Here is a 64037-nt window from a genome sequence, read left to right on the forward strand (position 1 = left end):
TTCTATTCATAACTCTTTTCGTGTGTTTGTTCTAGCTTAACACGAATTACATATGAGTTATGGCATCTTTCGTCTAGAACGAAAGTAGCGATACAAGAAAAACGTAAGAGTTAGGGGTCTACTTTCTATATTACATTGGTATCATCAAAATCCTAATACAAGGTTCCTAACATTATGATTTCTTCTCCAAGAACACCGATTAATATATCCAGCAATGGTATTCAATTTTAACGTTCACATTATTTGTAATAACTTTTACATTTTAATAAATACAGTTGTTTTTTTTTCTTACAAATTATTGATTACTTACAATTAACATGTCCATATTAATTACCATGCATTTATTTGTTATTATTATTTTCAAAATTATTACAATTCAGAGACTCATTCATATTTCTGTCTAAGTAGAATCTATTCTATGAGAATTATTTAAACACTTATATTTTTACGAATCTTTTTTTGCAATAGTTAATGTTCATCAAAGTTTGTTCGAAGATAATCATGTGGCTACCAGAGGAACACCATTGAGTGCAATCACAAATGATATATGTTATATTTAAAATATCATTTTATCTTTCAATACTAAAGAATTTTTTAATATCATTTTATTTAATTAACCATTTGACAGGATAATAGGGCTGGCACCCGACCCGGATCACAAATGAGCATCTGACTCAGCATCACATGGGAACCCAACGGGCAGAACTCCAACGGTTAGAATCCAACAGGTGTCACATTTATTGTCATTGAAGCCACCTTTGATGCCACCATTGATGAGAGAGAGTTAAAGCCTCAACGCCTCATTCATGACTCTTCATATTCTTGCCGTTAGCTCGGCTCCCCAAAGATGTCTCTTCATGTTGTTACCGTTAGGACCTAGCATAAATAGAACTTCCCTCAGCTGAGCAGGGGACACACTGTACTTTCTATACTGAGACAAAGGCAATACAACTATTGTTACTCTCTTATTCGTTACTCTTATATTATATTTCCGGTAACATTATTACCGTCATTGGTGCTTTCATTGAGAGCCTGAGTCCAATACTCAAGCAGGTTACAACACAACTTTTTTTTTCTCTTTCAACAGCAAGCTTGAAAGAATGGCATCCCGCAGCTCCCACGGTTCTCGCAACGTGAACAATGGCAACGCCTCAGGTGACCACCGTGACCTACTCACAAACAATCGCGGAGGGGACCTCCGAGAACATCTCAACAACGGGAGGCCCGGGGACCTTCGAGATCAACTCAACAATGGAGGAGACCTTCGAGACCAACTCAACAATGGAGGAGACCTCCGAGACCAACCCCACAATGGAGGGGCGAACCAAGTCATGAACATCCAGGCGACTGCCGATGTCATTCAGCAAGCAGTGACGGCGGCGCTAAATCAGGTGGCGGTGGGACTGCAAGGTCAAGTGCCCCCGTCGCGGCCCCAGGAAATAAGGGTGGAGACCCAAAGAAGTGCACCGGCCAGACGACAACCAGGCCCTTCCCAATCTGCACCAGAACGACTGGGACAAAGGGCGCCCGTGCGGCAAAGATTAGGATCACGGGCCGAGGGATCCTCTACCAGAGGTCCTCGCCAACATGAAAACAGAGAAGCCGAGAGATCACCCACAGAGGAGGTGGGCGAGTCTCAGGAGCCGACCCCACGCCAACACGTTGATGAGTCGGCCTTACGTCGACACTTGGAGGAGCGACGCGTCGAAGAGCCGGCTCCGCGACGGCACTCGGCGGGAAAGCGACGCGTTGATGAACTAGCTCCACGACGACACATGGAGGAGCGACAGCCGGCCCCGCGCCGGCACCCTGACGAGTCAGCCCTGGTCGAGAGGCTGCAGAGAAGAATCGAGGAGTTAGCAAGAAGGGTGGAGGCACGGGAGCAGTCGCTGGAACCCGAGGTACAGATGACAGCACCATTCTCCCCAAGCATCATGGACGTACCTTTGCCGAGGGACTTTAGGTTGCCCGCTATCAAGGAGTACACGGGGGCCACTGACCCACATGTCCACATGACGAGGTACAAGGCTGCTATGGTAATGATCGGGGCAGGGGACGCCATCATGTGCCGAGCGTTCTTGTCCACCCTGGATGGAGCGGCCCAAGACTGGTTCAACACCATCCCAGATGGGTCGATCCAAAACTTTGGAGAGTTGTCCAAGAGCTTCCTAACATACTTCTCCGGTAGCATACAGCGTAAGAAACCCATCTCTCACCTCTGTGTAGTGAAGCAAGATAGAGGCGAGAGCCTAAAAAATTTCCTAGTCAAATGGAAAAAGGAAGTCAGTAATGTCTACGACTTCGACTCCAAGGCGGCGATCCCAATATTTATCCATGCCTTAAGATCAGGGTATTTCCACAAGCAGCTGAACGCCCACCACCCCCGTTCTTACGAAGATTTGATGAGGACGGCTAGCCGCTATGCCGAGGCAGAGGACGTCGACAGGAAAAAGAAAGATGAGGAGGACAACAGGAAAAATGGGAAACCTGGGAAAGCTGGTCCGCCCAGCCAGGCACCACTCTCGAACCACCCGACCGCAGGGAAGGGCCGAGACTACGAACGACCTCGCCTAGTCCCCTTGCGTAATTTAACTCCTCTTACCCATCCCGTCAGTGTCATTCTAAAGCAAGCTGAGGAGATGGGAATGGTAGAATTCCCCGAGGAGTGCATGAAGGTCTCCCCAAAGGCAGACCAAACAAAGTACTGCAGGTTTCATAGGCATGCCGGACATGATACGGATGAGTGTCACGTTTTGAAGAGACAAATAGAAGACCTCATCCAGCAGGGCTACTTCCGACATTTCGTCAAGCGATCCAAGCAGCAGCAACAGCCGCAACACAATCCACCAAAAAATGTCTGGATGAATGAGGATGGCACCGAGCCATCCACCTCAAACGCCAAAAAAAGAGACCACGACCAAATATCTGAGCAGAGTGATAGCGAGAAAGAAACCGAGGTGGCGCCCAGACGACAAAAGAAGCACACCATACACTTTATTTATGGTGAACCGGCAGGGGGCGACACGCCCGCAGAAAGAAAGAAGTGGAGCCGACAGATATACGTGGGAGAAGTGGCAAGTCTTCCTAGAGAAAAGAAACAGAGACAGGAGGCCATCACCTTCTCTAATGGTGACCTCCCAGAGGGCCCGCTACCCCATGGTGACGCCTTGGTGATTGAGATGGACGTCAACGATGTCATTATCCGCCGCATCTTAGTCGACACGGGAAGCTCAGTCAATGTGATGTATTACGATGCCTTCACCAAGTTGGGGATACCTAGGAACCAGCTCAAAGAAGTACGTACCCCACTCTCTGGATTTACGGGTGATTCAGTGGAGACGGAGGGGTCGGTGGCCTTACCAGTGGAGATAGGCACGATCCCTAACATTCGCAAACTTGACATGGAATTCATCGTGGTAAGACTCACTTGTGCGCACAACATCATTTTGGGGAGGCCGGCACTAGAGGACCTCAAGGCCATAGTGTCGGTGGAACACTTGTGTATGAAGTTCCCTACTCCGAATGGGATAGGGGTCGTCAGAGGAAACCAGCGAGCAGCCCGCAGTTGTTACGTTAAAGCATGCAAAAAGATTGGCAGAAATGATCCATAAGTCCACACCATCTGTAAAGATAATCGATCGGGTATGGAGCTAGGAACATTTGATTAAGTATTTTCCTTAATATTCTAGTAGTCGTTTGGGACTAGTGTTTGGTAATCGCGGTCCACCCGCTTTGCATTCTGAAATCTTTTGGAATAGTATCTCGTGCTTGTGGTGCGCCCATGTTGTTTCCAAAAAAAAAAAAAAAAAAAAAAAAAAAGAACGAGTCGCACGCCCCGGCCACAGGTTGGCCGAGACGTGACTTGACTCGGATGGCCGAGGCAAGCCTCGGCCAAAGTTCGACCGAGGAGCCCGCCTCGGCCACAGTCTGACCGAGGTCCGCCTCGGCCACAGTCTGACCAAGGTGCGCCTCGGCCAACGCCGAAGTCCGTCTCGGCCAAAAAAAAAAAAAAAAAGGCCGGAGCCTGCCCCAGCCACGATCGTTCGAGGCTACGCCTCGGCCGCGATCAGCCGAAGCGCACGCCTCCGCCACGAGTGGTCGAGGCGACGCCTCGGCCACGATCGGACGAGGCGACGCCTCGGCCACGATCGGTCGAGGCGACGCCTCCGCCACGATCGGTCGAGGCGTCGGCGACGCCTCGGCCACGGTCGGTCGAGGCGACGCCTCGGCCACGATCGGTCGAGGCCACGCCTCGGCCACGATCGGTCGAGGCCACGCCTCGGCCACGATCGGCCGAGGCGCACGCCTCGGCCACGGTCGGTCGAGGCGCACGCCTCGGCCACGATCGGTCGAGGCGACGCCTCGGCCACAATCGGTCGAGGCGACGCCTCGGCCACGATCAGTCAAAGCGCACGCCTCGGCCACGATCGGTCGAGGCAACGCCTCGGCCACGATCAGTCGAGGCGACGCCTCGGCCAAGATCGGTCGAGGCGCACGCCTCGGCCACGATCGGTCGAGGAGACGCCTCGGCCACGATCAGTCGAAGCGCACGCCTCGGCCACGATCAGTCGAGGCGATGCCTCGGCCACGATCAGTCGAGGCGACGCCTCGGCCAAGATCGGTCGAGGCGCACGCCTCGGCCACGATCGGTCGAGGCGACGCCTCGGCCAGAGGCACGCACCTCTGCCAACCTAGGCCAAAGCCTACCTCGGCTAGCATAAGAAATAAAATAAAATTATATGTGATTAAAAAATATATATATATAAAATCACATACACAGGATCAAATAAAATCACATATCCTAAATCAAGCAGGATTCTACACAGGATCAAGATAGATTCAGCCTTACTCCCAAGTCAACTCAAACACATCCGTTGACTCGGGTGTAGGGGGGACTGGTGACAGGATAATAGGGCTGGCACCCGACCCGGATCACAAATGAGCATCTGACTCAGCATCACATGGGAATCCAACGGGCAGAACTCCAACGGTTAGAATCCAACATGTGTCACATTTATTGTCATTGAAGCCACCTTTGATGCCACCATTGATGAGAGAGAGTTAAAGCCTCAACGCCTCATTCATGACTCTTCATATTCTTGTCGTTAGCTCAGCTCCCCAAAGATGTCTCTTCATGTTGTTACCGTTAGGACCTAGCATAAATAGAACTTCCCTCAGCTGAGCAGGGGACACACTGTACTTTCTATACTGAGACAAAGGCAATACAACTATTGTTACTCTCTTATTCGTTACTCTTATATTATATTTCCGGTAACATTATTACCGTCACCATTGTTTGATTTGTACGCGTTAACTCTATTTGCAGTTGCTAGCAGCCCAAATTTATACGCATTGAACAGTGATATTCGATCGTCCACCATTAGCTGATGTATCAAACGGTAATTTAGATTACACGGTTCACGATTTTTACAATCTTGGTTATTCCTATTTTGTTAAAGTGCAATAATTAACAGTTAATTATGTTTTTTAAAGTGCAAAAAGCACCACATCATCATTCTAATCGTGGTTTGTGGTCAATTGTGAGAACTTCCAGTACAACATCGTCAAGAACAAAATACGGATTTCAAACAATTCGTATCTGAAAATAACGGATATGGTCATTTTTTATGAACTCACAACTCTTAGATATGTTCAATTTCATCAAACAACCAATAATATGTGTTAATAATAAACTATTTATGTAATTGGATTCCTATTTGGACCTTGGGGATGCTGCTCATTTCTGTAATTATTGTGGTGCCTTATTCTGGCGATACGAGCGCTCATTTCTGTAAACTTTTTAAATCTCATGTAATATTTAATAACATAATGCCTTATAATATATGGTAATAGTATGTTGTGATGATTATTATTTGATTTTATAATTTTTTAAACATTTTGTAGAATAAAGTTATTTAAATTTTATTCCATGCATGGAAATGAATATATTAATATTTCTTTGAAAATATAATCGGCAATTATGTTTTCATAAGTATATTACTTTTAAATTATATGAAAATGAATATTAATTCGTTTTATGAATGAAAAAAAAAATGAATATTACACACAATAATCTATTATTAGTATTCTGTTAATAATTGGTATGGGAATCAGGCCAAATGAAAAAGGAAATTAATATTAAAAATTCATTGCAAATATAATACAAGTTTTCCCTTCAAAAAAAGTAGTAACTACCAAATGAAATATTATGAAAGAAAAAAGAATGAAGAAAATATGAAATGAATATATTCATATTTCACTGGAAATATAATCAGCAAATTATATTATTATAATTATATTAATTATTTATGAAGGAAAAAGGAAAAGAATATATTAATATTTCACTGGAAGCATAATCAGTAATTATATTTTTATAATTATATTATTTTTTAGTTATATGAAAATAAATATTAATACTTTTTATGAACGAAAAAAATAAATAAATAAATATTACACATGGGAATATGTTATTAGTAACCACCAAATGAAATATTAAGAAAAAATTATGAAGGAAAAAGGAACGAAAATCAATTTTAATTCTTTTTAGGAAGGAAAAAGGAAATGAATATATTCAAAAGGAAATAAAATACTAGGAAAAACAAAATGAATATATTAAAATTTTACTGAAAATATAACACAGTTTTTCCTACCAAAAAATTAGTAACCAACAAATAAAATATTAAAAACAATTATGAAGGAAAAAAATATGGCAATCAATATTTATTCTTTGTATGAAGGAAAAAAGAAATGAACATATTCAAAAGGAAATGAAATATTAGAAAACGAAATGAATATATATTAATATTTCACTGGAAATATATAATCGGCAATTATATTATGATAATTATATGAATTAAATAATAATTAATTAATTATATTAATAAATAGTAATAATTAATATTTAATAATTATAGTATAGACAAATTGATATTGATATGTATTTCCTGAATATAAAATGATCACAAACTCATTTCTTCTCTACCATTATATACTTTTAATTCTTCTCTTATATTTCTCAACTTTCTCTTTATTGTTTTGTAATGAAGTCAAATTTTGTCACTGCCTCTGATCTATCTTCCAAGACAAGGAAAAGCTTTATAGACCTTCAGTTGACGCGTTGTTATTTGTCCAGAGAATATCAACGCACAGCCGTCAAGGCGTCAACCACCAAACTCTAGAGTGCTTATTTCATGACTCTAAGGTACATATTGCATTTATATATTATTTAAACATCACTTTATTTTTGTGATATTACATTGAATATCAATTAATATTAATATTTATGTTGTATGTTGTATATTCTATACAAATAATTTATATAACTGAGTTGCAAGCTAGACAACGAGCTAATTAGACCAATTAATACAAATCATAAACACTGCTATATAAAATCTCTAAAGTTTCAGCACCGGATGCGTACATCTACACGTTGGCTGTTAATTGAATAATTATTTGTTCGAATCCAAGCATTAATAACATCAGAAAACATAATCGATCCAACTCAATTATTCAATTGCACTATATAATATTTGGTGTTTTAATTTAAATAATTATATATCAATCCAAATACTTTTAATATATTACAACAAATCCATTCCGTGCATCGCACGTGGGCAAATACTAGTTATTTAAAAAAAAAAATAAATTGAAGAGCCGTTAATGGCGTTATTCGTTTGTTACAGGAGGATATGTTCATAATTTCATAACTATACATTTTAGAAATTATGAATCTACAGTACAGATATTATGAATTTGTAGTACAGAAATTATGAATCTATTGTATAGAAATTATGAATTTATTGTATTTAAATTATGAATCTACAATTTAAAAATTATGAATCTACAGTATTAGGTTTGTGAACATGTGATAGAGCTATATGTTCATAATTTTATAAATATATGTTCATAATTATAGAGTTATATGTTCATAATTTTTGATGTTCATATTTCCAATTGTTGAATTCTGTATTCACAAATCACAGAACTATATGTTCATAATTTGATAACTATACAGTTTATAATTATGAATTTATAGTACAGATATTATGAATTTGTAGTTAGAAATTATGAATCTACTGTATAGAAATTATGAATCTACAGTATAAAAATTATGAATCTACAATATAAAAATTATGAATCTATAATATAAAAATTATGGAGTATAACGATGCCACTAACGGTACTATTACTCAACCACATGAAAATGACGGCGTTTGGACCGTGCCCACCTGGCCACGATTCCAGAGCATAACGCTCCCTAGGTTGATTGCATGTCACCTTGCTTATGTAATATTTTTTCTATCACTTTATTTTAAAAAAAAAAAAAAAAATTCATTGTCTATATCATCGTTTTTTCTCTTCATTATCAACAAAATTGGTTTCAAAGCAATATTCTCAAACTACCATAAAAATGATCAACAATTTTTTTTCCTTTTTTACAAATTGAAATTAAAAGGAATAGGTGTCAAATATGCCATCGAACTGCACACAATAATACAATTAGGTCACTGAACCTAAAAAAACTATAATTAAATATCTAAACTAACTATTTTTATTCAATTAGTCTAATTTGTAAGTTTTTTTCTAAGTTGTTAGCAGGTTGCCTTTAATTTAAAATAATTATTTAAAATTTAAAAAGAAAAAAAAAACAGATCGTCTCCGGCCGTAGATTCGTCTTCATGGCCGGAGACGAAGAGCTCTTCGTCTTCGGCCATCGAGACGAATCCAACCCGGGTACCATTAGACCACAAGGTCTTGACAAATGAATACCAGTATACTTTTAAAGACTTTTGAAAAGTCATAATCGAATACTGATAGAAGTCTAGATTGAATACACCCCCTCAGTCAAGAGATGATGTAAAATAATAACTTTTGTGTGTATTTATTAAATGTGATTTTTTTATTGAATATTTGTAAACTTTTAAAAAAAAATGTAAAACAATAAGTCAATAATCACATACATAAAATACCTCTTAATCTAATCTTTTTATTTACAAACTAAATTAAAATTTCATGAAATAATAATAATAATAATAATAATAATAATAATAATAATAATAATAATAATAATAATAATAATATATTATTATTATTATTATTATTATTATTATTATTATTATTATTATTATTATTTTCAGAACTCTGCATTTTCTTTGTAGGTTATTCTTTCTTTAAAACTTTTACATACTCCTCCCTGTCTTCCACTAAATAAAATAAAATAAAATGTTAAAATTGATCACTAAAATATACAATAAAATTTAATTAGGTCATTGATTTTTTTTGAGTTAATACCCAAAATCGTCCTCGACTATAATGGTTTTTCTCAATTTCGTCCTAAACGACTTTGGTGACCTAATATCATCCCAGACTTTTGTGTTTCGCTCAATTTAGTCCCAGACTTTTGTGTTTTTCTCAATTTAGTCCCTTATTTGTTATTCTATCCATTTGGTGTTAAATAAATAGACAATTCAGTAATTTTAATATTGGCATCTCTTTACTCATAGACATGTGAACTGCGAAATCCTTTTTTTTTTTTTACGAATTACTCCCAGAATTACTCCTAAAACTGCGAATATAAAATTTGATTTGCAGGTCCGGGAGTAATTCTGGGTGTAATTCGTACAAGAAAGATGAATTTCGCACTTCACAAGTTGAAAGTAAAGAGAGATCAATATTGACATTACTGAATTGTCCCTTTATTTAACACCAATTTGACGGAATAACAAATGGAGGACTAAATTGAGCGAAACACAAAAGTCTGGGACGATATTAGCTCACCAAAGTCGTTTAGGACGAAATTGAGAAAAACTATTATAGTCGAGGACGATTTTGGATATTAACTCATTTTTTTTTTTTTTTTAAAGTGCAATTGACCCCTTCAACAAGTCAAATGCGTACAATTAAACCAAATAAAAGATTTTTCAGGTCACCAACTGGTTATGCATCTTGTTATTATAACTGATTATGTGTCATTTTTATCATTTAAATTAATACTTATTAAAATTATTATACATCTAAACATTTCTTGATTACAAAAATCTCCGTTAAAGTATGAAAAGAAATCCTAGAGAGATATGTAGACTCTACATTAGCTTTCAACATTCATTTTCAGCCCAAAGAATTAAAATTCCTACCATCAGATTTGAATCTATGATCACCCATTTGAAATGGTAATCGAAATTTCATTACAATACATGGTAGCTTAGTTAATAATATTGAATTATTTAATATATAATAATATAGAAAATATATATTTTATGAATCCAAGGGTATCACATCTCTATTGGTTAATTATCTATTATTATTTATCTAAAATATTGCATATAAGTTTATATATCACATCCATATTAATCAAACATATACTACATTGTTATTAAATATTAATTTATTTGCCAACTACTATGTACTGTGATCGCACCCCTGTTACCATTCTAAATGGGTGATGGGGACATTAATTCGTTGGGCTGAAAAAGATTGAGAAAGTATAGAACTGATACCACCCAGTAAAGAATGATGAGTATTTAAAAAAAAATTAATTTATTAAATATAAAGTTTTTAATTTCTATATCTATCTATCTAACAATTCTACAATTATTGTTTTAAAAAAATTAAATTAATCTACGTGTTAAAATCTTGAAATAATCAAAATTTAAAAAGAATGATTTAATAAATAAACCAATATACTCATATCATTATAGCTCACATTACATATTACCAATTAACATTAGAAAACTGATTTATCAAATATTCACTAATTGCTAAATACCCCCAAAATAATTGATGGAGTTAATTTCATTTTTGGTCCTAGACTTCTATGTGTCATTTCATTTTTAACAAATTTTTTTTTTCATAACATCCTATGTTGATCCTAATATTATTGTGGCATGATCATTTTTCGTCATCCTTCAATATACATGTTCAAATGATATGATGTTAAATATAATACGAGGACATTTCAGTCTTTTTAATACAAAGTGGGTTGACCCACTATATTTATATTAGAAGGCATTTCATCATCTTAGATTTCTCCAGGTTGGTTCTATTATCTACCATTGTTCTGCGGAGACGCGAATTGCACTTGAATTAGAGGTGGCTAAATCCCCGGACCTGGGCCTTGGTTAGCACAGATTAGGACCGGTCCAGGATAACCTAGACCTGTCCCATGCCAGGCTTACCCCAGGCCCCTTGTGGGTCGGTCTCGGGCTAGGCACAAAAATTTTTAAATTTATTTTTATATAAAATATTTATAATTGTTTTTTTTTTTTGTTTGAAATGAGATTTAATCCACGTCATGATTACCAACGAATATTCTTACCACCTAAACTACTTCAACCTGTTGATATAATAATGCATATATATATATATATATATATATATATATATATATATATATATATATATATATATATATATATATATATACACGCGCGCGCGCACACACTCACTCGCATTTTTTCAAAGTTAATATTTTTGTTTAAAATAATATTTTAACCATTAATCTCAAAATAAAAAATTAATATGTTTTCTACAAAATTTAAAATTTATAAGACTTTAATAACATTTGAATTTGTACATTGTACTATTAAATTTTTTTATAAGACTTGTAATATTATTTGATAACTTATAAATATTATAAAGTGTATTATAATTTATATAGTCCATGCTAGATTTCCCCCAGTCCTGGACCGTGCCTAAGCCGGTTAGGGACCTGGACCATGCCTGTGCATGGGCCAGTTTCGAGCTGGGCTCCAGGCTTTAATTATAGGACTTGAATCGGCCCTCTATAAGCCAGTTCAGATTTGGGCTAAGCTCGGCCCAGGCTCGATGAAGTCCAGATCCATTTTTTTCCGGACCGATTCAGGACTGGTTCGACCTTGAACAGGCTCGTGGCCACCTCTAACTTGAATAGGATAAAGCACTCTGACCAGTGAATTAGAAATTTTTTTTCATAAAAATAAATATATAAATATAGCGGGTCAACTTGCTTTGTAAAAATAAAAATAAAAAATTTAAAAATTTAAAAAAATTTAAAAAATTAAAAAAAAAAAAACCAAAGCCCCCTCGTATTTAACGTCAATTAAACATGTTTGTTGATGAAGAACAAAAAATGGTCATGCAACAATAATACTAAGACCAACATGGAATATTCTGAAAAAAAAAATGACTAAAAGTGAATTGAGATTTATAAATCTATGACAAAAAATAGAATTATCTACATATTCTCACTATTAATTAATTTAAAATTTTATTTTATATTTGAGATAAATTATGCACACCTTATCTTTGAATTTGACATGAAATCAAACAAATTAAGGAAGATAGGTTGGAAATTCCGTACTTGGTTGTGCGGTGCATGGAGGCCCAAATTGAATATGAACCTTGAAATTTGGAAAAAAAAAAATCTGTTTCAAGTAGCAGGTTAACAGTTGAAGATTGTATGCCACATGGGCGAGATGGAAGATTGTCTGAATAGATTTTACGCGTGACGTCCATTATCAGATGTTATTGTTATACCTGCTTAGTTTTTTTTGAAAACATACCTGCTTAGTTGTAAAGTCAATGTTTGTTGTGATTATGGATTTTGAGCCATCAGATTGGACAGCTTAATTAGCTCCCTTATCTTTCACATGTTCATGGAAAAGCTTTGTTCGACTACCACTCACATACCGTGCGTGTTACTGTTTTAATTACTCTTATCTTTATATATATATATAATAAAAAACAGCAACAAAGACTAAAAAACTCTTAATCTGAACCGTTAAAATAATAAAAAGGATGCTCAAGATCGAATCTCACGATCTCACCTACTTAAGGTGATCTCACTGGAGTAATTGTTGAAACTTAAAAGGTGTCTGAGTTCTGTGCTTAAGGTGCGTGAGGTTTGTGCTTAACATGCGCGAGTCTTGTGCTTAACGTGCGTGGGGTTGTGTTCTTAAGGTGTTTTGTATATGTGCTTTATGTGCATGTGTTTTGTACTTTAAGTGCGTCAGATTAATGTTTAACATGCGTCCACCCGCACAACCGCACGGGAAGCCCTACCCGCACCTGATCCTTTCCCCATATATATATAATACCTATATATATATATATATATATATATATATATATATATATATATATATATATATAGGTATTGAATCATATAAGAACAAGTCTTTAGGAGAAAATTAAGAACCAATCCCAACCTTACATCTAGACAAAAATTTGAACGCACCAGATCAGATTTTTTAGAGGTTTGCACATTTAGTATTAACATTTTGCATATTTAATATTAAAAGTGATAGGAATTATTCACTGACCACAACGTATCATATGCATGATCGGTACCAAGGTTGCCCACCGGCCAAGCCGTATCCGAGCTCGACCGACCTATTTGCACGATGACCTGACCTACATCATAGGTCGAGCATTGTCTTGCTTGGCCAGCAAAACCTGGTACTCATTATTTCACCCCCGATCACACAAGACCAGGCCCGGCCATCCGACATGGAATACTTAGAGACCCAAGCCTAGTTCATTCAGCCAAATTTCACAGTACTGGGCCCGAAAGAGTCAAGAATCTCAAGGCACGTGGAGGGACCAGCTAGGCCTCCGACCTACCCCTGTGCATGCGTTCCACGTGTTACCCATGCCGAGAGACCGGGATGTGACCCCTCGTGCCTCCTGTAAATACCGCATTGAATGTGAGGAGGGGGGACTTTTGGGAATTCCTATTTAGCCTTTTGAAGCTCGGGAACATCTGACCTTATGTCATCAATAGAGCTTAACTCTTAAACTAATAAGTAGACTAGATGACCTAAACCCGGTCTGATCTTCTTTATTCGTACATATATGTGGGAATCGCCGTATTTACCACATCATTTTGGTGTCGTCCGTGGGGACGGTACAAACAAGCCAATCGTCGCGTTCCTACTGATCTCCAATATGTATCCGTACCTTGAGTTTTTCAATGAGGCGGAAGCCCAATGATAGTAGCTCTAACCTGAGCCCTGAGGTTCCATATGAATTCCCGAATGGACCTCAACTAAACTCCGTCGAGAGAAGCGCCTCCGCCCAAGCCTGTGAACGTGATACATCAAGGGCCTGCATTCTCGACGACACTTGCTCAGATGCCTTATCCGTTCTCGATGAACCCAACGAGGATGCACGACCCGACTTTTCAGTAGTGGCAAAACTCACCCCGCTTCTATGCTCCGACTTACTTAATAATTTAGTAATGTTTATCATAATGGTGTTTTGAAAAATAAAATCTTTTATAAACACCAAATCAAAATGATGCACTAAGTAGCATTGATTTTGGATTGAAAATGCAAATGAAAATTTGTATTTAACAAAAAAATCATTTTGCAATTTGACTTAATAAAACTGCTAAAGTGGCTAATATTTGATAATTATTAATTAAGCCACTAATGGAATTTTAAATGAAACAATTCCTCTAAATGGTCTACAATGAATGTTATGCATAAGAGAGATTTTCAAAATCTAAAAAATTAAAATGAATACAATTCTATTTATAATTTCACATTTATTATTGATATACTCTTATTTAAATATATTTTATAATATCCCCATTATAATCTATATTATTATTGAACGCTAATTATCTTTGAAAAACAAATTTAATACTATATAATACTATATAAAATATTTTTAAAATACCCAAAGCCCTGCCTGGCCTGGATATACCTCTAGTTGTTAAATAAATTAAACAAAAAAGAATGATCAATAAATAATGTCATGTAAAATGAAATAGGGAAAGCAAATGAAACTCTGATCTATTAAATATTATAAAAGTTATTCCCTCTATCCCTTAAAAATTGTCTTCCTTTCTAATTTGAAACATCCAAAAAAAAAAAAAAAAAAAAAAAAAAAAGTATCACTGCCTAAAATTATAAGTGTGAGTAAAAGTTGGGAGGACATGTAGTATTTTTCACCTAAAATATGACAACATTTACTACTCTATTATGCAAAACATACCCTTTATACATCTTCTACATTTATTTATTATAAGAAAAAGAATTGTGATACATTTATTATGGACTAAATTTTATTTTTTTTAAAATCAAATTTAATTTATTCTAAATTGAATTGCAGGATGCAAGTTCAAATTCTATCCAAGAAAAAAAAAATATGAATTTGTTTTTGTTATATATTGGCACTAGTGTATAATCATTTGAGAAACTATTAGTCAATTGAAGCACATTACACGATTTATCTTCTCCATCATTCTTCGAGGTAGTAAAAGATTTTCAAGTTTAGAATTCAAACTTAAAAATTAAATGTACCATTAACAAGACCATATTTTAGAACAAAAAAAAGTATTGCAAACAATTTGATACACATAACATTAGTCATAAAAGTTGGACCAATCCCCTTACAACCCAATCAATGGTGTTACTGAATTTTGGGAAGAATAAGAGACAGGAATTTATTGAGAGGTTTACTGGCCAGCTGTGCCTGTTATCATGTAAAGTGAATCGACCATAACCTGTTTCTCTTTTTGTCTGGACTATTAATATCCTAATGGCCATATTTCAGTCAGAAATGTCTGTGGGCAAAAGGAAAATAAATATTAAAAAACAACTTTAAGAGATAATTCCCTTATAAATAAGAGATGATGATAGTTTTTTTTTTTTTTTTTTTTTTTTTTTTTTTTTTTTTTTTTATCAAAACAATAATACCCTATACCTTCAAAATAATTTTATCTAGAAAACATAAACTTTATAGAAGAGTAATACTAAACTTTATAGAAGAGTAATACTACATTTCCCTCCTAATTTCATCTCATTATATGACAATATTTGATTGACTTTTAAAAATAAAAAATTGAATACTAAGTAAATTATTTTCTTAATGTTTGGTGGACCAACTCATGATAATTAATGAATAAAAAGAATTTTATTGTCACATAAAAAAGTGAACATTATTATATTAGTAAGCAATCAAAATGAGTTGAGCTCGTTGGGATAATCCACCTTGCTCTGCAATAAAGGCGGGCAGGCTTTTATATTTAGGCGTACTAAAGTGGTGGGTTTTAGTGGTCTCCATCCCACTGGTCTATTTTGATAGTACTAATTAGGATATAAACTTAAGAAGAAAAAAATAACATTTTACTCTTTATAGAAACATAGAGAAGTTAAAATACTTTATGAATCATTGTATAAACAAGCTAGGAGAAGTTAAAATACCTTTGGGATAATGGTCAAATAGGCACTTCAACTATAGGTCAAAGTGCTATTAACCTCCTAAACTTAGAAAAGCTCCCATTAGACACTTTAACATTACATTTTTATGCAATTAAGTTAATTAAAAAGTTATCTCTAAGTAACCGATAATTTTTTTAATTTAAAAAATTAATTAAAATAAAAAAAATAGTAAATAAATAAATAAAAAGCCTCCAGTTGCGGCGACTTTCCTGTCCAACCCGACGGAGAAGCCTGTCTGGCTCCTCCGTCCAGTTGGACAGAGAAGCTATGGTCGGCTTCTCCGCCCAATTGGACGAAGAAGCCAGCAGTCTGGTTTTTTTTTTTTTTTTTTTTTAGTTTTAAAATTTATTTTAAAAAAAAAATCAATGTTACCTGCTATTACCTTGAATTTACCTGCAAAATAAGTTCATTACACAAATTTAAGTTAAATTGCATAAAAGTGAAGAGATGAAGTGTGTAATTAGAATTTTTCTTAGTTTAGTGTGCTAATTGCACTTTAACCTATAGTTGCAGGTAGGGGTGTCAATGCGGGCCGGTCCGCCTCATTAGGCCCGCCCCACCGCGGGCTTTTTATTTGGCAGGCTTTTGCGGGCTGGCCCACGGGCTTGCAACTATGCGGGCTTGTGCGTCTCGCGGACTGGCCCGCGGGCCATCACTTAAATTAAAAAAAAAAAAATTAAATAGTATATAAACATGTTAAAACCGCTTGAAATATGGCACTATTTATTGGTCGTTCTTTCGCATCCTCACGGTGTATGATACACCTCAATGCACCGGAAACTTCCATAAAATCCATAAACCACACCCAAATCTCTCGGATCGATACCGCGCGTTGAGAAAAACTGTAGAAGGGTGATCAAAGCTAGGGTTCAACAGCACACTCTATTTCTCTCTCGGCTTCAGATTTTCCCTCTACAGTTCCCATCTGTGTATAATACATATATAAATATGTATGTTTGCTGGACTTGGAGGCGATTTAGTAATTTATAAATATGTATGAATTGATGATTTAGTTTTAGTAATTGTTTGATAGAGTTGGAGGCGGATGGAGAAGGGAGAACCGAAGAACTACGTACTCTAGGAATTATTGAATTAAGAATTGGCGAATGATTATTGATTATTGGATTTCTCCCCTTCCGCGTACTCTTAGATAGTCAGATCTACACATTGCCTAAGAATTAAGATATTATATATATCGTTTTTTTTAAAGATATTATATATATAATTTATTTATTTATTTTTTAAATATGACCTGGCCCACGGACCGGCCCGCAACCCGCGCGGGCTTTAGCCCTCCGCGGGTCATGCCAATGCGAGCCTAATTTCTTGCGGCCCTAACCCGCCCATCGCGGGGCAGGTGCGGGCTAACCCGCGGGCTTTAACCCACTTTGACACCCCTAGTTGCACGGCCTATTTGACCCTTATCTAATACTTTATGAATCATTGTAATATACTATGAGAATCGTTTTTCATCAAGAGTAAAAGTTAAACCAAATGCACTCTCGCTTTGACAATAATTAATTATTCATCGAATAGTCAAAGACCTTGTGGTCAAGCGGCATGAAGTGACTCTTTCAAATGAGAAGTCATGAATTTGAGTCTCAGTGGAGGAGGTATTGACTCATTAGGCTTGATACTACATGTAATAGGATCAATAGTACTCAAAATTAAAAATTATTCACCGAACATTTTTTATCAACCTATAAAAATAGGTAAGAGCAATGTTGAAAAAAATCACTAGGCGCCTGGGGACCGCCTAGACGGGTGCCTAGGAGGTCGACCGCCTAGCGCCTAGGTAAGAGTTTACACATATCAGGGATAGTTTCAACAAAAATAAAAAAAATAAAAAAATAAAAAATAAATCACATTTAAAAAATTAGAAATTGATACCTTCTATATTTTAAAAATATGCTACATATCTATCCTATGGTATTACATCACGAGGTTTCGGCATATATAATGAACAATTGATGTTTACCTAGCCACAGACATGAACCGTGTTTGTCTTGTGAACTTCACGTGATCCCTAATCTTTTTGTACCATTTGTTTTATATCTCTATCACACTACATGAATGGAAAATGAAATCAAATATAATAGACTTATCATTAAGTTCAATCATAATTTGAGGACCGACATCCATTTTTTACCATACAATATATAATATAATATAATCAATTGATGCTTACAAAACATATTTATTGTCTTTAATTTATAACAATGATAATATTTTTTACAAAATCTCCAAACAAATATCCACTAAATAATTATAGTTACAAATTTTCGCATAAAATGGTTTCAAACATAGTTTAAACCGCTAATAATTAATTAATTAATTAATTAATTAATTTATAGAAATGTTCTAACTAAAAATCAATGTTGTAAAAATTGGTCTATGGGGCCACCTAGGCGATAGGCGCCCCTAGGACGAGGCGATTTCAGTCCTAGGCAGTTTTTAGTTGACCAGCCGACTAACTGGACGTCGATCTAGGCGCCCTAGGTGCTGAGTTGGGCGCCTAACTCGGCCAAGTTGGTGCCCAACTCGATCGAGTCAGCGCTCAACTTGACCGAGTGACTTTTTTTTTCTTGGTCGACTACCCCTCTTCTATATGCTTAGCTTTCAGTCATGTATTCAACTAACCATCTAACATATGCACTTGGCTAGTTTGGGAGAGTATAAAAATCTAACAACTCTCAGCCCAGAGTCGAAAAAGTGGAAATGATATACTCATATTACTCGACCGCTTAGGCACCGCCCTAAGCGCTCTAGGCGCTAGGCGCTAGGCGCCCCTGCTGACTAGTGCCTAACGCCTTCTGCAACATTGCTAAAAATCAATAACACCACATATATTTACTAAATAAATTTTGATATAAAATTTATTGGGCGGAGAGTTGGAGGATTAAGTTCAATATCTTAACATCGAAATATAACAAATATAAAGAAATAAAGTTACACATTTTAGCATAACAATAAGTCTCGATTTTACAATGGTATCAGAGTAGATTAGACACTTAATCCTGATAATATATACTTAATAATAATACATGTAGGATTTGAATTGAGAGTCCTCAGCCTAACATAAAAGCTTGGATATGAGACTTGAATGTCATTTCAACTATATATATTCAATTGTATATTCACGAGTTATGTCAAGGTTTGTTAGCATTCTAATATCTATAACTAATTGATTATTGAACTTTGCCTATGAGGCTCTATCTAATTGACAAGATCGAATATTAATTTTAGTCGAAGTACTTTAGTGCATTATTGGTATAAATGATTTTTAAAAAAATATTTAATATGAGTTAATACCCAAAATCGTCTTCGACTATAGTGGTTTTTCTCAATTTCGTCCTAGACGATTTTGGTGACCTAATATCGTCCCAGACTTTTGTGTTTCGCTCAATTTAGTCCTCCATTTGTTATTCCATCAAATTGGTGTTAAATAAAGGGACAATTCAGTAATGCCAATATTGATCTCTCTTTACTTTCAACTTGTGAAATGCGAAATTCCTCTTTCTTGTATGAATTACACCCAGAATTACTCCCGGACCTGCAAATCAAATTTTATATTCGCAGTTTTAGGAGTAATTCGTAAAAAAAAAAAAAAAAAAAAGGATTTCGCAGTTCACATGTCTATGAGTAAAGAGATGTCAATATTAAAATTACTGAATTGTCTATTTATTTAACACCAAATGGACAGAATAACAAATGAGGGACTAAATTGAGCAAAAATACAAAAGTCTGGGACTAAATTGAGCGAAACACAAAAGTCTGGGACGATATTAGGTCACCAAAGTCGTTTAGGACGAAATTGAAAAAAACCACTATAGTCAATGACGATTTTGGGTATTAACTCTATTTAATATATTAGAAACACAACGAGGAATACAAAGATGGGACACAAAGTGAACCTCAAAAAAGTAAACCGAGTGGATGGAGCAAAATTCTAGTATTTGAATGATCACGAGTTTAATTTTTGTCAACATTACTCGGTCAAACTCATCACACAATGTTTTTTTTTTTTACTGTTTTAGTGCAATTTATCTTATCTTTATTGTGTGGTCTATATCTTTCCCTTGTCACAATCAAAGTCCTAATTTAATTTAATCCCACTTAAGGCTAAGCACAAACTTCTCTCAAAAGGTTGAATCTCCGACCCTAAGGGTTCCCACATCTTGATCCGACATAATATTTAGGAGGATGTAAATCACAGTGACTCAATGACTCAGCAGACAGGACCAAATGTCTGATGTGATGTATGTGGGGAATGCATAGAAAATGGACCAAAAGTGCAGTGCATGGTGGCATAATATTGGTGGGGCTGGGGACAATGTGTTATTATTATTTCTCAATTCCAATATAATGCCCTTATGGCCTTATACATATACTATAGTCTATATTGACTCTATTCACAGAACCAGGTGGAAGAGTGGACCATGCATGCACATATATACATATCTTCCTCTTCCTATATATATATATACTCACTCATACCCACCAGATTCAACCATTACTCAACTCTCTCCCCAGAGAAGAAATTCATCAAGAAAGCACTCAGTGTTCATTAAGTCAATATATAGAATGCATATGAAGATGCAAAGTGATAAGAAGAAATTGTCCTCTAAAAGATTTGGAGTTTGTTTGAAAGAGCAAAGAGGTAGGCTGTTTATAATCAGGAGATGCATTGTCATGCTTCTCTGCTGGCAAGATTAGAGAGACTCAAGCAAGGAGAATTGGCCAATGTCACTCTCTTCTTCAATTCACACATTTTCTGTTTTTTATTTGTTTTAAATCTTTTTGTTTTTTTCAATGTAAATATTTATATATCATGTAGAGCTCATATGGGAAATTTTTGTTTTTTTTTTTTTTCTTTTCTTAAAATGGGTTGGATTTTTGGACACAAAGTCATGTTCAAAGATCTTTGGTTTCCAGTAATTTAGATCTCATCATAATTGTTCTGGTACGTTTTGGAGTTTGAGAAATTTCTTTAATCTAATTAAGGAAGAGTTAGGCTAGGTGTGTTAGAATGGTAACTTCACATCATGACAATTCTTATTACGAATAACTCGAGATGGATATGCTGTTTAAAAATCCAAATCCAAATTATATATAATATCAAAGTTAAAAGTTTATTATCTCGATTAAGATAGTTCAAAGGTAAATGAGTTTTTGGTGCAAAAAGTGGTTGGGAAAAGTTAATTTGGAGATTGATGTGTTGGGTACTTTCATAAGAGGGGTGGCTGTTGTTGAATACTATAGGAGGGGGAGGGGGGATTGAGTGGCTAGTGGAAGAGTAGGTGTGATGTAAGAATGTTTTTACTATCCTTTCTACTATTTGTCGGATGGGGTTGTGAGTCTTTGGCGAGAAAATTTTGTCTTTTATGGGAAAGAATGTTTACTCAGTGCACATTTTTAGACTGTGAGTTTCTTGATTTGGAGAAAAAAAATTAAATTTGAATAAAATTGTTTTATACGCAAAATAAGTTTGTTTTGACTCAAGAATTGACGCAAATTATGCTGTGCAACCGAATGCACCATGCGCATGGTGCATACGATGCAAAACGACGTCATTTTGGTTAAAAAAACGTGCGACCCACTTAAAAAAGAAATCAGGTTCGATTTCCGACAATAGCATTTTTATATATCCATAAATTCATAATTATATATCCATAAATTCATAACTATACATCCACAAATTCATAACTATATATCCACAGTGAATGAATGAACTAAATATCCACAATGAATGAACTAAATATCCACAATGATTGAACTAAATATCCACAATGAATGAACTAAATATCCATAAATTCATAACTATACATCCAGAAATTCATAACTATATATCCACAGTGAATGAATGAACTAAATATCCACAATGAATGAACTAAATATCCATAAATTCATAACTATATATCCAGAAATTCATAACTATATATCCACAATAATGCTATTGCCGAGAATCGAACCTAAATTTTTTTTTTTTTTAAGTGGGACACGTATTTTTAATTTAGTCAAAACGACGTCGTTTTGCATCGTATGCACCATGCGCATGGTGCATTCGGTTGCACAGCATAACTATCGCATACCGCAAATTATGCTGTGCAACCGAATGCACCTTGCAAGGTGCATACGGTTGCAAAACGGCGCCGTTTTGGTTAAAAAAACGCGCGTCCCACTTAAAGAAGAAATCAGGTTCAATTCCCGGCAATAGCATTTTTATATATCCAGAAATTCATAACTATATAACCACAATTTCATAACTATATATCCACAATTTCATAACTATGTATCCACAGTGAATGAATGAAGTAAAAATCCACAATGAATGAATGAATGAAGTAAAAATCCACAATGAATGAATGAATGAAGTAAAAATCCACAATGAATGAACTAAATATCCACAATATATGATTGAACTAAATATCCACAATGAATGAACTAAATATCCAGAAATTCATAACTATATAACCACAATTTCATAACTATATATCCACAATTTCATAACTATATATCCACAGTGAATGAATGAAGTAAAAATCCACAATGAATGAATGAAGTAAATATCCACAATGAATGAATGAATGAAGTAAAAATCCACAATGAATGAACTAAATATCCACAATATATGATTGAACTAAATATCCACAATGAATGAACTAAATATCCATAAATTCATAACTATATAACCACAATTTCATAACTATATATCCACAATTTCATAATTATATATCCACAATAATGCTATTGCTGAGAGTCGAACCTAATTTTTTTTTAAAGTGGGATGCGCGTTTTTAATCAAAACGATGTCGTTTTGAACCGTATGCACCATGCGCATGGTACATTCGGTTGCACAGAGTAACTATTGTCATCATACGTGATGGCTAATCCCAAATCAGCTTTGTGACAATGACTATTTTTTTAATACATTATTATTATATAATTGAATTTAAATTTGTGTTAGCTACCAAACGAATTAGATTAAATTTGCTTTTTTTTTAATCTTACTAGTTCTATTATAATGTAGTATCTGTTCATATACTTTCTCAACCTACTGAAACACAAAGAACCAATAACGCCTCCACTAAGGCTCGAATTCACAACCTTCCAAATGAAAGTCCAACCCGGATACCATTAAACCACATAGGGAATGACTTCTGGATCCAAATTTGATTGGGTTTAGAGAGTTGAGAACCAGATGATGATTAGAACCTATGAGCAAGGTTTAGGGGTTTATGTGAGAAGGGAAGAGAGTTAGGAATGCAAATTTTGGGCTAGGGGTCAAAATTAAGGGGTGAAGGCGCAAAGTTTAAAGGAATGGGATATAAAGTGAAGAAGGGAGAAAGTTTGGAGGCCCAAATGCATGAAGGCATAAAGTATAGGATTTAAAGGCGCAAAATCGCAAATAATGGAAAGAGGGGACTAACGGGCTGGTTCGGTGAGGCAATCGGTTGGTGCCCGCGTGCCCAATTGCAAGTCCGCAGGGGATAGCAAATTAGCGAGGGGCGGTTGGGTGGTACTAGTGGTTGCCGGCCAACTTTTATGTCGGGGTGTGCAAAGGGGGTAAGGTGCCAAATGGCGGTCGAAAGGGATAGTGAGATGTGTGTGTGGTATGGGATTTCTAGGGTTTGTTCACTCATTTCTAGTTATTTCCAGCCTCAACAATACTATAAATAGGGGATCTAAGCTCCCTTCAGACATTATCATCTTTTGATGAGCGTTTGACCTCCCTAGTCTATTATCTATTTGTCTTCTTTTCCATTTGGACAACTTGTCTAATCTAATTTGTTTAGAAATTGTAATAACCTATATTGGGCTTAGACTTGAGTCACATTTTCAATATTATTCATTATGGACTAAAAGAAAACTTGTGGCCCAATGTCTAATTTATTTAATATTTGCATTCAATTCATTACCAATTTACCATTAACATCCTAGTTTCATGATGCGTCTAGCATGTTAAAACCATCACAAGCTCTGTTTGTGGGGACTTTTTACGAAATGTGCATGTTCCTAAAATTTTCCAACTCAAACAGTCGTTGTCTAAACCCAATCGCTTTCATTGCGGCATGAACATGATGGGATTAAGTAGTCAAACGCTCTCAAGATTTAAGAGAACTACTCAATCAACAAGAGAGGGACATTGCTACTCTTAGGACCAGGGTCGGAACCCCGACAAGAAAATCAGACGGAACAAACCAACACCCTTGCAGTCGAAGATGATGTCCAAACGGTGATAACTAACACGAGCCCCTAAGAGGTCAGGCTTAGCGTCTTGCCATTGGCCGGATAATTGGCCAACATCGTAGGCATTCAGATAGCGCATTAAAAGTGGGGGGGCACCGCCTGGTTAAGCCCAGAAAATAGCCACGAGCCCACCTCTTACGAGGTTAAGTGCCACCCAAGACGAAAAGAGGCCACGAAGGAAAGGTTGTGACAACGGAGCATAGGATACTAATGAGTGAGGGAGGGTAAGTGAAAGGGTCTTGTTAGGAGGGAACCAGAGCCTATTCCAAAGAAAGCAATGGATGAAAGTATCGACCAGTCCCTAATCATCAGGGGTCGACGGGTCCGAAAACAAAGAACGAAGGCTCAAGTCATACTCCTGGAGGGATGAGCGAATAAGGCAAGACTGGAAGAGTTTGTGCGCTAGGAAGAAGCGGGTGAGTTGTATGTAATATTGAAAATCAAAATTATACTTCCTTTCACAAGGAGAATCATAGAAGAGCCCCTACTAGACAACTTCAAAATGCCTAGTGTAAAGAGGTTTGACGCAGCAGGAAACCTACATGAACATATCTTAGCTTATCAAGTTACAATGATACTATTAAGAGCCAACGATACAGTAATTAATAAGTAGAGTGTTTTTCTCAACCCTTAGAGGGTTAGCCCATTGCTAGTTCACAGGGTTACTGAGAGGATTGATTAATTTCTTCTATGACTTAGGGGTGAATTCACAACCTACTTCATGAAGGGAAGGAAGGAGAAGAAATTCTTTTCATACTTGGTCAATAAAACAAAAACATGAAGAATCCTAACCAATTTCCTAGTTCCATGGCAGGCAGAGGTGACTGATCGAGGTTGAAGACAGAAGAAAAGCTAGTCATCACGATGTTCATAGAGATTCTAAGAGTTAGAGACTTGTACAAAAGCCTGGAGAGAAAAACTCCAACAAGTTATGGTGATAATAGCCAAAGGCGATTGACATGCTAAGGCGGAGAAGGCAAAATAAGCCAAATGGTGAGAGGATGAAGGATTTACTAAAAGACCTTAAATAGAATAATCTTCAAAAGTAAACATGAGATACCTAGACCCACCTCAAAGTTGACATGGAGGGCATGTTGGGTCAAACCCATTATTCCCAAGTGGCCCCTCGAGGTTAATCCTACAAATACTATTAATAGCTTTGATAACATGAATACATGATCGAGTGAAGTATTGGCCTACACTGAAGAATGCAATAAGGTGAGGCTACCACCGCCACCAGTTGGAGAATCCTTAGGTATTGATAAGTCAAAATATTGCCTATTCCACCAGTAATATGGAGAACAATACTAAAGAATGTTAGGGGCTTAAAAGAAATTGAGTTCCTTGTGCAAACAGGAGGGCTCAAAGATTTCATAAATTAGGACAATGTGGCTAAGAGGTATGTTTGGAAGAGGAGATGGGAATGAAATTTACCCAAAGGACAATGTGGCAAAGAGGCATATGTTTGGAAGAGGGGATCGAATGGGAATGAAATTTACCTAAATCCTCCCAAGGAGGAAAGTGGGATGATGGATAGAGATCAATGTAATCTTTGGTGGATAGGACCCCACAAAGAACATGGATAGAAATAGCGTATGCGTGGTATCTGTGGGTGATCTAACCAAGTCAACAAAACAACGAATGGAGCCCACTGTGTTTACTAACAAAAATTTACTCATAGGAGGGGTTACCCATCAAGATGTCTTAGTTGTCCCGATGGACATCAACGACACCATCATCTGGTTACCTGCCTAAAAGAAACTACAACGTGTTTCCCCTTTTTTGGTAAACAATAACAATTTTGAAAGGGGAGAATTTTATTTTAACATTTGAATTATACACGATTATTGATATAATAATATGGTCCATCATAATTAGTGTGTAAAATTAGTTTTCAAATTTGTCAATTCTATGCAATTATAAACTTTTAATCCGTCACCCTAACTTTTTTTTGTTAACCTCAATATTATGATTTATAAATCCCAATATCGAAAGATATTATAATAAAAACACATGTTCATAAAAATAAAGCATTTAAACTCCTAACTTTTTTTTAAAGAAAACCAGTACATTAAATTAATAAAAGAACCGTTAAATACATAAAGGAATAGATGACATCCAAATAAAGCATTTAACCCCTAATTATTCACAAATTTGGGACAACATAAGATCACATTATCTTGTGACCAATTAAGGGCTAATTTGACCAATTACCTTCATTCCTCATGAGTGATAGAAAATATGGAGTACGAACCTAGTGTATTTTGTAATCAAAGAAATTTTCTTCTACTTCTCAATGTTAGAGTTTATAATTTTTTTTTTTTTTTTTAAAAAAAAAAATTGAAGCTATTAGAACAAGACACAGTAAAATAAAACAAAATTGACTGTTTTGAGGACCAATTTTACTGATTTTGCAAATGTCAATTATGGAGACCAAATTCATTAGCTGTGAACTCAAAGACTAATGATTCCTTTCTCCCTTATGAAAAGAAAATTTGGACATTTCCATGCAAGTCTCATTCTAACTTTAACCTTCCATGAGATTTGAAATTTCTTGAGATTTCACTTTACACTCAATACATTTCTCTCATTTTACCGCTTTCCAAAATTTATTGCATCCATACTACCAAATACAACCTAATGTATAAGAGAGTAATACTATAAATAGCCAAAGAATAAACAAGACTCTTAACAAGAAAAATAAAATAAAATAAAATAAAATACAGAAACCCTTTTGACTTAGTATGATGTTACAACATGATGTATTAGTGTAAGGGACATACAAATTGTACAAATTGACTTCTCTGCTTTAGGAAAATCCTTCATTCTCACTTGTTACCTCTAAATCTCAACACTGCAAAACCATTTGCTCTCTCATTAACCGTCTTTTCGAGGGCTTAGTTTAACAAGAAATCATCCTCTGCTGCACAAATCTAGAGTAGCGAGATTAAGAAACCACGGGTGAGAGATCAATAATTTACAATTTACACGAAATGGCGAATGGAAGAAATCACGGAGAGGTTTACTTAACTGACCTTGAAGGAGAACCGTTCACAAAATTGGTTCCTACGATTAAAAAACAGTTGGGAAGAGGATGTACTGAACCACGATCAGATTCGAAAAGCTATGTTTCGATCATTGAGGCGAAATTGGACGGAACCTATATGCCTTCATTACTTTCATTCAGAAGAGCTGCCCTCCCGGGATTCATTAGCATCAGCTGCTGCATGTCCTTCGAGAGAATGCTAAATACCGCTTGGAGATCCCCCTTTAGCTTGTTACAAGTAGCACCAGAATCTGTATCACTGCTCCCGGAGTTCTGTAGCAACGACTTCTCATCAATGAAACATAATATGGCACATATAGAAACAAACTGATAATAATTGACTGAATGGAGGTCAATTAGATACAAGCTATGATGCACCTCGGACATGTTTCTCCCCAAGAAACTCACAGAAACTCTCCTAAAACATTTTAGGGCCGTGTTTTTAATTTAAAAAATTTGAGAATGCATTTCCTAAAAGGAACTAGTAGACTATTAATATTTATGCATGTTTTAGAAATAAATAATTGCAAATACACTCCTATATTTTTTTTTTTTTGTATTTGTACGTTTTCCTCCCGCTTCGTGCCCTCTATTTCCTTGTGTTTCTGTATCCCTATTTCCCGTTTCCGTGCTACCTAGGATATAAGTACATGGTCATGGAAATATAAAACCTATACACTAAAAAAAAAAAAAGAAGAAGAAGAAGAACAAAGATAATATCCGACTCTGTACTGGAGTTTTTAAGCAACCCATCCAAGTTTTACTGTTTCACTTAACTCTAGGCTCTCCAAGACTCCAACAGTAGAATCAATAAACTCTAGGCTCTCCATCAGTCCACCCAAGCAAGGTTGTAAAGGTGCTAGGCGCTCATCGGCGGTGGATGGGCGCCTAATCGCCGCCTAGGCAAGCGTCTAGGTTCCTTAATAAATTTTTTTATTACATTTGATAAAATAATAAAGCATTAAAGCCTAACCCTAGCCCAAAACATAAAAGTCTACCCCAAAGCTTAAAAGTTTAGCCCAAGCCCAAACTCTCCAAAGACAAAAAATTTAACCCAATTTCAAGTCCCAAAATTTCATGTCATATTTCCACCGGTGAAGCACTACCATCTCTCTTCAACTTCAGCAACCGTCATGAGCAGATGACTTCCAAGCGGCGATAGCGAGCTGCGATGATGGGCTTTGACATGCAAAAGAAATCCAGCCGTTTGACAAGGCGAGGGGCCTTGTAAAGGCGATGGGTGAGGCGGCGAGCTACGACTATGATGGGCAACCGAGCAATGGGCTACTGCGAGGGTGCAAACTTCAACAAAGGCAGTGGCGACGCATAGAGGAAAAATGGCCAACTTGACGACTTGTCCAACTAGTGGGTCAACTTGGACGACTAGTTAGACAGCCGCCTAAATGGGCGCCTACATCAGAATACGCATCAGCCTAGGGATGCCTAGCACCTATGTGGTGCCTAGGTACCCGCCTAGGCCGATTTTTGCAACACTGCACCCAAGTCCTAAATTTTACTCCCTCTATACCAGTTAAATGTGCTATTTACTGTCTGTTCAATGATGTGAAAGAATAAAAGGGATTCATTGTATTATCTGAATAGAAGTATAGAACTGTACAGAGATCTACTATTTATACAAGTATTAACCTAATGGGCCCATTCCTACAAGGAAGGCCTAGGATTTCAACACTGTCAAAACAACTATTCTTTCTTCGCTTATTTTTCTTTAGCATTTATTTACTTATAATTGTTAAACTTGGATTTTTGTGTTTAATAAAAAGTTTAATGTAGTTTCTAAAATATTAAATATATAAATTTTATTAACTATTACTAATTTAATATTACAAAAAAACTGAATTGTAAATAACTTAAGTCATCCCTGGTTAACTGGCATATAAAGTGGGACCAAGGGAGTAATAGCTTCAAAAAATTTTAGGAATAATTTTCAGCATCTAAGTTCAACAGAAGGTTGTATTGGAATTCTCAAAAATGATGTGAATATGTCACTTTTACAAGAGGGTGAAAAAAGTAAGAGTGACTGAGGAAAAGCATGGGTGCAAAGTAGGCTTTGATGCATGCATGTATAAACTTTGTTATAATTCAATACATCTGGAGACATTTGATTATGTTTTTGTCTTGGATGATTACCAAGGATCCTCTAGATTGGTTCTGATATGGTGCTTTTATTCAGTTGTTACTTATCACATACATTTTTCTCTTGCACAGTTTCTGTTTGTTATGGTTAATGTAAGGACATAAATAGAGGTTTCAGTATATAGGAGCATCTGCTATGGTCTCCTCTTCAGTCAGCTAAGTTAAACATCTTTAATCCTACAGCAGCTATTCCCGAGACTCATTTTCTGTTGAATGCTCTTTCAAGGTAAAATATGCGGGGACCTTGTTATCGGTAGCAACATTTAGGAAATCTAATTAATATGTTCACTTCTCGCCGGATTTTACAAAGCAAGCTTTCTTAGTAGGTCTCAATTTTTATCTGAGTTCTGTTTGTCTCACCAGGCAGGACATCAAGCATGGCATGGAACAAGAAACTTTTTCCTCTTCATCCGTATCATGTCATCATATCTAAATTCAAAGTTTAGGGTTTATACAAGAAATTATTTCCTTGTTAACAATCAGAATCAAGATGGACTTTAACAGGGATTAAATCAGCAAATATTTAATGCAAGCCTTTCCCAGGATGCCACATCGAGTGAGTGCTAGGATTTGATTGAAGTTTTCCACCTCAACTAAAAGCTAAGGAATCACATCTATTATTTTATATTTAATATTTATCCTCAACATGTCCACTCATATATGGACCAACTATTTTTTTTATGAACCAAACACATGGAAATATTTTGGCAAGTGGTAATTTAAACTCAAATTTACAGCCTTATGTCTACTCTGTTACCATATTGAAATATCTGTTCTACCTCAACTAAAAGTTTTAGCTCTCAGTGAGGATACACTTATTAATTTATATTTACACTAAACAGTTTAAAATCTGAACAAGAGGTGTTAAGTTAAAGTTGCATTTATAACTGGGTAAATTATTAGTTGAAGTTGTTTTTGGATAAATAAGTGCAGAATCATTTGAGCTCATGACATTTAAGTATAGAAAGTTTCAACTTAACCAACTGACCATTTATTTTAAGTTTAATGTGTCAATGCCATCACTAATTATAATGATAAGAAATAAATAAAATGGCAATCTTGCATTCTTGCCTTAAAAATAGAAAGCACTTGCCTGCATCTCCTTGATAAGATTTCTTTCAATTGCATTGAATGTATCAACTATCTCCAACTCAGACATTTGAGATATCACTTGTTTTATGTCAGTCTTCATTCTTGCTTGCCTCCATAATCTATACTGTTCATGTTCGGCAACAGCACGCCTTCTTTGAAACCAAGGAATAAAGTTATGCCCCTTCAAAAACCTCCTGCATTATATATGTAAATATCATCTCAATATGCCAAAGGGGTTTATTTTTAATTATCAACAATATAATTAATGCTATCAATAAGAACTTTGAAATACGTCAAAGGCTTTTGGTGGCCAGGTCTGTGATTAAAAGCAAAACATGCGAAATTGAATGATAAATTAATTACCTGTATAGATCCAGCCAGTTTGATGTCATCCTCTTAAGTAGAAACTTTCCAGGACCCCTTGCTGATAAGCTCGAAAGAAATTCCTCAGTTTTGAATGAGGGTAGGGAAGGAGGATCAACATACGGAGATGATCCTTCAGAAGGTGTGGTTACTCTAAAATACGGAGCAAATGGGGCCAAAAAGTTGGTCGTGAGCTCCAGGAAATGGCGGCGCAGTATCTCATTGTTAACAACCGACATTGATTCCTCTACCCGAGGTGACATGCCTGCATCAATTAGCCTGTTCAAGATTGAAGTGTCTGGTTTTGTGACTGCAGTGTATGTGGTCCAAATAGCTTCTTTGTGCTCTGTCATGAGACAGAGGGGGCCATCCCTCCTCAACTTCATAGCATTCAAAAAGTTTAAAGGTGTAAACTTCTTCAAGTTTAGATTTTGCAGACCCTGTCCATCAGGCCCCCCTGGAAGTCTGCCAGTGGAGGATCTATTAGTAAGCACAAGTCGATTTGAATTAGGAGCAGGGCTTCCAACTGAAACAGTGTGAGGTATATTACGAAGGGCTTTTAAGAAAAACAGATTGGTGACACCCAAAACCATTGGAGGAAACTTAGCACCCTCAGGAAGTGAGTTTAAATGGGCAAATTCTGGGTCATGGATAGTAAAATAAGGCCGGTAATCAATACTACAGAGAAGTGGTGCAACCAAACTAACTAGACCAGCAACAGCTTCACAACACTGAGGCGGCGTTGGTGCAATGATAAGAATAGGCTCTCCAATAAGTAGCAATTCCCACAACTTCCATAGCTGCATTAAAAGCCCTCTGAATATACCAAACAGATCTGAATCATGAAAAAGGCCCTGTGGAATTGATTGATTGGAAGGCAGAAAAGGAGCTACAGAAGAGGCTAACTCTTCAAAGAATACTCCACAATCTAAAGGTAAGCTATGAGCAGGTGGCAAGTTCACTTTAAGTGTAGCATTCCCAATGGGAAGCTCCATCAACTGACCAGGTACAGGAGCAGGCCACATTGACACATAAGCAGCTATATAATGAAGCGCTTTCTGTCCAATATCAAAATATAAAGGACCTACAATTTGTAACAGAGGTCTAAACACACCAGAGAATGGACTATGTGAAAGAATTACCACTGATTTTTGCTCACCACCCCTCTTTAGCCTCTCATCATGCCTCTGTCTATTAAATACAAAACCATACAAGTATCTCGGTTCAGTAACAGGGTTGCTTTTTATCCTTGGTTTTGAGAACTCGCCTCCTACCAACTTATCGGATGCTCGAACACTGTCAACTTCAACAATCTCAGATGACACCTGAGGTGCCACCTGAGAACCGCGCTTCTTGTGTAAGCGGAAGAAGAAGATGGAGTCATGGATGCTTGAACGGTTATGATTTTGAGAAACAGAATCTGGAAAAGAACTAAAAGCAACTTCGAGCTCCTCATTTTGTGTCAAAGAACCTGGCGGGTAACACTCTTCAATGAGTTGTCCTCGTTCAAGATCAAACCTAATGATGCAGAAGGCAACAACCCATTGTTGCAATAACTTTTCATCAACCTTCAGATTGGGCTCTGACTTCACTGAAAATGATGGAGATCTGCTCATTTCAAGTTATTTCAATTCCTCCAAATTAAATTAAAGAACCACCCCGTTCAACATAGCCATACTAAAATTTCACTTCTATCATCTCATGTGCCCAAAACAATAATTGTCTCACCAATTGATACCTGACAAAAACAACCAATCAGACAAGGACTCCATATTGTTTCTTTTTGCTTTTGACTTCATTCAACTCTCAAAAAAGAAACATCTTAGTCCAAAAATTGTAAGATTTAACTAGAGATAAGACAATTGAACAACATCTATTATGTGAATATTACATATATACACAAATGCATATGTTAAAATTCAATGCACAGGCATTGCAATGAATTGGAAGTAAATATTAACTAATTTAAAACGCAAAACCTTCAGAAAAACATCTAAAAGAAAAAACTGAATACTTTAATCACCTCATTTTCGTGGAAGGAAAAAGAATTCAGGAAAACCTTACAAAATTTATATGGAACCGAAGAAAGCTAAATGCATTAAAAGAAAAAATAACAATACCAGAAAGATTTGCATTGAATTCAAAGTATATTCACTTCAATTCCATGAAACTACAGAAAATAAGATTTAAATTCAGAAAAACAAATAATGGGTATCGAAGAAATACCTCCATTGAACAGACCCAGGAGCTGAAATCTGAGGAAAAAGTTTCCAGATCGGTTGAAAATAAGTAGATAAGTGGTCCGAGAGAGAGTCAATCGAGAAAGGTCCTTTACAGTTCGGCAGGGTTGAATTATTTTTGTTAGATTCGAGCTGAAAATTATGGATTATTATGACAGAAGAGAAAGATTGTCCCTTTGAAATCGGGTTAACGAAATAGGTTATTATTAGGTTTCATTTTACTGCGGGTCGTTCTACTTTTGGGAGGTTTTTTAAATTCTTTTTTTTTTTTTCTCTCTCTCTCTTTTAATTGTCCCATCCCCACTTTTTCATGTTATGGTACTAACTCCGTCCTATTTTATGTGTTTAGTTTGATTAACGAAATTTGATTGAAATTATTTTTAATTTAATTTTTCATAATATTAAGTTTAGTATTAGTATACAAAATTTATATATTTAGAAACTACACTAAAAATATTATTAAACACAACAAATCAAATTTAAAAATAAATAAAAAAATAATAAAGAAATTAAACAGTAAGTATGACAGGCTAAATAAAGAGTTGGTTTGACCAATAAATAGTAAGTATGACAGATAAAATGAGACAGAGAGAGTATTTGTTTTTTCAGTCCGCAGGGGTTTAGCTTAATAATTTAGGAGGTAGTATTTAGGAGACAAAATTAAAGTTTAAACCGCGGTAACGACAGTGTAAGGATTATGTCAAAAGTAGGCAGATCTTTTGTGCGCACCAACATTTAGCCTGCCTATTGAACCATGATTTACATTTTTTCAAATTCTGTATCGGACTGAGATGTGGAGGGTCATTGGGGTTGGGGATTCAACCTTTTGGAAGAAGAAGTATTTGTTTTTTCCTTTGGTAACCAAAACATATAGTATAATTGTACCAAATTAAAAAAATAAAATAAAATAAAACATATTGGTAACTGTACAAGAACATTTTCAATGAAAATGCCTGCATAAAAGTCATAAAATATGATTTATAATTTTTCTATTTTTCAATGTTTTAATTTCTTTTAGATTTTTTTAGTTAAATTTAAAAATATTCAAACGATTATTCTAAGGTTTTACATATGATCATCGATTTTTTGTTGAAATGTTATCTGTTTAGTTGAATATTTACCTAATTTGACAATTCGTTAAACATTGATGTTTCAGGACTTACTTCTTTTTTTTTTTTTTTTTTTTTTTTTTTTTTTTTTTGCTGCAGGCAATCAAAAATCATGGGTTTACAAATCAGCTTCTCAAGCTTCAATCATCTATTCATACCTCTCTAAAATTACCAATGTTGCAAAAGTCGCGCCTAAGAGGTAAGCGGTGACCGGCCACTTAGAAATTCGGCGGAATCGCCGTTCTAGTCAGTCGGCAGCCTAGGCGCTGAGTAGGTCGTCGTGGACTAGGCGGCTTGGGCGGCGGCCTAGGCGGGAGTTTAACTAATTTTTTTTTTAAAAAAAAATGGGCGTCTAGCGATTTTTTTAACCTTGAAAATTACACTTTCATAATTAAGAGCCAATAGGAATTGGATGTTAGGAAAAAATCTATTTAAGCATTTAATAAAATATTGGCCTAGGATGTGCTAATGCCAATATATAGAATCAAATTCCAATAATAGTGCTAATGCTAATGGTAAAAATAGGCATGTCGATTTCTAACCACAACAATAACTGATAAGTGTTTAAGTGTTCATATTTTCACCGAATGTTTAATTTCGTTTTATTCAAAAATTGCTTCAATAATCTTGTATGAATTATAGCTTAGTTGTGTCGTTTTCATCTCTAGATAGGTAGAATTAATCGCAACTAAGAAGAAATTAAAGTGTTATGGAGCAATTCCAATCAATTTTTTAGCCAAGAAATCCACTGAAGAGTGCTAGACTGCTAGGAAGCAATTTGGAGTTGGATGGAGTAGTAGGTATGGGCTAATGCACGCCATGCCTTGTACATTGTGCATTAGTCATCTCTATCACCGAGTTTTGAAGCACAATAGAAAGCAATATACAAGATAGTATGCGTTGGTGCATAGAAATTTAATTATATTATTCATGATGAGACACAAATAGCTATCCTAGTACCATGACTTTGGGAATGACTATTCCTATTACAAAAGAAATAGGCCCTGTTTGGTAAAAAAATTGGTCGATAGGTCAATTTTGGCTTATTTGACCACTATTAATTATTTGATTTAGTTAAAATATCAATATAAGTGTTTGGTTAATTAGCTTTTTGCAACTCCAAAATGCTAAAATTTAAAAAGTTACTCCAAGCAACTTTTTCAATTAGCTTTTTCAGAAAAGAAATTATATCAAACAGCTACCAGCTAACAGCTAACAGCTAATTTACCAAACACTTTTTTACAACCGCTAATGTTATCAACTAGTTATACCCTCTAATTAACACAATAGGCTAACAGTCATTTACCAAATAGGGTCATAGTCAATTTCATAGAATTATCAATGTTGAAAAAATCGCTAGGCGCCCTCTAGGTGCCTGGGGACCGCCTAGGCCCGATTTTTGCAAGACTAAGAATTATATTTCATGGCATAAAAAGAGAACCAAGTAGAAGAATAAACTTATTCCATATTTCTTATCTATTCTACCAACCAAATTAAACTCCACCTAAGAGTTTACATACATCCATTAACAACAGCAATATATATTCTAGAAGACTAAATCACACCAAGCAACTTCTGCAAATCATGAAGAAATTAAACGACCCAGTAAACAGCAGAACTACTAGAGATAAATAATAATAATAAATAATTGATTGATTAATCTATTTATTCATTTTCTAGATAGAGAAGAACATTTGTATAGACCGGGAAGGTGTTAAGATATCTCCTTGGTCATAACTACTAAAACCAGAGGACATAAAAAAGGGAGCGTCAGCTTTAAGACTTAACAATTCAAGTAACTAACTGAATTGTGTATGTTTTACACCTTATCCATTTCTCTCTATACATACATTATATTTTATATACACTCACATATATGCATGCATATATGTATAATATATTAAGTAGAAAGAGTTATCTTAACTGGTTAGGATTGAAAATATGACAAGCTGAGAATGAATTGATCGAATAACTAAAGGAATTGAAAGCTTTGAAATGAAGATTGTGAATGCACAAAATTAAATACAATGCTAGCTGGTTAGTCTTTGGTTTGGTAAGCAATTTTAATTTAACATCTTTAATTTGTTTATACAAACTATAAAACATTACATTTATTTTTGTACGTACTCCATTTATCCCACTTAATATGTCATACACCGAAAAAATTTATATATTTTAAATTATATTAACAAATCTATTAAACACAAATCAAAATTAAAACTAATAAGAAATTATTTAAATACATTATTAGATTGTACTTGTAACAATTTATCTTTATCACAAAATTTTGAGGTGGCCAAGGCTATACATTTAAACATATTAATACATATAATAACTACAAAATAAATAAACACATATACATGCATAACATTGCAAAACAAAACAAAAACAAAAACAAAAAAAAAAAAAAAATAAAAAAAAAAAAAAAAAAAAAAGGATGATTGGAGCCCATGCCAGCCCATCTCTCGCATTGTGACCTTATCTGACCTTGTAACCCTAGCGAGCAAAAGACCACAAAAAAGGTAAACCAATCAACTGTCTTATCAAATTAGATGAGGTTGTTTCACATGATCTTTTATGTAATTAATAGGTAATAAGCTAAGGTTGGTCAATTCATATGTAAGTATGTAACCAATAAATATATAAAAGTGCATTCAAAAATAAATATATAAAAGTATTTTTAAAATAAGAAAATAAATTAATATTTAAGGTAAAATTAAAAAGAAAAATATAAATTTTCTAATTAGACTGGATTTTATATAAGGAATAAGGTCCAAATTGGCCCCTAAACGAAACGTGAAAGTGCAATTAGGTTCCTGAACGTAAAAAAAAAGTGCAATTACCCCCCTCAACACCTCAAATATGTGCAATTTGACCTGATAGCAGGTTAACATCCCATCTAGCAGGTTGCATGTGTGACGTGGATGATGACTTGACATTTTTTTTTGGAAGGATGACTTGGCATTTTTTTTTATTTCCTTCTTTTGTCTTATTCTTTACAAAACAACTAACTCTAGCAGTTGTAATATTCCATCATCGATATCTTCTCTCAAATTTACAAGCAGGATAAATTTCATGAAAAAATATTCAATTTTACATAGTTATATTAACAACGAACAAGTTAATAGCTTTCACGGGCGTGGTTTGGGAATTTCTGATGCAGGTACATGGTGAATGGAATTTCTGATGCAGGTACACGATGAATGGAATTTCTGATGCAGGTTTGGGAATTTTGATGCGTGGTTTGGGAATTTCTATTGAAGCTTTGCCTTAATACACGGTGAATTGAAAAAAAGGAAATAAAAGGAAATTTTTTTAAAAATGCCAAGTCAGCATACACATCATCATATAACGGGTTGGATGGAATGTTAACATGCTATCAGGTCAAATTGCATATATTTGAGATGTTGAGGAGGGTAATTACACTTCTTTTACGTTTAGGGACCAAATTACACTTTCACGTTTCGTTCAGGGACCAATTTGAACCTTATTCCTTTATATAATTATTACTTGTCAGAAGAAATCACTCTTCAAACTAGGAGTATAAATTCAACATGTGTGACGAGGTTGCATAGTTCTTCGTGACCAAAAAAAAAAACGAAAATAAAAAGTGAGTCGTCGAAACTGTTACGAGAAGTTACTTATGGCTTTGTCTAGCTTGAATTGGATGGATTCAGTTTTCTTGTCTATCAGTAAAACCTACTAGAAATGTTGTATCACTCTATTATTACTATTTTGTCCGCACAAAAACAATCATTATTGATCTACACAGTTGTGTGGATCATACTATCATATAATATGCATTCAGTACATAAATAATGTTCTTTTAATATATTAAAAATATACATTGTATTCAGGAAAAGTACATTATTTGAGTACTAAAAGTATATATTATTTTGTATAATGTATATTTAGTACACGAGTAATGTACTTTTAGTATACTAAAACTGTATTTTTGTTATGATCCACACAATAATTTGCACACAAAAATAAAATGACATTAAACCACAAAACTTTTTTAGCCATGAAAAGAATATTAATAATATGCTTCCAATTATCAAATAATAATAATAATAATAATAATAATAATAATAATAATAATAATAATAATAATAATAATAATAATAGGGAAAATGACACTTTTTTCCCCTGAGTTATATACTTATAGCACTTTTCCCCCCTCAATTATTTAAGTGGCTATTTTTCCCCCTAAAATGTTAAAAGGACATATTTACCCTTAAAATAAATATTTTATTTATTTTTCTTCTCCAACAAATTATGACCATAATTTGGTTCAAACCAAATAAACACTATAGCAACCAAACCGAAATATTCCAATTACAATTTAGAATCGAAACTCGATATTTAGAGTTTATTAAAATCCCGGAACGGACGGTTCATGTTCCGAACTAAAAAAATAAAATACATTTATTGTTGAATTTAGACTATTTTTAAAATAAAAATAAAATTTTAAAATAAAAACGGTTCAAAATCGCGAATCGGGTCCGGAACCGCCAGTTCACGGTTCAGGATCCAATTTTTTTGATTCATAATTTTAATAAATTGAAATCCAAATATTGGGTTCTAGATCTGAATCATAACCGGAGACTTTTAATTCGATTGCTATAGTGTCCGATTCAGTTCGAACCGAATCGTAGTCATCCCTACGTATACGCATAATTTGTTGGAGAAGTAAAATAAATAAAATGTTTATTTTAAGGGTATAAATGTCAATTTAATATATTAGGGGGAAAAACAACCACTTTTAGAATAATTGAAGGGGCTAATGTGCTTACCTAAATAATTGAGGGGGAAAAAGTGCTATAAGTATATAACTCAGGGGGAAAAAATGTCATTTTCGCATAATAATAATAACAACAACTTTTTGTCCACCTTATTTAGGCCTTACTACAGTTGCTTAATTGGTGTACGGAAATATCTTCCAACTATATTAGGTTGGAAAGTTTTGGCCAATATATTTTTGTCCATTTTCAATTTTAATTACCATTTTGGAAGGAAAGCATACAATGTATAGAAAAGTTGAATGAAAGGTTGGTTGGAAAATTACAGTTTTTTGACAGTCATTGATGGATCCTATTAAGAGTATGATATAGGTCACAATGGGTATAGTTGGAAGAGTATAAAGAATTAAACTCTCTTCTAGTATTAATAGGTGCATTAATGTAATTTCCAAATCAAAGAGTGTAACTATTTTTAGCCTAAACCTTTAGGTGTATCATTTATAGGTGCAACCCAACCAAAAGTTAGCTCGGTAATTATAAGGTTCAAATTTTGACTCCGGGTGAAAATTGTCTATTGAATTTTAAGTTTGAGTTGGGTAGCTGATTTATCTCTTTGTGACCTTTTACCAACTAATTTAAAATTATAAAGTAGACGAATTTCACCCACAATATAATCCACTTTCGAGTAGTGACTCTCATCTGGACATTTCTGTAAATCAAAGAATATTAAAGATACATTGAAGAGTGCAATTGGCAATGGGCAATAGTGAGAATTGAATAAACGCTTTAATTAGGGTTGGTAGAAATGGGTGAAAGTGGTTGGACATGCAAACTAATGAAGCATATATCTCTGTCGTCCCTTTAATTTCATACTTCAACTTGCCAATAACCAATGATCATATTTCACATGTTATAATTTTTATTTTTTTTAAGTCCTATTTGTTGAATCAAATTTTATCTCGTTTTTCTTAATACTGTGAAATGAGATAGATGCCATAATTTATCATTTTTACAAAAAATTTTAACACACACTGCCGAATTAGGTGTCAACATATGAACTCCTAGTGAGATGTGAAATTGGACGGTCGAGATCTGAGGAGTAGTGCATTGGTTGGTGCATTCGGTCCAGTTATGCAGTGGTGTAGCAGTGTAGTGATGTATATTTACCATGTTAAAATCATTATAATTACAATATCGAGCAAGATCAACTATGCACAATGGTACACAGTTCACACGTTATCAGAGGTTCTCATTTGAACCTAATTCTCTCTCTCTCTCTCTCTCTCTCTCTCTCTCTCTATATATATATATATATATATATATATATATATATATATATATATATATATATATATGCTTCGGATCCTATGAGGTCACTTAGATGGGTGAGATAATGAGGCCTCATCTCATCCATTAAATCATAACATATCAAAGGGTGAGATTGAAAGAGATTTATTTTCCATCTATGGTAGTAGTATATGCATAAGGGTGTATAAGTAATTGTAATATTAGAGCTATATATGGTTAGGAATAGATTGGAATATATTCCATGCTAAGGATCAACTAATTATGGTGTTGAATAATATATTTACGGTTATAAATTATTGTTGATAGAGTGTGAGTTGTATTTAAACATTTGTACTCAGCAATAGTGTTTTGCGGTGGGATATCTCCTCAACAATGAAGGTGCAACCAGAAAGAGGTATGTGCAACCTTAATAGAAGTGTGTTATGGGTTATGTTCCGTCTGTGCAGCCATTTAGTTAAGTCGGTGCTTTGAGTTAAGAACCCAACGCACAAGCCCAAAAACTAAACCGAACAAACGTCAGACCTACTAGAATCCAGTGTTAATTTTAAACCCAAAAAAAAAAAAAAAAAAAAAAAAAAAAAAAAAACACACCCCTTGTAAACCTCAATCGCACAGACTATAACAACAAAAAGCACCAAATAAATATATAAAATAACAACGCACCAACAGTTAATAGATCATAACATGTTACAATTAAAATACACATACCAAAATTGCTTTACGTAAAAAAACAAAAACCAAGCTATAAAAATATGGTAAAAGTTTGCCTCAATTCTAGTTGACAGTCCAAATAAGAGATATTTGGCCTGAAAACTTATCAACCAATTTGTGACCCAACGCACAAGCCGAACACATAAAATGCACACAGAAAAACTTCATAACACAATGCAAACTTCTGTTCATTAATTTTTAAATTGAATAACGGAATCAACATGCAACAAAAACCACAACCATACCGCTGATTGATCATACCCGTCATAACAAAGAATTTAAGCCAAACACACACACGGAAAAACAAATTGCACACACAGCATAACAAAGAATTGAAGTCAAATGCACACACGGGAAAACAAATTGCACACACCCGATACAATACCATAATTAAGTAGTGCACAAGCCCATAAAATCTGCTAATTAATTATTACACCCTAATTAAGACACTACCAAAAAGACAACAACACCCTCACATGCAAATAAATCATACGCACAAGGCATTATATTCAGTCAAATCTAATCCATCCAAAAACCTAAATAAACACATCAGATCAAGCCTCACCACCTCGCCTGACAAAGGTAACCTCACCGGATCCAAAATCTTTTATATATATATATATATATATATATATATATATACACACACACACAAATTTAGCATTTTATTATCTGTTTTCTTCAATAAATTTTATAATATTTATACCACGTATAAGATCTATAGTAGTTATGTTAGAAGCATTTCTACATATAGATAAATCCAGAATTAGCCAGAGCTTTAGTAACAAAATTCTATTAACTTTCTTGATAAACATGTGAGATTCATGACCCTTTGAATAAAATTTTAAAATAATAAAATATTTATATTTATACATTTAATATAATAAAATTAAAAATATATTATGTAATCAAATAATCATTAAGTATAAAAAAGAATGTAGTTTTAGTTCATCAATTTCCTAAATATTTTTTATTGGTAAATTTGAGTTTTAGGGCCCCCACAGAGCATTTGAGAGGATGTAAATCATGGTAACTCAATTGAACATGAACCACCACCAAGGCTAGACTGGTGCCCACTGCGCGCACAAGGAACCCCCCTCACTTTGAGAGATTGCTCACACACTACTGCTGGTGAGACTCGATCCCTGGTCATTCTTCCAAAATTTTACATCTATGACCAGTTGAGCTGCCTATGCGAGTAGAGATCAGAGAGTATTAAACTTACATATGCATGCATACAATTTAATAACATTTTTATTATAATTTTTTTTATATATTTATGGTTGGTTTGTTGATCTAGTCATCTAGGTACGTAGTATTATTATATACGTGAGACGGATCATAAAGTATTATATTATTTTTTCCTCATAAATATTATAATTGTTTTCAAAACTAACTCTTCAATCCCTAATATTATATTTTAATTTAAAAGTATTACAGTTTTCATAAAAAGTATCACATTTTTTCTTATAAGTATTACACTTTCTCTCATAAGTAACAATCAATCAATTAATCTCTAATTAGTATTATACATTTTCTCATAAGTAATTGTTCAACCCCTAAATATTACTCTGTACAATTTTTTCATTCTCAAAAGTATTAGAATTTCCTTTATAAGTAATAAACAATTTATTCCATACCAAGTGGTTTGTAGTCTATTGGTATTGGGTTGTTCTCTTAAGTGGGAGGTGTAAGGTTCGAACCTCAGTTGAGGCAAATAGTGTTTATATATAGGGTATCCCTTTTCCTTATAAATTTTAAAAAAAAAAACAATTTATTCCATATGTGTATTACATTTTTCAACATAAGAATTACATTTTCATCGTGACTCTACTCAATCTCACATAAGACTCACCTTATATTTTTATATTGTCAGGATTAAGAACTTATCACTACTCCAAAAGTTATAACTAGTATCGAAAGCGCAACTGCATTTCCTTACAAGTATTATTATCTTTATCCTTATGAAAATAATTAATCTTTTATAATAAATAAGTATATAATTTATTTCAATTCATATTTCAACAAATGAACTAAATAGAATTTATTTTTGACATTCAACTAAACATTTTAAAAAAAATAGAAAATAGAAAATAAAAATATCTAACAGAAAATGAGTAGTTTATGAAAATTATTTGTCAAAAAATATTTTAATTTTTTAATTTCCAAATCAACCCCTAATAAGATTGATTGGCTATATATTACGATTTGATGTGACCATCATTAAGGTAATGAATTGATTTTTCAATTAATTGTCAGTCTATAACAATGGTTATATAATGTGCGCATCCAGGGAATCAAACCCCGTTGGTACCGTGGGAGGGTACTATGATACCATTACATCAGATGCGCTTCTTAATGCCGCGACTAACATTTAATTATTCAAATTATGATTCTTTTTTAAGGATATACCACAAAGTGTTATGAACATGTCCTAATTACAGGAGAGGGCTTTAAGCTCATACCATAATCAGACTAATCTCTATTTGCATCGGACCGGCTTAATTAAAAGACATAGCGATCATATTGAATTTTTCATACAAGAGGAGGTTCGAACTTCTGACATCTTTTAAGGGAGAAGAGTTATTCAAATTATGTTATTTCAAACACACATATAAATTTGCATGCATGCATGCATACCTAGATACACAAGACACACACACATACATAAAAATAACAAATTAAAGACCGAGTAGCTACTAGCTAGCTACTTGGAAATAAAATATTATTATTGGAGCTAGCTTAGCTTCTTGCTGAAGCATGATTTGCATAGGAAACAACGTAACGTAAGCCCAGCACCATTATATATATATATATGTACTTGCCTGCATAAGTATACTGATCGATATGATCATCATCATCACCAATTAAGATCATCTGATCTGAAATAAAGAAGATCATATCGATCTGAATCAATGGAGGGAAATCTTCCACCGGGATTTAGGTTTCACCCCAGTGATGAAGAGCTCATAACATATTACCTCAGTAACAAAGTTTCCGATTTTACCTTCACTGCAAAAGCCATTGTCGATGTTGATCTCAACAAGAATGAGCCTTGGGATCTTCCAGGTATCTTCCTTCCTATGTATCCTAATTCTTCAATGTATCAATTATTATTGTATACAGTAAACGGTTTTTATTTCATTCTTGATATATATATATATATAGAATAGAATTCTCAAACAATATGCTGGCTCCTCATTGTGGAGTCAACAAAACAATTCAGTGCCGTGGGGGCGGGACTAGCTCAATTGATTCGATCAATCACCTTAAGGGGTGTTTGGTCCATTAAATGTTAGATTATTTAGGGAATGCTAAATTGTTAGGAATATTAGCTAGATTATTGGATTTGGTTAAAGTTGCTGTTGGTAATATAAATCTATTTGGTTGAAGAGTTTTGAGGTTTTTTTTTTTTTTTTTTTTTTTTTTTTTTGGGTTATAATGATTATATTTTACTTTAATATTCTTAACATATTTTTATTATGTTTTTCAATAAATTTCAAAATTAAAATAAATAAATAAGGCAATGAGGAAAAAAATCAATAGGTTAAAATGACACAATTAATAAAAAGATGATGGAAGTAAGAAAAGAGTATCTCACATTCTTTTCAAATAACTGGAAGTCTTGTGTGGAGGATATGATATATATAAATTCTCTAAGAAAATTACCATCTTATATTTCCAAACAAATATAACATTAGTTATCTTATATAACTTGAACCAAACACCCGGCCTCTTACTCCCGGTGTTAATATGCGGCCATGGTTCAAATGAATCAAATCCCACGAGAAACACGAGGACATTGGGAGGTAGATGACCTTGATCATATCGATCAGATATTCAGATGCGATGAAAACTCCTTGTGTAATGGCTCTTGGACAAAGATCCTGAGAGTTTATGGTTAATTTGGTGTAAACTGAAAAACATGATGTAGGTAATATAAACCTATTTGGTTGAAGAGTTTTTTTTTTTTTTTTTTTTTTTTTTTTTTTTTTTTTTGTTATAATGATTATATTACTTTAATATCCTTAACCTATTCATATGTTTTTCAATAAATTTTAAAATTAAAATAAATAAATAAGATAATAAGGAGAAAAATCAATGGGTTAAAATGACAAATTAAAATTAATAAAAAGACGATAGAATGTGAGAATACCTAATAAAAAAATAAAAGAGTATCTCACATTCTTTTCAAATAACTAATAAAAGTCTTATGTGAAGGTTATGATATATTCTCTAAGAAAAACAAACATAGGAATCTTATATTTCAAAACAAATATAATCTTAGTTATCTTATATAATTTGAACTAAACACCCTCTTGTTCCCGTGTTAGTGTGGGGGTTCAAATCCCATGGGAAACACGAGGATATTGGGAGACAACCTTGATCGATCAGATGTGATATGATGAAATTAAATCTCCTTATGCATTGACTCTTGAACAAGCTAAGGATTCTGAGAGTTTAGGATTAATTTAGCATAAACTGAAAAACATAATGTATAAAAAAAAAAAAACAATTCAAATCAAATCAATAAAAGTATATGTATATGTGGTGCAGGCAAAGCTTCAATGGGTGAAAAACAATGGTATTTCTTTAGCTTGAAAGATCGGAAGTACCCAACCGGGCTGCGGACCAACAGAGCAACAGAAGCAGGCTACTGGAAAACCACTGGCAAAGACAAGGAGATATTCTGTGGTACGAGTGGTGTGTTGGTGGGGATGAAGAAAACCTTAGTCTTCTATAGAGGGAGGGCTCCCAAGGGATTAAAGTCCAATTGGGTTATGCATGAATATAGACTCGAAAACAAGCATGGCTTCAAACCCACTAAGGTATGTTATACGTACACATAAAAGCTAAGTGGTGAGGGATATATAACTGCACGTACTCCGTCCTTAAACTATAGACCCATAGTTTAGTTCTTAATGATTATATGCAATTTTGCACAAGGCGCTAGGTGCTAGTTGGGCCCCTAGAGTGCCTAGGCGGCCGAGTAATCTGAGTATATCGTCACCACTTTTTTCACTTAAAGTTGGGAATTGTTAGACTGTTATAATCTCATAAACTAGTCAACTGCATATGTTAGATGATTAGTTGAGTACATGACTGAAGTAATATAAAAGAGGAGTAGCCTAAAAAAAAAAAAAAAAAAAAAAAAAACACTCGATTGAGTTGGACACCAACTTGGTCGAGTTAGGCGCCCAACTCGGCGCTTAGGGCACCTAGTCGACCGATTAGTCGATTGACAGACTAAAAGTCACCTAAGACTAAAATCGCCTCGAACAAGGGGCACCTAGTGTCTAGGCCAGTGCCTAAACCGATTTTTACAACATTGATTATGTGTTGCGATTTTGGTCCTTAATATGTCACAAAACCATATATAATTTCTTTATTTTAACAGTCTTAATTTTATTCTTAATGTTATTGATTCACCCAAGGAAAAGCTAATAGTGAATTAAATTAGAAAGAATTTAATACTTAAAAGCTAAATTTAATAACTTTAAAAGTTAAAGATTAAAATTAAAAATAAGTGATAATCAAATTATTAAATTCATAATTAACTCTAACAAAAACTTTTTAACAAACGTGCTAAATAAGTTCAACGAAATTATGATAAATTATTGACAATTTAGAAAGAATAAACAAAAAAGTGTGTGTGTCCTTTCTTGTGGGGTGGGGAGGGGGGACAAAATTGATTTTTTAATAAAAAAAAAAAAATACAACATAAGGACAAAATTCACGTTTTGCCATAAGAATATTTTTCTGAAACTACCTAGAATTGATACATTGCTGGTTTGAGTATCGCATAGTAAGTGAGAATGAGCAATAAATATATCATATTGGTGCATCGTTGGTAGAAGTTGGTGCAAGCATGCTGAGTTTAATAACTTTACTAAGTAAATATACATGTTCATTTCAAATTTTCAATCAACTTCAAATGAATAATAAGATTTATGCTTATTTTGGTTTCTCTCTTCATATTCATTTCCTCAAGTGAAATGAATATGGACTTCATTTTTCATGAACCCAAATATAATATATATCACTTAAATTAAGTGCATAATTCTATATGATTATATATATATATATATATATATATATATATATATATATATATATATATATATATATATAGGAGTGATCACATGTGGCCATGTTGTTAGGTGTGGTCATATGGTCAACTATAGGCCATTAGATTAGATAGATCTAATGAATCATATTAATCAAGATTTTTCCAGTATTTTCGCGCACATTATCCTACCCAGCGAACTGCAAGGGCAAACTCGTCATAAAACACCGGAATAGGGAAAATCACATTGTTGTGTGTTTTATTACACTATTGGTGCATGTTGTCAACACTGTTGGTGTATTCTGGAACCCGACCGCTATAAATGGCCACTGTAATTACCATAACACGGGAATACACCATTGGTGTGTTTCACTGTGGTGTGTTTTATTACACTATTGGTGTATGTTGTCAACACTGTTGGTGTATTCTGGAACCCGCCCGATATACATGGCCACTGCATGTAATTACCATAACACCCCCACTTACCAAAACGCGCGAAAATCATCAGAATTACCACTGCCGTTAGATTAAACTGATTCAACAACACAGATACGATCACACGACTACACCTAATGACATGACCACATATGAGCGCTCTTTTATATATATATGTATGTATGTATGTATGTATGTATGTATGTATGTATATTAAAAGAAAGAAAAATTGCTTACTATGAAAGCATCCCCACTTTTTATAAGGAAGAGAGTTCCCGCGCTTTGATTGCTAGCTAATGTCTCACATTAGGTAGTAACCCAAAAGCTAGACATTTTTTATTTTTTTATTTTTAAAAAGTTTGGTTGTTTGATTATTATTTATTTATTAAAAGAAAGAAAAATTGCTTACTATGAAAGCATCCCCACTTTTTATAAGGAAGAGAGTTCCCGCGCTTTGATTGCTAGCTAATGTCTCACATTAGGTAGTAACCCAAAAGCTAGACATTTTTTATTTTTTTATTTTTAAAAAGTTTGGTTGTTTGATTATTATTTATTTATTAAAAGAAAGAAAAATTGCTTACTATGAAAGCATCCCCACTTTTTATAAGGAAGAGAGTTCCCGCGCTTTGATTGCTAGCTAATGTCTCACATTAGGTAGTAACCCAAAAGCTAGACATTTTTTATTTTTTTATTTTTAAAAAGTTTGGTTGTTTGATTATTATTTATTTATTAAAAGAAAGAAAAATTGCTTACTATGAAAGCATCCCCACTTTTTATAAGGAAGAGAGTTCCCGCGCTTTGATTGCTAGCTAATGTCTCACATTAGGTAGTAACCCAAAAGCTAGACATTTTTTATTTTTTTATTTTTAAAAAGTTTGGTTGTTTGATTATTATTTATTTATTATTATGCAAAATATTTATTAGTACTGATGTTTTTTTTAGTAATAATGAGTATTATTTAATTGTTAAATATAAGTTTTATAAAATAATAATAATACTATCATCATCATCATGCATGCTTATAAATATTTGTACTTGTTATCAATAAAAATAAAAAATAAATTTTTCCATGTACTACACTACAAATAGTTAATATAATCCGTTTGTTAAAATTATATCACAATATGCTATCTGAAAATTAGTAACCAGTAATTTCCAATATATATATATATATATATATATATATATATATATATATATATATATATATATATATATATATATATATATATATATATATATATATATATATATATAGCCATAATCTTGTCTACAACTTTAATATTAATGATTATTTTTTTAGAACTAATTTTAATTGTATGTACCTACTTTTTTTTTTTTATAGAAATATTAGGAGGATAATGTATTTTTAGATCCTTAACTATACTGCTCTATTCATTTTAGTCCATATGTTTACTATTACAAAATAAGATATAAACAAAAAAAAAATATCAACCATATTAATTTTTTCGATATTATTCAACCATAATAATTAATATTATTATTATTGGTTGCTAATGGAGGTTTATAGTTTTATTGCTTGATAGATTAAAATCACAATTTTTTTTTTTTTGGGGTTAATTAAGTTAAAGGTGTAGTCTAGAATAGCTGAAAGATAGGGACTTAAATGACTAAAGCGGGGCATAATTTGGGGACTAAAAATTAAAAAAAAAAAATCATTTCTCATATAATTAGACGTTATAATTAATTAACTAAAAGTAAAAAAACAAAAAGTTTTAATTCCTAAATTATATGACCATGAGTTGCAAATGTACGTATCCCCTTAGTCATCAAAATGACTATTTTTGTCCATTAGAGGACCACAATAGACACTTGTGAAAGATGCACTTTTGATCCTTAAGATATTTAGATGACAACTAACATAGTCACTTTTAGATTAAATAATGTCTACATTATTTAATTTGTAACTCATGATAATTATATTATAGACCGAACTTGCTCAATTAGCCAAAAACACAATTTCTTCAACTTGAAATTTAAATTTTGTTAAGTAGACTCAAAGAATAATGTACTAACAAAAACTAAAGAGCAAGCAAGACTATTGGTTTACTTATATTTCCAATTTTACTTCCTGATATGGCGGGCATTGATGATAAGTCATTTTTTTCGTCATGTGAGTCCCAATAAAAATGTCTAAATCAAAATGTTGAGTGTAAAAATAAAAGTTTGGGAGTAGAGAATAAGAGTCCACTTAGCATTTTCCGCTAATTAATAACACCAAATTATGTTGAATTTTTCAGGAGGAATGGGTAGTGTGCAGAGTGTTTGAAAAGAGCTCAATAGCAAAGAAGCCACAGGCAACTTCATCTTCCCCACAATCCCCAGAGTCTCCATGTGACACCACCACCTTTGCAAGTGAGTTATTGGAGGACATTGACCCACCAAATCATCTTCCCAACATTATTTCTTGGCAGCAAAACAATAATTACTTCAACAATAACAACACCCCCATCACCACACTCCCATTGCTCCCTTGGCCTCCAGCCCTTCTAAGCACCACCACCAACCTTTCCTCAGTCAACTCTATGCTCTTTAGGGCTTTACAACTTAGAGCAGCCAACCAGGCAAGGGACCAACAAGCCATTGCTACTACTTTTGGATACTCTCATACACCACAAGAGAGTGAGAATCATCATCTTCTTGCCCAATTTGAAAATGATTTTATTAGCAGTACTAACAATTACGCCGTTACGACGGCTTCTTCCTCTATGGTTTTGGATTCTGTCAACCAGCAAGAACCACCACTGGAGCAACCTTATAGATTGGACTCCAACATTTGGTGAATGGAGAAAATTAGTATCAGAACTAACTATTTGTATGTAAAGGAATTGGAACCAACCAAGACCATGTTATTATATTGTTGGCATTGCTTAGTTTTACAGTTTCGCTATAATATTCAAGCCAATATATATTTAGGGCAATAATTAAGTGAGAGGAAAAATAAGTGTAATAATATATATGTGTGTGTTACAATTGTGATTATAGGGATCTGAAAATCCCTAGTCTTTGTTGTATATTTTACTTTCATTGAGTTTCCATATAATTTGAACTTGAAAACAACAAATTAAACATGGCCACCGAAAAAACAAAAACAGAAACAAAGGAAGGAAAAAGCTATTTAAATTAAATTTTCTTTTGTTAGGTATAATGGTAAATTGATAGATTTTGATGATGCTAACTGCTAAGTATTATATTAGAAAATTTGATTCACATAGAAGTGTAATTTTTCTTTTTAGAAAATGTGTAAAGGCAAAAAATAGGGTATATATATATATTATTTTTTTTTTTTGAAACAAAGAACTTATGGCGTGTTTGGTTCACGGAATCAATTTGGAAAGAATAGGAATGTTATTCCATAAGGAATGGAATATGTAAGGAACAGAATAGAAATTGTATTCTGTTGTTTGCACTACAAGAAAAATCGCGAATCGCGACGGAAAAATTTCGTCGCGAATGGGCAATATTCCGTCGCGAATCGCGTTTTGCGACGGAATGGCGACGGAATTTATTCCGTCGTCTATCGCCTTGTCGTATTTTGAAAGACGACGGAATAATTCCGTCGTAACTTTTGGCGACGGACTTAGCGACGGAATATTTCCGTCGCCATTTGGCGACGGAATACTTCCGTCGCGATTCCGTCGCCCATTTCGCAACGGAACTGTTTCCGTCGCAAATCTGTCGTTATTTCTGAACCGAATATTCCGTCGCCATATTATCTTTTCCGTCGCCCATTTCGCAACCAAAATGTTTCCCGTCGTAATTCCGTCGCATCATTTGCAACAAATATTTCGTCGCAAATCTTATATTCCATCACGATTCCGTCGCGTTTTTGAATTATTTTAAAATAAAATTGTGATTTTAAATAGTAATGAATGTTTTTAAAATATGTTATTTTCCTATATCTCAATCATAGCAATTAAACGCCTTAGGCTGGGAAAAAAGTAGCATAGAGATGACGATGATGCTTTATTATTTAAAAGTTCAAAACTAAAACGAAAGGTTTAACAGGATGCATCATTAGTCTCTCTAACGGCTACACTACAGTAATCATGTACACATGATTTTCAAATACTTCTACATGATGGTTTCACTGGGAATCAATGCATCCTTGATGATTCCGATTCCACTTTTAATGAAATATCCTTCAGTTTCCCTAGCTGCTTCTTGAACATTTTCACTGTTAAGGATCTGAAACAATCAAGAGTCAAGTTAGCTGCTTCTTTATGTTACACGTGCATAGGAAGATTGAGCACACTTGTTCACTAGTTTAATGGCCAAGTTTTTAAAAGCAAAAAGAGGAGAAGAGCATACAACTATTTGATATCGAACCTTCGCATCATTCCCATTACGAACATTCTTGCCAATGATTGCTCTTTTGATGTGTGAATTCCTGCCAATTTCAATTGGAACACTTCCCTTTGCAGCCAGAAGCCTCCTGTCAGCATCCGTCTGAAGCAAGAAACCAAAGGATGTGAAAATGGCTATAAATTGCTAAAGGAAGAAAGAAGCATAACAACAACAAAGAATATGATATCCATTAGATCATGAACTAATAAAATATCGCATCCTGCCCAAAAGTCAATTTTAGCCCAACAGAGATGCAAATTCATTCGGTATCTACATGGATGATTACCTCATAGTAATCTTACACATTTGCTAGTGGATTTTATACTATTAAGAAATACACAGTTTATCTCTAAAACTCGCAAACAGAGAACTTCACAGGGAAAATAGTTTTGGTTCGCTCAAGGAATAGACATTGGGAACTGTATTCTAATGTTTGGTTGGTTAAGGAATAGGAATAGAATATATGTTTAAAAGACATAAATGCCCTTGAGATATGCATTTTTCATCACACGAATACACAGTTCGTAACATATATTCTCGAGACCCTAAAGTGTTAATTATATAAGAGTTCACTCATTTTTTATTAGAACACAAAATTGTCAAGGTTGACATCATCATTATAAACAATAAACTCACAGAAGCACACATATCCAACCATACACGCAAGTACGCAACACAGCTACACATCTTTTTTTTTTTTTTATAGTAGTGTTATTAAACGCAATCGAGCCATAACTGCAAATTTTTTTAAAAAAAAAAAAAAAACCAAACAAACAAACAATAACACTATTGTGATAAAAAAAAAAATAACAATAACACTTTTGCAGCAAAAAGTATATATATATATATATATATATATATATATATATATATATATATATAAACAATAAACAATAAATTTTTTTTTAAAAAAAAACAATACTGCTGCGGCTGCGGAGGGTTCCGCAGCCGCAGCAGTATATATGTAATATATATATATATATATATATATATATATATATATATATATATATATATATATATATATATATATATATATGCAGTATATATATGTATATATTTATATAATTAAATATTAATAATAATTAATTTATAAAAATTAAAATTCAGAAACTTACCTTTGTATGAAGCTTTAATTTGATGTTAATGTAGATGATAGAAAGAATTGCAGATTAATGCAGAATGGCAGAAGAAATTGTTTGATTGATGTTGATGATGAAAAGAATCGGGGAAGGAATCGTATATGGGGGAGAGAACGCAGAGAATGATAAAGGTTAAAATTGAAAAAAAAAATTCTATTCCTGAGGGCTTTGAAATAAGTTAATACCAGGGGGGCCTGGTAATAGCTATTACCTTATTTGATGTAATAGGCTATTACTAGGAATATTAAGCCTGGTAATAGACATGGTTACCAAACAAAGGAATAGGCCTATTACTGGGAATGCTATGCCATTCCCGGCCTATTCCGTGAACCAAACAGGCAGTTAATGCATTAAATCACGAATTAAAGCGTTTACAAGAAACGTAGGGGGATCATCATACCACTCCTCGCAACCTGTCACAGAACAAACCTCCCTAGCCACAACGTGGGCGGCAGTGTTCACAAATCGCCTAACACAACAGAACTGAACATCATCTACCGTCGAAGCCAGTTCTCTAATATCACCTACTAATAGGGTATATATAAAAATCAAAATCAAAGTTGAATGTGCAAAGTATAGAACAAAGTCTTGGTCCCACTTTAACAAGGTAAAAAGTCGAGGAGGGCAAATTATATCGTGCACGGCGATGCATAATCTATTGTGCACCGCGCATCAAAACGACGTCGTTTTGTTCAATGAAAAGAAACGACATTCGTTTTGCGCCGTTCCACACCCTTTCGCAAAAAGTAACTCTGTTATTCAGTTTCATTTTGTATATGCTGCAGTTTCAGTTCAACACAACTGCAGTTTCAGTTCAACACAACTACAGTTTCATTTCGATATAACTACAGTTTCATTCGATTTTTATAGACTCAAATATGTGAAAATGTTATTTAATTTAATTTTATATACACTATAGTTTTATTAAAACATAACTACATGATCATTTTGATATAATTACAGCTTCATTGTACAATATACACTCAAATATGTGAAATGTTATTCAGTTTCATTTTATATACACAGCAGTTTCACTTCACCACAACTACAGTATCATCATTTTGATATAACTACAGTTTCATTTGATAATATAAAAATAATATGTGAGACGGTGTTTGTTTAGATACACTGTAGTGTTAGTTTAGATACACTGTAGCAATGTAGTGTCAGTTGGTAATTAACATACAAAAAAATTCGTGCTCCGTTAACACTAACGGCGCACCGTTTCTTTACTTAAAGAAACAGTGTCGTTTTGACCGCGGTGCACATGCACTGTGGTCCACGATATCACGACCGGTCTAGGAGAGGGTGAGGTGGGTGAGTGGGTGAATGGGTGAATAGACTTTTTTTAATTTTATTTTATATTTTCCAAAATGAGAAGGTTAAGAGGTTGGATTAGTTAAACTTTCAACACTTCCAAAATGCAATAATGCTGACTTCTTAACTAGCTAGATTTTTTATTTTTTATTTTTTATTATTATTATTTTTTAAAACAACTAGCTAGATAGTTAAGATTAATGAATATGAGTAGATATGATAGAAATTAGGTAAGAGATTGTGCAACGGAAAGTAGGTTTTTCAAAGAATTTGCTAAAACAAATGAATATGAGTAGATATGATAGAAATTAAAGTACAAAACAAGTAAATGAGACAAAACATTTAATTTTATAGCGATTTGAAGGTGATATAATCCTTGTACTCCATTCTTCTTCTAGCATTCATGAAGAATTCAATTAGCATATAGCATTTACAATTTATATTTAAAATTAACTTTTTCATTGATTTTATAAAATTTATCAAGTTTTCATATTTAGTTGTTAAAGATTGCATATTTAAATGTTCAAATTTGCATAGTGAAATTGATAATAATTACGAAATTGTCATAGCGTTTTGTTTTGTTTTTTTTTTTTTTTAAATCTGATTAGAACCATCGAATTTTTACAGATGCAAGATTGAGATTTGCTCATAGTATTCTCCTAGGGGTGTGTTCTCATGGGATTCAAAGCATATATATATATATATATATATATATATATATATATATATATATATATATATATATATATATATATATATATATATATATATATAGTTCAAATGAGGACAACAATATATAGAGGACTGTGAGGACAAATAATGGGCACACAACAAATTACTATCAAGCACACAATTAAATACATAATGGCACACAAGAATACATGTAAACATTAGGTTTCGAACTCAGGCTCTATTAATTAACAAATGTATGCACACGGCATACAAACTGTGGCACGCGACTACATTCGGTCATGCACACGACATACAGACTAATGACACACACTACATCTGTCCTCACAATTCTCTATAATATACTTGTCCTCATTTGAACGCAAGTCTACAGATGCAAGATTGAGATTTGCTCTTAGTATTCTCCTAGGGGTGTGTTCTCATGGGATTCAAAGCATATATATATATATATATATATATATATATATATATATATATATATATATATATATATATATATATATATAGGGTCGAGATCATGTGCGAAGGAGGTCTTAGGTGTGAACATGCGGTCAGATCTGAGTCGTTGATCAAATCTAGATCAACGGCTCAAAATCAATGAAAATAAAAAAAAATGCGCGTCTAGAAGGTAGAAGCAAAGACTAAAAATGACGCACATTGACACACCTTAAGTGTTAGAACAACGCACCTTAAATCTTAACATTGCGCACCTTCAGTTTATAAAAATGGTGCACATTAAGTGTTACAAAGACGCATCTTAAGTAGTAAAACACTCACCTTAAGTACACAAATGACGCACATTAAGCGTAGAACTTATGCACCTTAAGTTTATAACTGATACACTTTAAGTGTTAAAAGGACGTACTTTAAACTATGGAAAGACGCACCTTAAGTTCTCAACTGAATAACTGACGCACCGTAAGCATAGAAACCACGCAGTTTAAGAAGGATCACGACGCACCTTAAATACAAAAACTACACACCTAGGGGTGGGTGTCGGTTTGGTTCGGGTGACACCCAAATTTTATTTCAGATATTCAAAAAGTTCGGGTGATGTTTTTGACACCCGATATCCGGACCAAATTTAAATCGGATATATTTGGTTCAAATGAAATTATTTCGGGTTAGTTTGGATATACCAAAATTTTTATTTTTATCAATTTTGAGTTTTTTAACGATTTTATTATTTTTGTATTTATATTTTTTCATATACTATCAAACTAAAAATAAGACAAAATACTAATTACTAATTAAGAGAATTATGAGAAGTAATATATTATTAATTTTGAAATACATTTAAAATTGAATATATAATTTATATTATTATATTTATAATAAATAATAAATTATCAGATGTTTCGGGTTTCGATTCGGGTATGAATAAATTTTTAACACCTGATATCCGAACCAAATTTATATTCGGATATATCAAATTTTAAAATATCAGAACGGATAACTATTCGTGTTCACTTGAAATTTAAAATTCAATTCGGGTTTCAGGTGGTAGTTCGGATAATTCAAATTACGCCCACCCCTATACGCAACTTAAGTTTGACCAATACGGAAAATGACCAAATTGTCACCCTATTCTTTTTAATTATTCTTGTTAATCATGTACGTTAATTTTGATAAGATCAATAGCTCTCATCATCTCATCGCATGTTTCACATGGCACAACATCCGCATCTGATGTCTTGTCTATATATATATATATATATATATATATATATATATTATTTGTTTATTTATTTTTATTTGAGTACATTTATTTATTTATATACACAAACATGTGTGTGTAGCATTGTCCACAAGTCACACCGCATGTAGCCCAATAATTTAGAACGGAGTTTATTACTGAAATAGTCCTTCGACTATTGCGAAATTATCAATTTGGTTCTCGATAATTTTTTTCGCCCAATTAAATCTCTGGACTTTGAAAATGTTAACCATTTTGATCCTCCCTTAGGTTAAGTGTTAGAAGTCTGTTAAATTAGAGGGCATTAATAAAATTTCACATGTGAAGACCCATTTCCTATATTATTGATTAATCCATTTCAATTTGAGAAGACCAAAACTTTCCAACAGACCATAATGAGATTGCAAAGCTCTCCATCCTCCAGAGGCTTAAAACAGTAATCAGACCATTCCTGGAATGAAGGGTAATTTGCATAGTTAATACCACCAAGATCTAGCAAAGCTACAACACACAAATAGGTGGAGACTGGACTCATCCTCAAGGTTGCAAAGTCGACAGACAGTAGGAATTTGGACCTGTTTTGTTCTCAACATACAGCAGGTAGGAAGAGCATTTGAATTTAGTTTCCAGAAGAACACTTTCTCCAACTCTTCACCGGCGCCGAGCTCTGCGACGGAGGCGACCTCTACGAGGGGGTGTCACCGATCAGATTCTGCCACCGCGCCGGCGTCGCGCACCCGGAAGTGACGCCCGACAACGTGCTGTTCCACGCGCAGGGGAACCTCAAACTCGCCGACTTCGGGTCGGAGAGTGGTTTGGAGGGTGCGACGGTGGTCAGGACGACATACTACGCGGCGCCGGAGGTATTGATGCGCTGGGAGTACAATGAGAAGGAAATTGGTCTTCTCAAATTGAAAGATGGTCTGCGCTGAGGCTTCTCAAATTGAAAGATGGTCTGCGCTGAGGCTTCTCAAATTGAAAGATGGTCTGCGATGGGGCTTCTCAAATTGAAATTGGTGAATTAATTAAAGAATTAATATTTGATGCACCGTCGGTGTATAGATGCTATACACCGGCTGTGAAGGAGAAGATGTCATATCATTAACAAACAAAGTTAATATTAACTGGGTCATTTTTTGCAAAATATCTAAGACTTCATCTTATTAAGTAAGTTTTTTATTTCTAATTAATTAATATATCTACTCTCTTAAACATATTTATTTCTTGATTATTATATATCTAATTATTAACAATTTTGGTGGTTAAGTTTTTTATTTCTAATTAATTAATATATCTACTCGCTACCCTGTGTTGGCGGTTAATTTTCTTTAAAAACAAAATTCGTGTTCAAAAATGTACATAATTTTATACTAGAATACACATAATTGTATACATGAATGTACATAATTGTATAACAAAATACGCATTTTTTTAAAAAAGATAATACATATAATCTAACATAATACATAATATACATAAACTTTTAATATAATAAACATCAACTATTAACATAATACACATAAATTTCCTGTTTCGGATGTACATAATTGTATAAAAAAGATGTACATGATTGTATAAAAATGTACATAATTGTATAAACAAATACACATAATTGTATAAACAATGCACATAATCATGTCAACTCCCTACATAACTTACCAAAATGATATCGTTTTAGGAGGCGCAAGGCGCGCAGTGCTACGCGCGCCGTGGTGCAGGGTGCCAGGATATAACGACCCTCCTTATGATTGACAAATAATGTTAAAAGGTTCTTTACTTAAAATTTATAATTCTAATTGAACTGAATTTCTAAACTATAATATTTATAATTAAGAATTTTTAATTTTAATTAACAAAAATCATCTAACTTTTTATATATATCTAAATTCTTATATTTATTTAAATCCCTAAACTCCTAAATTTAAATTACAACCTTAGTCATTATTAGAAACAATTTGTGGCTCCTCACCAAATTTGTGGCTCGTTTTATGTTTCATCATCCTAGTTTACAAATTTGATTTTTTACATTATTTGATACTGTTGTGTTGAATTTACATTTTAACTTTTTAATAAGTTTTAAGATATAATTTGATTATTATATAATATTTGATTAAGTGTTGATTTTTTTACATTATTGAATATATATTCTTACAAGATGTTGCAATTGTTTGTAATAGTGACTAATGTTGTAATTTAAATTTAGGGGTTTAGGGGTTTAAATAGATTTAGGAGTTTAGATAAATATAAGAAATTAGATGATTTTTGTTAATTAAAATTAAAATTTTTTAATTCAATTATAATTCTTATTAATTTTAAGTAAAGAACATGTTAACAATATTATTAATCATAAGGATGATACAGGTTTCATTGTCACTGTCGTAGAATTGAACTTGCATGTGTAAAATTGTTAATAATTAGATATATAATAATCAAGTAATAAATATGTTTAGGAAGGTAGATATATTTTGTTAATTAGAAATAAAAGACTTACCTAATAAAATACAAGTCTTAAATATTTTGCAAAAAAGGACCTGATTAATATTGACTTTATTTTTTAATGATGTGTCATCTTCTCCTTCACCGCCGGTGTATAGCATCTATACACCGACAGTGCATCAAATATTAATCCTTAATTAAATAGTATAGAAAATGAGTTTTTCATGTGAAATTCCATCAATGCCCTCTAATTTAACAGACTTCTAACTCTTGACCTAACGGAGGACCAAAATGGTTAACATTTTCAAAGTCGAAGGACTTAATTGGTTACAAAAAATTGTTGAGGATCAAATTGGTAATTTTACAATAGTCGAGGGACCACAATTATTTTAGGGTTTCTGGCTTTCTACTCCGTGCTCCGCCTCCCCTTACTCTACTTCGACGCTTCGCCATTGCTGCTTAGGTAAAATCTTCCACTAATCGTTGCAGAAACACAATAATCTCTGATATACGTATAGTATATTTAGTTGCTTATCATTCCCCCCACGAGTCCATGAAGTGTCCAGTTTCTAATTCAACTTGATTAACACCCCCCAAATGCTAAATTTCTGTTTGATGCTTGCAGAGCTATTCAATTCCTAGTACTCGTTTCAGCGCCGACCGCTTTGTTAATTGGAGATGTTGGGCTTGATCTAACACCGCAACGCCACACATTTTCCATGGATTTGTATTCTCTTTTTGAGGATTCGGATGGGAGGACCATTAATTCAGAATTTGACTTTGTCATTGTGGGTTCTAATGTCGTCAATGGGGATATGTGGCTTAGGAAAAATACACACGTATTTTTTTTTTTAAACGCTTTATTTACAATTTATTTAGAGTATAAACTTTTTAAAGCTTATAATACCCATTGTCTAGTTATTCGTTTAGTTTTCAAAATAACTACTCACAATCGCTTTAACCTGTGCCCTTCCAATAAATTTTGCAACATATTTTCAAATTCCCAACCCTTTTCCCTCCAACTTAGGTTCTTTTTTACCATCTTTCTAGTGTCTATGAGGCTATGAGCCCTGTGATCAACCTCTGACCGTAATTGCTGTCATTCGATGGCCGAACAATTGTTACAATGATGTGAAGACAATGGTGCATAATGAGCTATTGTTAGCTAACCATGTCAACGTTATGGTTAATATAATTACAATTTTATATTGGTAGGAAAATTTCAAAATTAGTTCACCAATACAAAATAACAAAATGAGAGATCAAAGTGGTGACCTATCTCCTATTGTTAGGATAAAGTCTTTATGCTTTTAGGGAAGTATTGCAAGCGGTTAGTGTGACACCTTGTAAAATTTAACCCAAATTAGTTTTGATTATTAGCTATTCTGCACAAAGTACATTATTTTTGTTCACAGGGTACATAGAGTACATTATTTGTGTACATAAATCTTAGGTGTATATAGTACATAATTTGACGGTGTAATATGTTTACTTAGTAATATAATTTTGTGTTCAGATGCAAATTGATGATGCTACTGAATGGAAAATAGAATTCTCTAAAGAGGCAAAACAAAGACGATTCAATGAATCTTTGATTATGAGCTTTAATTGGCCTCTAACATTGACATTTCAACTGGTGATTTATAATGCATAATATTATAAATTAATAAATTATGTGAAATTCACTTTATATACACTCATTGGATATACTTCTAAAATCATATGTATTTAGGTTTTCTTCCCTGTTCTACGCTATCATCACTACTTCATCATGTGCTTGAATTTTAAGAAAAAGGTTGTCCAAATTGTTGACAATAGAACACTTGGCAAGAGTACCAACTTTCTGCAAAGATATAATTGTGATCGAAAGCTAGTAAGTTGCAAAGTCTAAGATTCTTGTGAGTTTAAATTGAAAACTGTTAGGTACTTGGTATATTATAATGGACATTAACTAATGTGCAGGTTGAAGCATTCAAAAAGTATTGCCAATGTAAAAGGATCACAACTTTGTTAAACAAAATGACAAAGCATGATGATGAGTTGAAAGAATGCCACTAATGTTACTTATTGTGGAGTTTACTGCATGCGTCATATGGAGACCATATTCTTGACATCTTTGAAGGCAAAATATGCTACCAAAATATTATTTGTACAAATGAATGAGCACAGAGAATCCATACTACAGGTAGCTCGGGATCTTTACAAATAGACAATGATTATTGTAATTGATGGTGCTAATTGATTGTAATTAACTGACTATGGTAGAATACTAGAATATGCCTAAGTCTCATTACGAGTTGATAGGGAGCATTCCTTTCTTTTGTGTTAGATGAAATTTTGGTTTGAACAATTCAGAGATGTTGCTTGAGTTAGGTGCTAGCTAGTGATATCAAGATATGCTGGAATATACTAGTTTAATTTTTATTTTTTTTTGTTCATTTTAAATGTTTGATTTTCATTATGAGTTAATTGCTTTTCAGTAGCGTTATTATTTGCAAATTTGTTGAATTAGCAAAAGCTATTGTGTCATTATTTTTTTATTAATTATTTTATCAATATATTTATAATATAATACAATTTTTTTATATTAATTAGTAATTATTTTGTTATTATATTTTATTAATGTATAAAACAATCGGTTGAGATCTTGAGGAGTATACTCCTCGTCATCTCTAACAGGGTGTTTGGTTGGCATAAATTGGGTTGTAATTGAATTGCAATTCAATAAAATTATAAACTACATTGTTTGGTTGGAGGGAATTGCAATTCCATGGAATTGCAATTCCCTCAATTCATTGAATTGCAATTCATAGGTCCCCCCTATGAATTGCAATTCAATGAATTCATGCAAAGGGAAAGGGAAGGAAAAGATATATTTATCCTTAGATGTTATTATTAATATTATTACACAAAGGGTATTTTAGTCTTTATATCACTTCTCCCATTTTCATTATTCCTCCCTACCAATCAATGTAATTGTAATTCCTACTTTATTCCCACCTTATTCTTTTCCCACCGAATTACAATTCCTTTCCCCCTTAATTCCTTCCTTCCAACCAAACGCCCCGTAAGTGATGATCAATTCATGAACGTGTGACTTTAACTAAGATATATTTTGATAACTCATAGGGTACATTATTTTAGAGCACAATGTACATTATTCTAACCCACTGAATACATTACCTAATTAGAAAACATTTTATTAATGCATAAAACAAAAAATATGTTTTTAGAAACTATAAAAAGTACTATAAAATTAAAAAGTCAAATTTAAAAATTATTAAAATATGTTTTAAAAATATAAACTAAGAAAAAATAGTTTGTTTACCAACAAACCCCTCCCCTAATTTCTTGTGGGTGCAGGGACGGGGTTGGGCTGAGGAGTATACCCCCCGTTATCTCTAAGTGATGATCAATTCATGAACACGTGATCTTAATTAAGATATATTTTGATAACTCATAGAGTACATTATTTTAGAGCATAATGTACATTATTCAAACCCACAGAGTACATTACCAAAAATCAAGTGAACTGCAATGATACATTTTGTTAACACACATGGTACATTATTTTAGAGCACAAGGTACATTATTCAAACCCACAGAGTACATTACCAAAAATCAAGTGAACTGCAATGATACATTTTGTTAACACACAGGGTACATTATTTTAGAGCACAAGGTACATTATTCTAACCCACAGAGTACATTACCAAAAATCAAGTGAACTACAAGGATACATTTTGTTAACACACAGGGTACATTATTTTAGAGCACAAGGTACATTATTCTAACCCACAGAGTACATTACCAAAAATCAAGTGAACTGCAATGATACAATTTGTTAACACATAGGGTACATTATTTTAGAGCACAAGGTACATTATTCTAACCCACTGAGTACATTACCAAATCAGAAAACAATTTATTAAAGCATAAAACAAAAATATGTTCATAATCTGTCAAGTGCAAATACTTCCTTTAATAACTCACGCAATATAAAATCAATTCATAATCTATAAAGTGCATATATAAGTGAACAAAATTTCAGTACAACAACTTCTAATTATCATTTGAATTGTTTTGAGACTTAGACCTAACACAAATCAACTCTGAACTAGTAGTGCCACTAGGATGAACATGATACCCACTACCAATAATTAGAGTACAACTATATACATCATAGTTTTCTACCAAATAAGTATTTAGTCTATTGTCAATGCTGGACAATCTAAACGCTAGCAATGATCCAAAACCAATCTCTTTGATAGCGTTTTTTTTTATTCATCAGTGATATTTGCCAACAGTTTGTTAAACTCCATGGGTGACATCCTAGTCTTGAGTTGAATTTTCTTTTTAACTTTTTCTTTCTTTACAATCCTATTAGTAGCATTTTCTTTCTTTCTGTCTTCTTCATTTCTTGTAGATTTTTTCCTTTTCCGGTAGATTTTGGTAACATCTTTTAATGATAAATCTACTTCTTGGCTAGACATATTTGCTGGAGTTAATAACCAAAATGGTCCCTCGACTATGCCTTAATTACCAATTTAGTCATCGACTACCATTCTTACTTAGTTAAGTCATCAACTATGCAATATTTACCTAATTTAGTCCTCCGTTAATTTATCCGTTAGTTAGCTGTCAATAATGAGGACAAAACTGTCAT

The 64037-nt window shown here is 33.7% G+C and overlaps 2 protein-coding genes across 4 annotated transcripts; one reads left to right on the forward strand and one right to left on the reverse strand.

Moving 5' to 3' along the window:
- Positions 1-12941: 12941 nt before the first annotated feature.
- LOC109172340 (protein DENND6A) lies at positions 12942-33552 on the reverse strand. 3 transcript variants are annotated; one of them, XM_019321529.1, is made up of 6 exons: positions 33337-33548; positions 31111-32848; positions 30749-30941; positions 27491-27774; positions 27239-27388; positions 12942-12952 (listed from the first exon to the last, which is right to left on the reverse strand). In XM_019321529.1, exons 2-4 carry the CDS (start codon positions 32724-32726, stop codon positions 27616-27618), a joined length of 1968 nt encoding a protein of 655 aa, XP_019177074.1. In that variant the 5' UTR covers positions 32727-32848; positions 33337-33548; the 3' UTR covers positions 12942-12952; positions 27239-27388; positions 27491-27615. The 3 variants fall into 3 exon arrangements, with proteins under 3 accessions (XP_019177074.1, XP_019177073.1, XP_019177075.1); XM_019321528.1 differs by lacking the exon at positions 12942-12952 and having other exon boundaries at positions 27022-27388; XM_019321530.1 differs by lacking the exons at positions 12942-12952; positions 27239-27388 and having other exon boundaries at positions 27694-27774; positions 30727-30941; positions 33337-33552.
- Positions 33553-44065: 10513 nt separating this feature from the next.
- Positions 44066-50803, forward strand: LOC109172150 (NAC domain-containing protein 92-like). Its single transcript, XM_019321297.1, has 3 exons — positions 44066-44289; positions 45778-46049; positions 49984-50803. The coding sequence occupies exons 1-3, from the start codon at positions 44136-44138 to the stop codon at positions 50524-50526; spliced, it is 969 nt and encodes a 322-aa protein (XP_019176842.1). The 5' UTR covers positions 44066-44135; the 3' UTR covers positions 50527-50803.
- The last annotated feature ends 13234 nt before the right edge of the window (positions 50804-64037 follow it).

The sequence above is a fragment of the Ipomoea nil genome, unplaced genomic scaffold (genome assembly GCF_001879475.1).
Source record: "Ipomoea nil cultivar Tokyo-kokei standard unplaced genomic scaffold, Asagao_1.1 scaffold0415, whole genome shotgun sequence".
NCBI lineage: Eukaryota > Viridiplantae > Streptophyta > Magnoliopsida > Solanales > Convolvulaceae > Ipomoea > Ipomoea nil.

Coding starts and splice junctions, on each gene's coding strand:
- LOC109172340 (XM_019321529.1), bottom strand. CDS start 32,726: ATGAGCAGATCTCCATCATTTTCAGTGAAGTCAGAGCCCAATCTGAAG. Junction 30,942..31,110: donor AACTGGCTGGATCTATACAG/GTAATTAATTTA, acceptor TATATAATGCAG/GAGGTTTTTGAAGGGGCATA. Junction 27,775..30,748: donor ATCTTATCAAGGAGATGCAG/GCAAGTGCTTTC, acceptor TCGTTGCTACAG/AACTCCGGGAGCAGTGATAC.
- LOC109172150 (XM_019321297.1), top strand. CDS start 44,136: ATGGAGGGAAATCTTCCACCGGGATTTAGGTTTCACCCCAGTGATGAA. Junction 44,290..45,777: donor TGAGCCTTGGGATCTTCCAG/GTATCTTCCTTC, acceptor TATGTGGTGCAG/GCAAAGCTTCAATGGGTGAA. Junction 46,050..49,983: donor ATGGCTTCAAACCCACTAAG/GTATGTTATACG, acceptor TGAATTTTTCAG/GAGGAATGGGTAGTGTGCAG.